Genomic DNA, 72,089 nt, shown 5'->3' on the forward strand with positions numbered 1-72,089 from the left:
ATGCCCATGTGAGTCATGCTCCAATTCTGCCAGATTGACACGACCGTGTGATCTGCCCATGTGAAGAGGTCTAGGCCATGTTGATTTCGTACTTTAGTCCATTTTCTCTATTTTTGGCCCATTTCTCGTTTCTTTCGCTCTCTTATGCTCTCCTAAGTATAAACATGAAATTAAACCATTAGAAGCATCGAATTCACCAATTCTAATGAGAAGTCATCCATAAAGTGCATTAAACATGGGGTAAAAATGCTCTCCTATGTCTCAGGCCGTGTAACTCTCTATTTTTTACATCATCAGCAAAATAGGGTCACATGGCCAAGTCACACGCCCATGTGCTTAGGCCGTGTGGCGAATTAAATTCCAAAAATCAAGTGCGAACTTCACACGGCCTGGGCACACACCTATGTCCTAAGGTTATGTCCTTCACACGACTAAGACACACGACCGTGTCTCTGCCAGTGCGTTTACTACTGGGCATTTCTTTTTTGCATTAATTAGGGTGCAGAGGACACACGGCCAGAACACACGCCCATGGGGCAGACCGTGTGTCACACACGGCCTAGATACATGCCCGTGTGTCTACTCGTGTAGACAACTTTGAGGCTATTTTCCAAGCCTTTTGTCACCCATAATAACACATACACACTTATATATCTCAATGACAACTTACATGGCATAAATGAGAACTTACACATTCACAACCATGGCTCATGCATATCAACTTCTTATCAATTAGTACTTGTTAAGACTCCACATTTTATTTAAACAAGCTTACCAAATCACATGCAATATACATAACAACAATTTACTTCCATTTTACATATTCTTGACTTAGTTGTTATTATGTCATTTACTCACAATTCCATCATCAAACATCCATAATCGTATCCATAATTCATCTATGCCAAATGAATTTATCCATATCGTGAGTGACCTTAGTACATGCATGCATATTTGAATAGGATTACATCCCCATAATTAATATGAGTCATATCTCATGGCCATATACAAAATGAATCATCAAATCATTAAAAGCCAACACATTTAGCTAAACCAATATCACATATAACAAAAAGACCAAGTCTCTATACATGCCATACTCAACATGTTGACACTAACTATACCCAAATGTCCAATTGATAATGTGATCGAGTCTCCGACATCTTTTGATCCCCGAGCTAGCTTGGCGATACTATAAGAAAATGAAAAAGAGAGAGGGGTAAGCATAAAGCTTAGTAAGTTCACATTCAAATAGATAGCAACATAATTAGTAAGTTCACATTCAAATAGATAGCAACATAATCATGAATATATATATACCATTGACATAACATAGTTTACGTATATGTTATCATAAATTCATAGGCATAACTTACACATTTTCAATCTTACTAAAAGATCATCACATACTGAGTTCATTCATATGAGTTTTCTGTACATACTTGTACCAACTCATAATACATTCTCATATTTCCTCATTAATGACTTACTTGTTGAATAACTCACTGATTTACCTGTTGAACACTCAGAATACTATCGGATACAAAGAAGGCTTGTACATAGCGCTTCAAACGTAGCCACATGCTACCTCATATCACAAATCTCACATTTCTCACTCTCGAGCTAATCAAGGGCCTGCTCACACAAGCTAACAGTTAGGAGGTAACTACTCGAGCTACTCACACAAGCTGACAGGTACCCGCAACACATGCTGGGCTACCTAGCCACCGGTAAAACGTACAAGACTAGCACCCGAATTCACATAGACACATATCGTATATCTTATTAGCACAACACATATATTTCCTAATGACATGTCACATTGTATCTTAAATTATTCCTAAGGTTCAAACAAGATTTTCTCGAGGTCACATCTTTATTGAGCTTGTTCACAATGTCATCCTCATAGACCATAACGTCATTCGTACACTCATCATAACAATTTAAACATAGAAACTCATACATTGATAAAGCATTAAGAACATGATATTACATTGCATTATTTACACATGAACTTACCTCGGTACAAAATATGGCCAATCAATTCGATTTAGTCCAAAATCTTGTTATTTCGCCGGTTTAGGTCCGGACTCCATTTTTCTTGATCTATAATAGCAAATTCAGCTCGTTTAATCATCACACTATTCACATAAGTCGAAAAACTATATTTTGAAAAAATTATAGTTTTGTACCTAAACTTTTACATATTTACAAATTAGTCACTAGGCTCGTTAAATGAAATGTGTCCATTTTCTTTGTTACCCAAGCCTAGCCGAACCTAACACATGCTCATAACAACCTACACTTTCCTTCAAATCAGATTTGTACTACTCATTTTTACAACTTTTACAAAAGGTCTTTGTTAGGTGTTTTCATGAAAAACCATTTAGTAAAAGATGTTTATCATACATCAAACTTTCATACTCCTCAATTATAAATCAAAGTACATGTATGTCACTCATGGGTAAGTTTTTGAACATGAACCCTAGCTTAAAATAATGGTAGAAATAGCTAGATCATGCTTCAAGGATCTCAAGAACATAAAGAACATAAAAAATAGGGTTAAGATGTACTTACTATTGAGCTTGAAAGGATGAACAAAACCCTAGCTATGGCTCCTTAGGATTTTTGGCAATGAGGGAGGAAGATGGACACAATTTTGACTTATTTTTCCCTTTTTATTCTTTTATTAACTAAATGACAAAAAATGCCCTTAAGGCCTTTCTTTCAAATTTTTCCTATTCATGCCCATTTTTGTCCATAAAAATAAAAATTAGGCAAATTACTGTTTAAAGACCTCTAATTAATAATCCATGGAAATTTCATGCTTAAAGCTTCTAGAGCTCACATTTTGCAACTTTTACAATGTAGTCCTAAATGTCAAATTGGACACTTTATCAATAAAATTTCTTCCTAAAATTTCCACAAGCATGCAATCATATCATAGACCTCATAATAATTATATAATAATTATTTCTACTTTGGATTTGTGGTCTTAAAACTACTATTCTGACTAGACCCTAATTCAGGATGTTACATGAGAAATGAAATATTAAATGATGAATTGAGATGTGAAACTTCAATGGATTCAAGGATTGAGCAAAGATATAAATCATGGCATTGCATACGATGATGTATTTAAATGTTAAATGAAATGCCATTGATATATACTTATATATTTGAACATGTGAAAATCTTAGTAGATGTGAATAAGGAATGAGCAAAAATTATACTATTAAATTGAAACACATGAACATATCTTACTTGTTGCATTTTGCATTTTAAAAATACCTATATCAAGCTTATGTTATTTGAATTATAGAAATACCACTGAGTTTTTCTCGGCATTCGATTTTGTTTTCCGTGCTCAGGGTAGGTATTGTTCGAATTATTACCAACTCAGCATCAAATCACAAATCCCAAGCTCAAGTGTGGTGATGTTTTATTTTGTAATGGCATGTACCTAGGGAGTCTTTTGTTGATATCGTTTATAAGATGTTGTTAACTTAGTTTCTAGTGAAATGATGGTTAAATGTGTAAATGATTATGATTGAGGTTATGTTGGTATGCTAGCCTAGTTTATATTTTTGCATATGATAGTTTAAAGTTTGGTAGCTTAGCATAATGCTTGGTATGTGTTTACTTCATATTTGGTAACTTTAGAAGTTTGAAAGTTAAGCATAATACTTGGTATTTGAAAGTTAATTCAAATATGTTAAGTGTGATATGAATGAAAGTCTTGAATGTTTGATGTGTTGTTGATATTTTTGAACATATGATGTAGTACCAATGAGGGTACATTGGTTAGGCATATTAGCTGATGATTTTGGTGTATTTTGGGCATGTTTAATCATGTTTTGAATAGGTTTAACAATTGGTAATTAAGTTACTTAGTGCCCAAGTCAATAGGAAATGGTAAACTTGAGTTTTAAGGTACTTTTGGGTGCACACGGCTTGGCCACACGGACTTGTGTCACACACGGGTGTTTGGCCCAAGTTAGAGAGTTACATGGCCTGGCCACATGGGTGTGTGACCCCTAAAATCAAAATTTTTGTAATTATTTCATAAAATTCCAGAATTGTTTCAAATTAGTCTCTACTTATTTTTGAACTACTTTTAGGTTCCCATAAACTCGAAATAAGAGTTGTAAGAGTAATTTTTATTTTATATTGATGTGTATCAGCAAACTTAAATTAAGTGCATTCCACTAACATTATCGAATATAAATTAAAAAGATAATCGTAGACGGAGTATGGACTAATTTTTTGATGCTAATAATTGGAATAGTCTTGTATGTATTCGAATTTTGACATTCTAGAAGGGATAAATAGTGATAAGAGTGTAGACAGTGGAAGACAAAGTTTAGAAATGCATAGCATAATTTATTATTCGAATGTATAAGAATCTAGCATGAAAGTATTAGATTGTCATGACCTGTCCCTGCATATTATAATGTTATTAGTTAGTTTATATGTTGATTATGATTAAATTAATTGTTTGATTCGTTAGTAATGCTCGTGACCTTAATCTGATGACGGAGAGAGGTTAGGGGTGTTACATTTTGTGCTATCAGAGCTACCGGTGAATTAAGAATGATAAAACATGAGGTGAGTGGGAGGAGAAACCAAAGTTGTCTCACCCTTACTCCCCCATTGCCGTGACTAGAGAAAGAGGAGGAAGAAAAATCTTTAGGGAAGAAATTCGGCCAAGGTGGATAGCAAGAGGAAGGTAAGTTCAATGCCATTCTTGAAAAAAAAAAACTTATGCACCATTTGGATGATTAGTTAAATTCTACCTATTTTATGGTTTGAAGATAGGTTTTGTATGAGTTAAGTTTCGCTAAGGTGGATTTGTGTTGATGTCATTAGCATGCTAAGTGTGAAGCTTTGTAATGATACATGTGATGGTGGATTGGTGATTCTTGGATTTTCTTTTTAGCATTTGTGAGTTAGTCATTAAGTTCTTTGCTTAACCCATGGCAAAATTTGAAGCGGTGTGGTAGCTAGAGCATTCGCCATGGTAGAAAATGGAAGAGATATATGGTTGTTTGTTTAGTGTTAAATTTAGATGAGCGATGGTAGATGAGTGTTTGAACTATACAAATAATCATATGTGAGCATTGGGTGCTAAGGGTAAAGAATCGGCTACCTTATTATGTGCCAAGACCGAATGTGAATTTGGTTATGTTTGAGTAATTTATGTGCTTAAAATTGATGTAGTATAAATTATCATGTCCTTGCCGAATATATATTTGATCAAAGAGGGTTTGTTATTGAATATTGGTTCGGCTACTAAGCTAGAAATAATTGTTGGATACATGGTATCTAAGCACTTATGTAGATATATATATATATGGCACTTTAAGTAAAATTGTTCATTTGATAAAGTTGGCTAATAGTTCAAGTAAGGATTACTCTATTTGAGAATGTACATGAATTGAGGGTTGATGTTTAAGTGAGGTAAGTATAGGTATATTCGGCTTGTAGTTTTATAAATGTGATATGAGTGTTTTGTTTTGTAAATGAGTAGTATGTTAAGAATGGTTCTAAAATATATATGGATGCCATGTGATTGTGTTTGATTGGGAAGCAAATTGTTTGATTTAGCTCAAGAGCTTAGAGGATCAAAGTTGGATAAGGGAAAGGAAAAAGTGATCGAATAGCCGTTGAAGTCGCTCGACAACATCCGAGGTAAGTTTTCGAGTAGTGGAACTTAGATTATGATTCGATTAGATCATGTTATATAGCGAATCAAAACCATGCTCTTTGTATGTGGCTATTGAGCCAAAAATGGTAATGGTAGATAAGTGCCTTGTGTCTGAGTCCTAGTAGTGGAAACGAAATAAAAATGTGTTATGATTTGTGGACATATGCGCATGATTATTCAGATGATAACCGGACTAAGATCCGAAGGCATTCGTGCGAGTTGCTATATCCGGGCTATGTCCCGAAGGCATTTATGCTAGTGATTATATCCGGGCTAAGACCCGAAGGCATTTGTGCGATTTGCTATATTCGGGCTAAGACCCGAAGGCATTTGTGTGAGTTGTTATATCCGGCTAAATCCCGAAGATACTTGGGTTTGGAAGTGAGCGATCTTGCTGTAATAATTTCAATTAATACGCTCATAAAATTCCAAACGATAAGGTATGTTTCGTATATGCATCGGAAAGTTCGATTCGTTTTAAATAGTATTCGTTCAATTGATTAACGAATTTTCGGCCTTTAGTTAGGTTTGATACCTTGTGTATGAATATATTGATTGAAGCGTGAAGTAAGTATAATTATGAGAATGTGCATTTATGAAGTTATTCATTTAGCCATATGAATGTTATACCTTAGCCGAATTAATTTCATTATTCAAAACTTACTAAGCATTAAATGCTTATTCCGTTTCTTTGATTCTCTGTTTTATAGATTTTGGTTAAATCACTATCGGACTCGGGATTGTCGAAGTCGAAGTCGTCCACACTATCAAAGCCCTTTTGGTACTCTTTTAGTTGAACTCTGAAAATGGCATGTATAGGACTGCCCTTTTGTTGTTGGTCATGTACCTTTTGGTATTGTATAAATTTGGATAGCCATGCGAAAATGGCTTATATATCTTGAGCATAGCATTATAATCATTTTGTATATTTTCCATTGAGTGGTATGGAAATGCTTGGCAACGATTAGCCATTGGAATGGTTAATCACGATCATTTTAGTGCTATGTATGACAAATGGCTAGTTAATCCATGGAAAATCATGAAATAGGTATAGTCTACCTTAAAAATAGAGGCTGACAGCAGCAGTGATGTGAATTTGAAAAATCACTAAAAATAGTAAGAATGGAATTAAATAGCAAATAAATAATGTAATCGAACCTTGATGAGTCTATTTTCATATGGAAAAAACGAAACGATCATATGAGCCGTATTTTAAGGGATTTTTAAGTTTTCGTGAAATAGGGCCAGAGCAATTTCTGGATCCCCTGTTCTGACTTTGTAAATTCACTATAAATTAACCAGAAATAATTAGAAGTCATTCCTTATATTTACAAATTCCTCTTCGAGTCTAGTTTCATTAGAAACAAACGACATAAGTATTGAAGCCCTGTACAGGGAGATATCTAAGTCGCAATGCATGAAGGTCAGAGTAGTCGAACCCTGTAACAGGGGAGAATTTAACTAATAAACTGTACTAATTGGCATGACCAAAAATTCTAGAAAAAAATTTGTAGACGGATATATAAGTCTAGTTTTAGGAAAAATTTACGGAATCAGTTTTCGAGTTTTGGAACTCGAGATATGATTTTTAAAGTGACTGTGATGCAGTTAACCAGCTTGTCTGGAAATTTTAAAATGAACTGTGTATAAATAAGTGAATTAAGTCCGTTAACACCTCGTGTTCGACTCCGGCAACGGTCTCGGGTACGGGGAGTTACACGCTAAAAAGGGTCGTCCTAAAATCAAAGGTGCGTTACTATCTTCTTCCATGTCTAAAACAACAAAGTCTACTGGGTATATAAATTTATCGATCTTAACAAGAACATCTTTAATGATACCTCTAGGAAATCTAATGGTTTTATCATCTTCAATGATACCTCGACTGTACCATATGGTAAAATATTGAGTACCGTAAGAGGGATTACTTTATTAGGTTCAGAAGTGGTAATGCAAGGATCTGCTGCATCTAGTAGTACTTTGTCTCCAACCTTAAGTTAATTTGGTGATGTATTGAGCTCGTCCCGGCTCGGTTTTGGTTTATCTGGTGTTCTCGATTTCTATGTCCTCCATTCATCTAGTTCCTCAATTTGTAGCCGTCGTTCTTCATAGATGGGTCCTTTGTTGTTGCCTGAACATGGCTCGTGTAGGTTCTTCGAACTTATTTCCTGCAAAGTAGGTTGCACTAGATGGTCAGTTTTAGTACAATGATTTATACAACCACCTTCAATTTTCGATATGTTATTCGAATTACGAGCTTGAAGGGTGATTGTTTTATCTCCCATACGAAGTGTGAGTTCACTTGTACAGACATAAATAATGGTTCTAGCAGTCGCTAAAAAGGGTCGTCCTAAAATCAAAGGTCCGTTACAGTCTTCTTCCATGTCTAAAACAACAAAGTCTAATGGGCATATAAATTTATCGATCTTAACAAGAACATCTTCAGTGATACCTCTAGGAAATCTAATGGTTTTATAATCTTCAATGATACCTCGACTGTACCATACGGGAAAGTATTGAGTACCGTAAGAGGGATTACTTTATTAGGTTCAGAAGTGGTAATGCGAGGATCTGCTGCATCTAGTAGTGCTTTGTCTCCAACCTTAAGTTGATTTGGTGATGTATTGAGCTTGTCCTGGCTCAGTTTCGATTTATCGGGTATTCTCGATTTTTGTGTCTGCCATTCATCTAGTTCCTCGATCTGTAGCCGTCGTTCTTCATAGATAGGTCCTTTGTTATTTCCTGAAAATGGCTCATGTAGGTTCTTCGAACTTATTTCCTGTAAAGTAGGTTGCACCAGATGGTCAATTTTAGTAGAATGATTTATACAACCACCTTCAATTTTTGATGTGTTATTCAAATTACGAGCTTGAAGGGTGATTGTTTCATCTCCCACACGAAGTGTGAGTTCACTTGTGCTGACATCAATAACGGTTCTAGTAGTCGCTAAAAAGGGTCGTCCTAAAATCAAAGGTGCGTTACTATCTTCTTCCACGTCTAAAACAACAAAGTCTTCTTGGAATATAAATTTATCGATCTTAACAAGAACATCTTCAATGATACCTCTAGGAAATCTAATGGTTCGATCATCTTCAATGATACCTTGACTGTACCATATGGGAAAATATTGAGTACCGTAAGAGGGATTACTTTATTAGGTTCAGAAGTGATAATGCAAGGATATGCTGCATCTAGTAGTACTTTGTCTCCAACCTTAAGTTGATTTGGTGATGTATTGAGCTTGTCTGGCTCGGTTTCGATTTATCGGTGTTCTCGATTTACGTGTCCGCCATTCATCTAGTTCCTCGATCTGTGGTATGCGTTCTTCATAGATGGGTCCTTTGTTGTTGCTGAACATGGCTCGTGTAGGTTCTTGAACTTATATCCTGCAAAGTAGGTTGCACTAGATGGTCGGTTTAGCACAATGATTTATACAACCACCTTCAATTTTCGATATTTTATTCAAATTACGAGCTTGAAGGGTGATTGTTTTATCTCCCACGAAGTGTGAGTCCACTTGTACCGACATAAATAATGGTTCTAGCGATTAAAAAGGGTCGTCCTAAAATCAAAGGTGCGTTACTATCTTCTTCCATGTCTAAAACAACAAAGTCTAATGGGCATATAAATTTATCGATCTTAACAAGAACATCTTCAGTGATACCTCTAGGAAATCTAATGTTTTATCATCTTCAATGATACCTCGACTGTACCATACGGGAAAGTATTGAGTACCGTAAGAGGGATTACTTTATTAGGTTCAGAAGTGGTAATGCGAGGATCTGCTGCATCTAGTAGTGCTTTGTCTCCAACCTTAAGTTGATTTGGTGATGTATTGAGCTTGTCCTGGCTCAGTTTCGATTTATCGGGTGTTCTCGATTTACGTATACGCCATTTATCTAGTTCCTCGATCTATAGCCGTCGTTCTTCATAGATAGGTCCTTTGTTGTTGCTGACCATGGCTCGTGTAGGTTCTCGAACTTATTTCCGCAAAGGAGGTTACACCGCATGGTCAGTTTTAGTAGAATCATTTATACAACCACCTTCAATTTTGATGTGTTATTCAAATTACGAGCTTGAAGGGTGATTGTTTCATCTCCCACGAAATGTGAGTTCACTTGTCTGACATCAATAATGGTTCTAGTAGTCGCTAAAAGGGTCGTCTTAAAATCAAAGGTGCGTTACTCTCTTCTTCCATGTCTAAAACAACAAAGTCTATTGGGTATATAAATTTATCGATCTTAACAAGAACATCTTCAATGATACCTCTAGGAAATCTAATGGTTTTATCATCTTCAACGATACCTCGACTGTACTATATGGGAAAATATTGAGTACCGTAAGAGGGATTACTTTATTAGGTTCAGAAATGGTAATGCAAGGATCTGCTGCATCTAGTAGTACTTTGTCTCCAACATTAAGTTGATTTGGTGATGTATTGAACTCGTCTGGCTCGATTTTGGTTTTTGAGTGTTTTCGGTTTATTGGGTGTTCTCGATTTGATGTCCACCATTTATCTAGTTCCTCGATTTATAGCCGTCGTTCTTCATAGATAGGCCTTTGTTGTTGCTGAACATGGCTCGTATAGGTTCTTGAACTTATTTCTGCAAAGTAGGTTGCACCAGATGGTCAATTTTAGTAGAATGATTTAGACAACCACCTTCAATTTTCGATGTGTTATTGAATTACGAGCTTGAAGGGTGATTGTTTCATCTCCCACATGAAGTGTGAGTTCACTTGTGCCGACATCAATCTGGTTCTAGCGTTTAGCTAAAAGGATCGTCTTAAAATCAAAGGTTCGTTACTATCTTCTTCCATGTCTAAAACAACAAAGTCTACTGGGTATATAAATTTATCGATCTTAACAAGAACATCTTCAATGATACCTCTAGGAAATCTAATGGTTCTATCATCTTCAATGATACCTCGACTGTACCATATGGTAAAATATTGAGCACCGTAAGAGGGATTACTTTATTAGGTTTAGAAGTGGTAATGCAAGGATCTGCTGCATCTAGTAGTACTTTGTCTCCAACCTTAAGTTGATTTGGTGATGTATTGAGCTTGTCCTTGCTCAGTTTCGATTTATCGAGTGTTCTCGATTTCAGTGTCTACCATTCATCTAGTTCCTCGATCTATAGCCGTCGTTCTTCATAGATAGGTCCTTTGTTGTTGCCTGAACATGGCTCGTGTAGGTTCTCCGAACTTATTTCCTGCAAAGGAGGTTACACCACATGGTCAGTTTTAGTAGAATGATTTATACAACCACCTTCAATTTTCGATGTGTTATTCAAATTACGAGCTTGAAGGGTGATTGTTTCATCTCCCACACGAAGTGTGAGTTCACTTATCTTGACATCAATAATGGTTCTATTAGTTACACGCTAAAAGGGGTCGTCCTAAAATCAAAGGTGCGTTACTTTCTTCTTCCATGTCTAAAACAACAAAGTCTACTGGGTATATAAATTTATCGATTTTAACAAAAACATCTTCAATGATACCTCTAGGAAATCTAATGGTTTTATCATCTTCAAATATACCTCGACTGTACCATATGGGAAAATATTGAGTACCGTAAGAGGGATTACTTTATTAGGTTCAGAAGTGGTAATGCAAGGATCTGCTGCATCTAGTAGTACATTGTCTCCAACCTTAAGTTGATTTGGTAATGTATTGAGCTCGTCCTGGCTCAGTTTTGGTTTATCTGGTGTTCTCGATTTCTATGTCTGCCATTCATCTAGTTCCTCAACTTGTAGCCGTCGTTCTTCATAGATGGGTCCTTTGTTGTTGCCTGAACATGGCTCGTGTAGGTTCTTCGAACTTATTTCCTGCAAAGTAAGTTGCACTAGATGGTCAGTTTTAGCACAATGATTTATACAACCACCTTCAATTTTCGATATTTTATTCAAATTACGAGCTTGAAGGGTGATTGTTTTATCTCCCACACGAAGTGTGAGTTCACTTGTACCGACATAAATAATGGTTCTAGTAGTCGCTAAAAAGGGTCGTCCTAAAATCAAAGGTGCGTTACTATCTTCTTCCATGTCTAAAACAACAAAGTCTAATGGGCATATAAATTTATCGATCTTAACAAGAACATCTTCAGTGATACCTCTAGGAAATCTAATGTTTTATCATCTTCAATGATACCTCGACTGTACCATACGGGAAAGTATTGAGTACCATAAGAGGGATTACTTTATTAGGTTCAGAAGTGGTAATGCGAGGATTTGCTGCATCTAGTAGTACATTGTCTCCAACCTTAAGTTGATTTTGTGATGTATTGAGCTCGTCTGGCTCGGTTTTGGTTTATCTGGTGTTCTCGATTTCTATGTCGCCATTCATCTAGTTCCTCAATCTGTAGCCGTCGTTCTTCATAGATAGGTCCTTTGTTATTTCTGAAAATGGCTCATGTAGGTTCTTGAACTTATTTCTGTAAAGTAGGTTGCACTAGATGGTCAATTTTAGTAGAATGATTTATACAACCACCTTCAATTTTCGATGTTTTATTCAAATTACGAGCTTGAAGGGTGATTGTTTCATCTCCCACACGAAGTGTGAGTTCACTTGTACCGACATCAATAACGGTTCTAGTAGTCGCTAAAAGGGTCGTCCTAAAATCAAAGGTGCGTTACTATCTTCTTCCATGTCTAAAACAACAAAGTCTTCTGGGCATATAAATTTATCGATCTTAACAAGAACATCTTCAATGATACCTCTAGGAAATCTAATGGTTCGATCATCTTCAATGATACCTTGACTGTACCATATGGGAAAATATTGAGTACCGTAAGAGGGATTACTTTATTAGGTTCAGAAGTGATAATGCAAGGATATGCTGCATCTAGTAGTACTTTGTCTCCAACCTTAAGTTGATTTGGTGATGTATTGAGCTTGTCCTGGCTCAGTTTCGATTTATCGGGTGTTCTCGATTTCTGTGTCCGCCATTCATCTAGTTCCTCGATCTGTAGCTGTCGTTCTTCATAGATGGGTCCTTTGTTGTTGCCTGAACATGGCTCGTGTAGGTTCTTCGAACTTATATCCTGCAAAGTAGGTTGCACTAGATGGTCAGTTTTAGCACAATGATTTATACAACCACCTTCAATTTTCGATATTTTATTCAAATTACGAGCTTGAAGGGTGATTGTTTTATCTCCCACACGAAGTGTGAGTCCACTTGTACCGACATAAATAATGGTTCTAGCAGTCGCTAAAAAGGGTCGTCCTAAAATCAAAGGTGCGTTACTATCTTCTTCCATGTCTAAAACAACAAAGTCTAATGGGCATATAAATTTATCGATCTTAACAAGAACATCTTCAGTGATACCTCTAGGAAATCTAATGTTTTATCATCTTCAATGATACCTCGATGGTGTACCATATAGGAAAGTATTGAGTACCGTAAGAGGGATTACTTTATTAGGTTCGAAGTGGTAATACAAGGATCTGATGCATCTAGTAGTGCTTTGTCTCCAACCTTAAGTTGATTTGGTGATGTATTGAGCTTGTCCTGGCTCAGTTTCGATTTATCGGGTGTTCTCGATTTCTGTGTCTGCCATTTATCTAGTTCCTCGATCTATAGCCGTCGTTCTTCATAGATAGGTCCTTTGTTGTTGCCTGACCATGGCTCGTGTAGGTTCTCCGAACTTATTTCCTGCAAAGGAGGTTACACCGCATGGTCAGTTTTAGTAGAATCATTTATACAACCACCTTCAATTTTTGATGTGTTATTCAAATTACGAGCTTGAAGGGTGATTGTTTCATCTCCCACACGAAATGTGAGTTCACTTGTACTGACATCAATAATGGTTCTAGTAGTCGCTAAAAGGGTCGTCTTAAAATCAAAGGTGCGTTACTCTCTTCTTCCATGTCTAAAACAACAAAGTCTATTGGGTATATAAATTTATCGATCTTAACAAGAACATCTTCAATGATACCTCTAGGAAATCTAATGGTTTTATCATCTTCAACGATACCTCGACTGTACTATATGGGAAAATATTGAGTACCGTAAGAGGGATTACTTTATTAGGTTCAGAAATGGTAATGCAAGGATCTGCTGCATCTAGTAGTACTTTGTCTCCAACATTAAGTTGATTTGGTGATGTATTGAACTCGTCCTGGCTCGATTTTGGTTTTTTGAGTGTTTTCAGTTTATTGGGTGTTCTCGATTTCAGTGTCCACCATTTATCTAGTTCCTCGATTTATAGCCGTCGTTCTTCATAGATAGGCCTTTGTTGTTGCCTGAACATGGCTCGTATAGGTTCTTCGAACTTATTTCCTGCAAAGTAGGTTGCACCAGATGGTCAATTTTAGTAGAATGATTTAGACAACCACCTTCAATTTTCGATGTGTTATTCGAATTACGAGCTTGAAGGGTGATTGTTTCATCTCCCACATGAAGTGTGAGTTCACTTGTGCCGACATCAATACTGGTTCTAGCAGTCGCTAAAAAGGATCGTCTTAAAATCAAAGGTTCGTTACTATCTTCTTCCATGTCTAAAACAACAAAGTCTACTGGGTATATAAATTTATCGATCTTAACAAGAACATCTTCAATGATACCTCTAGGAAATCTAATGGTTCTATCATCTTCAATGATACCTCGACTGTACCATATGGTAAAATATTGAGCACCGTAAGAGGGATTACTTTATTAGGTTTAGAAGTGGTAATGCAAGGATCTGCTGCATCTAGTAGTACTTTGTCTCCAACCTTAAGTTGATTTGGTGATGTATTGAGCTTGTCCTTGCTCAGTTTCGATTTATCGAGTGTTCTCGATTTCAGTGTCTACCATTCATCTAGTTCCTCGATCTATAGCCGTCGTTCTTCATAGATAGGTCCTTTGTTGTTGCCTGAACATGGCTCGTGTAGGTTCTCCGAACTTATTTCCTGCAAAGGAGGTTACACCACATGGTCAGTTTTAGTAGAATGATTTATACAACCACCTTCAATTTTCGATGTGTTATTCAAATTACGAGCTTGAAGGGTGATTGTTTCATCTCCCACACGAAGTGTGAGTTCACTTGTGCTGACATCAATAATGGTTCTATTAGTCGCTAAAACGGGTCGTCCTAAAATCAAAGGTGCGTTACTTTCTTCTTCCATGTCTAAAACAACAAAGTCTACTGGGTATATAAATTTATCGATTTTAACAAAAACATCTTCAATGATACCTCTAGGAAATCTAATGGTTTTATCATCTTCAAATATACCTCGACTGTACCATATGGGAAAATATTGAGTACCGTAAGAGGGATTACTTTATTAGGTTCAGAAGTGGTAATGCAAGGATCTGCTGCATCTAGTAGTACATTGTCTCCAACCTTAAGTTGATTTGGTAATGTATTGAGCTTGTCCTAGCTCGATTTTGGTTTATCTGGTGTTCTCGATTTCTATGTCCGCCATTCATCTAGTTCCTCAACTTGTAGCCGCTCGTTCTTCATAGATGGGTCCTTTGTTGTTGCTGAACATGGCTCGTGTAGGTTCTTCAACTTATTTCCCGCAAAGTAAGTTGCACTAGATGGTCGCTTTTAGCAGAATGATTTATACAACCACCTTCAATTTTCGATATTTTATTCAAATTACGAGCTTGAAGGGTGATTGTTTTATCTCCCACACGAAGTGTGAGTTCACTTATACCGACATAAATAATGGTTCTAGTAGTCGCTAAAAGGGTCGTTCTAAAATCAAAGGTGCATTGCTATCTTCTTCCATGTCTAAAACAACAAAGTCTAATGGGCATATAAATTTATCGATCTTAACAAGAACATCTTCAGTGATACCTCTAGGAAATCTAATGTTTTATCATCTTCAATGATACCTCGACTGTACCATACGGGAAAGTATTGAGTACCATAAGAGGGATTACTTTATTAGGTTCAGAAGTGGTAATGCGAGGATTTGCTGCATCTAGTAGTACATTGTCTCCAACCTTAAGTTGATTTTGTGATGTATTGAGCTCGTCCTGGCTCGGTTTTGGTTTATCTGGTGTTCTCGATTTCTATGTCTGCCATTCATCTAGTTCCTCAATTTGTAGCCGTCGTTCTTCATAGATGGGTCCTTTGTTGTTGCCTGAACATGGCTCGTGTAGGTTCTTCGAACTTATTTCCTGCAAAGTAGGTTGCACTAGATGGTCAGTTTTAGCACAATGATTTATACTACCACCTTCAATTTTCGATATTTTATTCAAATTACGAGCTTGAAGGGTGATTTTTTTATCTCCCACACGAAGTGTGAGTTCACTTGTACCGACATAAATAATGGTTCTAGCAGTCGCTAAAAAGGGTCGTCCTAAAATCAAAGGTGCGTTACTATCTTCTTCCATGTCTAAAACAACAAAGTCTAATGGGCATATAAATTTATGGATCTTAACAAGAACATCTTCAGTGATACCTCTAGGAAATCTAATGTTTTATCATCTTTAATGATACCTCGACTGTACCATACGGGAAAGTATTGAGTACCATAAGAGGGATTACTTTATTAGGTTCAGAAGTGGTAATGCGAGGATCTGCTGCATCTAGTAGTGCTTTGTCTCCAACCTTAAGTTGATTTGGTGATGTATTGAGCTTGTCCTGGCTCAGTTTCGATTTATCGGGTGTTCTCGATTTCTGTGTCTGCCATTCATCTAGTTCCTCGATCTATAGCCGTCGTTCTTCATAGATAGGTCCTTTGTTATTGCCTGAACATGGCTCGTGTAGGTTCTTCGAACTTATTTCGTGCAAAGTAGGTTGCACCAGATGGTCAATTTTAGTAGAATGATTTATACAACCACCTTCAATTTTCGATGTGTTATTCGAATTACGAGCTTAAAGGGTGATTGTTTCATCTCCCACACGAAGTGTGAGTTCACTTGTGCCGACATCAATAACGGTTCTAGTAGTCGCTAAAAATGGTCGTCCTAAAATCAAAGGTGCGTTACTATTTTCTTCCATGTCTAAAACAACAAAGTCTACTGGGTATATAAATTTATCGATCTTAACAAGAACATCTTCAATGATACCTCTAGGAAATCTAATGGTTCTATCATCTGTAATGATACCTTGACTGTACCATATAGGAAAATATTGAGTACCGTAAGAGGTATTACTTTATTAGGTTCAGAAGTGATAATACAAGGATCTGATGCATCTAGTAGTACTTTGTCTCCAACCTTAAGTTGATTTGGTGATGTATTGAGCTTGTCCTGGCTTAGTTTCGATTTATCGGGTGTTCTCGATTTTTGTGTCCGCTATTCATCTAGTTTCTCGATCTGTAGCCGTCGTTCTTTATAGATAGATCCTTTGTTGTTGCCTGAACATGGCTCGTGTAGGTTCTCCGAACTTATTTCCTGCAAAGGAGGTTACACCGCATGGTCAGCTTTATCAGAATCATTTATACAACCACCTTCAAATTTTGATGTGTTATTCAAATTACGAGCTTGAAGGGTGATTGTTTCATCTCCCACACGAAGTGTGAGTTCACTTGTGCTGACATCAAAAATGGTTCTAGCAGTCACTAAAAGGGTCGTCTTAAAATCAAAGGTGCGTTACTCTCTTCTTCCATGTCTAAAAAAACAAAGTCTATTGGGTATATAAATTTATCGATCTTAACAAGAACATCTTCAATGATACCTCTAGGAAATCTAATGGTTTTATCATCTTCAACGATACCTCGACTGTACTATATGGGAAAATATTGAGTACCGTAAGAGGGATTATTTTATTAGGTTCAGAAGTGGTAATGCAAGGATCTGCTGCATCTAGTAGTACTTTGTTTCCAACATTAAGTTGATTTGGTGATGTATTGAACTCGTCCTGGCTCGATTTTGGTTTATTGAGTGTTTTCAGTTTATCGGGTGTTCTCGGTTTCAGTGTCCACCATTTATCTAGTTCCTCGATTTGTAGTCGTCGTTCTTCATAGATAGGCCTTTGTTGTTGCCTGAACATGGCTCGTATAGGTTCTTCGAACTTATTTCCTGCAAAGTAGGTTGCACCAGATGGTCAATTTTAGTAGAATGATTTAGACAACCACCTTCAATTTTCGATGTGTTATTCGAATTACGAGCTTGAAGGGTGATTGTTTCATCTCCCACATGAAGTGTGAGTTCACTTGTGCCAACATCAATAATGGTTCTAGCAGTCGCTAAAAAGGGTCGTCTTAAAATCAAAGGTGCGTTACTATCTTCTTCCATGTCTAGAACAACAAAGTCTATTGGGTATATAAATTTATCGATCTTAACAAGAACATCTGCAATGATACCTCTAGGAAATCTAATGTTTTTATCATCTTCAATGATACCTCGACTGTACCACATGGGAAAATATTGAGTACCGTAAGAGGGATTACTTTATTAGGTTCAGAAGTGGTAATGCAAGGATCTGCTGCATCTAGTAGTACTTTGTCTCCAACCTTAAGTTGATTTGGTGATGTATTGAGCTTGTCCTTGCTCAGTTTCGATTTATCGAGTGTTCTCAATTTCTGTGTCTGCCATTCATCTAGTTCCTCATTCTATAGCCGTCGTTCTTCATATATAGGTCCTTTGTTGTTGCCTGAACATGGCTCGTGTAGGTTCTCTGAACTTATTTCCTGCAAAGGAGGTTGCACCACATGGTCAGTTTTAGTAGAATGATTTATACAACCACCTTCAATTTTTGATGTGTTATTCAAATTACGAGCTTGAAGGGTGATTGTTTCATCTCCCACACGAAGTGTGAGTTCACTTGTGCTGACATCAATAATGGTTCTATCAGTCGCTAAAACGGGTCGTCCTAAAATCAAAGGCGCGTTACTATCTTCTTCCCTGTCTAAAACAACAAAGTCTATTAGGTATATAAATTTATCGATCTTAACAAGAACATCTTCAATGATACTTCTAGGAAATCTAATGGTTTTATCATCTTCAAAGATACCTCGACTGTACCATATGGGAAAATATTGAGTACCGTAAGAGGGATTACTTTATTAGGTTCAGAAGTGGTAATGCAAGGATCTGCTGCATCTAGTAGTACTTTGTCTCGAACCTTAAGTTGATTTGGTGATGTATTGAGTTTGTCCTAGCTCGATTTCAGTTTATAGGGGGTTCTCAGTTTTTGTGTCCGCCATTCATCTAGTTCCTCGATTTGTAGTCGTCGTTCTTCATAGATAGGTCCTTTGTTGTTACCTGAACATGGGTCATGTAGATTTTTCGAACTTATTTCCTGCAAAGTAGGTTGCATCACATGGTCAGTTTTAGTAGATTGATTTATACAACCACCTTCAATTTTCGATGTGTTATTTGAATTACGAGCTTGAAGGGTGATTGTTTCATCTCCCACACGAAGTGTGAGTTCACCTATGTTGACATCAATAATGGTTCTAGCAGTCGCTAAAAAGGGTGGTTCTAAAATCAAAGGTGCATTGCTATCTTCTTCCATGTCTAAAACAACAAAGTCTACCGGGTATATAAATTTATCGATCTTAGCAAGAACATCTTCAATGATGCCTCTAGGAAATCTAATGGTTTTATCAGCCAATTGAATGCTCATCCTAGTTTGTTTGGGTTTCCCAAGACCTAGTTGTTTAAACATTTTATAAGGCATAACATTAATGCTTGCCCCTAAGTCAACCAATGCATTATGAAAATCAAAACTACCAATTAAACAAAGAATCATAAAACTCCCTGGATCTTTCAATTTTTTGGGTAGCTTATTCTGTATTATGGCTGAGCAAACTACATTCAACTCCATATGCGATGCCTCATCCAACTTTCGTTTATTTGTTAAAAGCTCCTTTAAAAATTTGACTGTGTTTGGCATCTGCGAAAGAGCTTCAATAAACGGTAAGTTAATATGTAACTTTTTTAATAATTTAAGGAATTTACTAAATTTTTCTTCTGTGCGGTCTTTCCTTGTCGCGTTTGGGTATGGCACACGGGGTTTGTACTCTTTACTTACCGGTTTCTGGTCATTGTGGTCCACCTCACCTTTATCTTGACTTACCACAATGTGCGCCTTGGTTCTGGTACAGGCTCAACTAACCCTTCCTTGTCATGAGTGATAATCGCATTGAGTTGTTCCCTTGGGTTACACTCTGTGTTACTCGGCAAACAACCTTGTGATCGTTCAGAAATCAGTTTGGCAAGTTGGCCTATCTAAGTTTCGAGCCCTTGGATCGACGCTTGTTGATTTTTAAGTGCTGTCTCGGTATTCTAAAAACGAGTTTCTGACACTGAGATGAATTTTTTTAGCATCTCCTCAAGGTTCTGTTTTTTCTCTTGTTGGTAGGGTGGTTGTTGGAAGCCTGGAGGTGGTGGTGGTCGCTGATCCCCTTGGCCTCCCCATGAGAAATTTGGGTGGTTCCTCTAACCTGCGTTGTAAGTATTACTATAAGGATTATTTTGAGATCGAGGATTATTACTCATGTAATTTAATTGCTCTTTTTCCATGTTGTGGCCACAGGGTGGGTATTCTGGATTGCTCAATCCACCTCCATTTGTTTCGCACTGCATTATTGGGTGAACCTGTGAAGAACTAAGAAAACCATCAATTTTCTTATTCAAGAGTTCTACCTGATTAGAGAGCATGGTAACTGAATCGACGTTATAAATGCCTGCTATTTTCGTTGGCTTTGTCCTCATGACTTGCCACTGATAATTATTCAGTGACATCTCTTCCATAAATTCATAAGCATCTTCAGGTGTCTTATTATTGATGGCTCTGCCAGCGGCTACGTCAACAATTTGTTAAGTTGAAGGATTCAGGCCATTATGAAACGTTTGAACCTGTAGCCAGAGTGGTAACCTATGGTGAGGGCATCTTCTCAAGAGGTCCTTGTATCTCTCCCATACGTCGTAGAGTGTTTCTAAATCCATATGCATAAGAAAAGAGATATTATTACGTAATTTAGCCGTTTTAGCCGGTGGAAAATATTTTAATAAAAACATTTTAGTCATTGTTCCCAAGTAGTGATTGACTCTCGTGGTAACAAATTCAACCACTATTTAACTTTGTTTCTCAATGAAAAAGGGAATAATCGAAGGCGAATGGCATCATCAGAAATGCCATTTATTTTAAAAGTGTCGCAAAATTCTAAGAAATTTTCCAAGTGAGCGTTGGGATCTTCGTCCTGCAAACCATCAAACTGAACAAATTGCTGTATCATTTGAATTGTGTTAGGTTTTAGTTCAAAAGTATTTACAGCTACAGTAGGTCTAACTATGCTCAATTCAGTTCCTGTTAAAGAAGGTTTAGCATAAACATACATAGTGCGTGGAGCAGGATTCTGATTAGCAGCAATCGCAGGAGGTAACGAATTTTCTTGGTTTTCAAGCATCTCCTCGGTTGTAGTTAAAGTATCGTCCTCTTTCTCTTCCTTTGTGTATCATAAGCTTCACCTTATTGCTCTTCGGTTTCTGCGAATTGTGCGGTCGATCTCACCGTCAAAGAGTAATGCTCTTGACGGGTTTCTTCTGGTCATAAACTAGAAAAACCTATCAGAAGAAAATAAATGAAGAATTAGAAAAGAAAATAAAAATTTAAATTGCAATAAAAGTAAAATAGCTAAAGTAATAAAAATCAAGTGTTCCTAATATCCTAGTTCCCCGTCAAAGCGCCAAAAACTTGATACGTGATATTTGTGACAGGTTTTAAATATTTATAATTAATCGTTCTGAAAACTAACTATTATCACGATGAAGGCAAGTGTACCTATCGAACAGTAGTATAGCTTTAGCAAGACTGAATTTTCGAACCCAAAGGAACCAAGAGTACTAGTAATTACCTTCTTTTTATTATCTAGCCTAAAAATTAAGGGATTTGGTTATCTAAACAAATTACTAAACTAAGAATGCACAGAAAGAAAATTTGGGAAAATACTTTTGGAAAAATTCGATTGATTAAGACAATACCTAAGGAAAAATCCACCTAGATTTCACTTGTTATTTGACTCTGAATCAGACGATTTATTCATTTGACTTGATTCGTAAAAATCCCTAAGTTATATTATTATCTCTCTTGAGACTAATAATGTCTAACCCTAGGTTGAATAATTGAAATCTCTTTCTAATTAACACCCTAGAATTGCATTAACTTGATCTATGGATTCCCTTATTAGGTTTCACCCTAATCTGGCAAAATCTTGTCACCCTATCTCTAGGTGCGCAATTAACTCCGCTTAATTATGACAATTTTACTCTTAGACAAGGTCTATTCCTCCTCTGAATAAGAGCTTAGCTTGAATCAATATCCTTGAATATTAAAACAAGAATTAAGAACATATAATTAAGAACAAGTCAAATATTTATCATACAATTCAGATAATAATAACAAGATCCATCTTAGGTTTCATTCCCCTTAGGTATTTAGGGAGTTTAGTTCATACTTATGAAAGAAAACATCTCAAAAGCATAAAGATAACAAAACATAAGAAAACCCAAAACTCCTGAAGGAACTTGAAGGGAGATCTTCAATCTTGATGATGAATCCGGCTTCTGAGATAGATCAATCGGCTTTCCTTGAGTAATTCCTTGCTTCCTACTCTGCGTCTCCCCTTCTAAGTGCCTCCTCAGGTGTTTAAATAGGCTTTAGAATGCCTAAGAGCCCTCAAAATTGGCCTTTTCCGAACAGGGTTATACTTGGGTTCGGCTGGGACACGCCCGTGTGCGACTACTCCAGCTCGTGGTCATGGCTGTTGAATAGGTACGGATGTGTAGTCTACTCGTGTAAGCTGTGCTTCGATCCTGCCAAAGAGACACGACCGTGTGACACACCTGTGTGAGGAAGTCTAGGTCGTGTTGATTTCCCATGTGGGTCCATTTTCTCTATTTGGCCAGTTTCTCGTTCTTTTTACTCTCCTTTGCTCACCTAAGTATAATACATGAAATTAAAGAATTAGGAGCATCAGATTCACCAAATCTAAGGAGAAATCATCCATAAATGTGTTAAGCATGGGATAAAAATATGTATAAATTATGGTTTATCAAGTCTCACCATATAAATAATGCCTCCAAATTTTCAAGGCAAAAACAATGGCAGCAAGCTCTAGATCGTGCGTTGGATAGTTCTTCTCTTGTGGCTTCAAATGCCGTGAAGCATAGGCTATCACCTTGCCATCTTGCATAAGTACACAACCCAATCCATTTAAGGATGTATCATTGTAGACCACAAACTCTTTTCCCGGCTCAGGTAACACTAAAGCAGGAGCTTCAGTCAGCAATGTCTTTAACCTCTCGAAACTCTACTAACACTTTTCTGTCCATTCAAACTTAACATCTTTCTGTAGCAACCTCATCATTGGAGTCGCTATCATGGAGAATCCTTTCACAAATCTTCGGTAGTAACTGGCTAAACCCAAAAAGCTTCTAACCTTGGTTACATTTTTAAGCGGCTTCTATTCAACAATGGCAGAGATCTTATTTGGATCAACTTGGATGCCTTCACCCGAAACAAAATAACCCAAAAACCTAACTTCTTGGAGCCAAAACTCACTCTTGCTAAACTTAGCATATAGTTGTTTTTCCCGTAAGGTCTACAACATAGTTCTCAGATACTTCGCATGCTCTGTCTCATCTTTGGAATAAATCAAAATGTCGTCAATGAATACAACGACAAACTTATCCAAGTATGGCCGAAAAATTCTATTCATTGGGTCCATGAATACGATCGGTGCATTTGTTAACCCAAATGACATGACAAGAAATTCATAGTGGCCTTACCTCGTTCTAAAAGTTGTCTTAGGCACGTTCAATTCCTTAACTCGTAACTGATAGTAGCCGGACTTCAAGTCTATCTTAGAGAGCACAGTGACTCCTCTCAACTGGTTGAACAAGTCATCAATCCTTGGCAAAGGATACTTATTCTTGATAATTACCTTGTTCAACTGCCAATAATCTATACATAGCCTCAATGAACCATCTTTCTTCTTTACAAACAATACGGGAGCACCCCAAGGTGAAAAGCTTGGCCTTGCAAAACCTTTATCCGCCAGCTCTTGCAATTGTGCTTTTAACTCTTTCAGCTCGGTTGGCACCATCCTGTACAGAGCAATAGAAATGGGAGCTGTTCCTGGCACCAATTCAATACCAAACTCTATCTCTTTTTCAGGAGGTAATCCGGGTAATTCTTCTGAGAACACATCTGGATATTCACATACTATTGGCACAGACTCAATCTTTAACTCCATTTCCTTAGTGTTCAATACAAAAGCAAGGTAGGCTTCATACCCTTTTCTCATATATCTCTGAGCAACCATCGCTGTGATTAAAACCGGTGGCGTACCCAATTCTCTTGAATCAACCTGCAAAATCTCACCATCTGGGCATTTCAATTCAATATACTTGCTACCACAGTTGACAACTACATCATGCAGGGTTAACCAATCCATACCAAGTATTACATCAAACTCATCAAATGGTAACAACATAAGGTCAGCCAGAAAGCATTGACCATGAATCGTCAAAGGACAATTCTTACAGACTTTATCAATTAGGACTGATTTGCCTAATGGGTTTGATACTCTAATAATAAATTCGTAGGTTCAATGGGTATGTTCATACTAGACACCAATCTCATGCAAATGTATGAATGCGCCGACCCCGGATCAATTAAGGCAACAACACATGTATTAAAAAGAGAAAAAGTACCCGTAATAACGTCAGGAGCAGAGGCTTCTTTTCGAGCACGTATTGCATACGTTCTTGCTGGGGCTTGAGCCTCTGATTTTGTAGCGTCTGCAGTCATAGCTCGACTTCCACTAGCACTTCCAAGATATCTAGGAGGTCTACCTCGTGTAATGGGAGCACTAAACTTCGGGGCTACTTCCACTTCTTCTTCATTCCACTCTGGGCAGTCCCTGACGAAGTGGTTAAGAGAACCACATTTGAAACATGCATCGCTCTTCATTCGGCACTCTCCAAACTGAAATTTGTTGCAGCTTTTACACTTTGGCTTTTGGTCATTACACTCCCTACACTAGTTACCATCGGGAGGAAGACTTCTGATTGCGTCTTTTGGAGCCTCTCGTTCTACTCGAATATCCTACCAATAAAGTGAAGCGTTCATGTTGGCTCCTTGATTTCTTTGTAAGAAATGAGAGTGTCTTACCTTTGCTTGCTTTCTTTCATTATTGAGCTCCTCGGCCTTTTTGGACCGATTAGCTAATGCAGCTAACTCTTGTATCTCAAGAATCCCAATCAACAGCTTGATTTCTTCATTGAAACCTTCCTCAAAATGTTTGCACATTTCTGACTCAATTTGAACCCATTCAGTGGCATACTGACTTAGCCTTACAAACTCCTTTTCGTATTCTACTATAGTCTTATTTCCTTGCTTGAGTTTCAAGAACTCCTTTCGTTTCGAGTCTAAGAACCTTTGACTGATGTATTTCTTCTTAAACTCTGCTTGGGAAAATTCCCAAGTCATGTTTTCCTTTGGCACCACGGAAGATACAGTCTTCCACCAGTGATATGCAGTATCCTTCGGGAGAGACACGGCACACTTAAAGCACTCTTCAGGTGTGCATGACAATTCATCTAATACCTAAGTAGTATTCTCGATCCAGAACTCGGCATTCAGACATAAGCCTTCTACTACTACCACTAGAAACAACTCGTTGTACGAAAGCTAGAGCATGGATCTCGGCTCGCTCGAACTCATCTTGAGCTTGATTGGAAAACATTTACTATATTCAAAAACAATTTAAACAGTTAGGAGATGTCACACTATCAATGTTTGAATAATGGCATGTATAGCGATACTCAATACTTTCTACGGTAGTTGATCACATGATTTTGTGATAAGTTTTAAATATTTATAATTAATCGTTCTTGAAACTAACTATTATCATGATGTAGGCAAGTGTACCTATCGAATAGTAATATAGTTTTAGCAAGACCGGATTGTCGAACCCAAGGGAACTAAAAGTACTAGTATTGACTGTCTTTTTATTATCTAGCCTAAGAATAAAGAGGTTTTTGTTTTAACTAACTAATTATTTAAACTAAGAATTGACAGAGAATGGAATTGGGGAATTGCTTTTGGGAAAATCGATTAAATTAAGACAATACCTAAGGAAAAATCCACCTAGACTGTACTTGTTATTCTAGCTCCGAATTAGACGATTTATTCATTTAACTTGTTCCGTAGAGATCCCTAAGTTATGTTATTATCCCTATTCAAGACTAATAACGTCTAATCCCTAGATTGAATAATTGATACCTTTCTCTAATTAACACCCTAGGGTTGCATTAACTCGATCTATGGATCCCCTTATTAGGTTTCACCCTAATCCGGCAAAATCTTGTCACCCTATGTCTAGGCGCACAATCAACTCCGCTTAATTATGACAAATGTACTCTTGACAGGGTCTATTCCTCTTCTAAATAAGAGCTTATCTTGAATCAGTATCCTAGGATATCAAAACAAGAATTAAGAACACATAATTAAGAACAAGTTAAATATTTATCATACAATTCAGAAAATAATAACAAGATTCATCTTAGGTTTCATTCCCCTTAGGTATTTAGGGGATTTAGTTCATAATTAAAAAGGAAAGCATCTCAGAATAATAAAGAATACAAAACATAAAGAAAACCCAAAACTCCTGAAGGGGAAATTGAGAAGAGATCTTCAATCTTGATGGTGAATCTGACTTCTGAGATGGATCAATCGGCTTTCTTGGAGTAATTCTTTACTCCCTATTCTGTGCCTCTCTTTTCTTCCTCCTCTAGGGTGTATTTATAGGCTTTGGAATTCCTAAGAGCCCTCAAAATTAGCCTTTTCTGAATTGGACTCAACTTGGGCTCGGCAGGGACACGCCCGTGTGCGATTACTTCAGGCCGTGCTCGAGCCTGCCAAATTGACACGGCCGTGTGGTCTGCCCGTGTGAAGAGGTCCAGGCCATGTTGATTTTGTACTTTGGCTCATTTTCTCCGGTTTTGGTCCGTTTCTCGTTCCTTTCGCTCTCCTATGCTCTCCTAAGTATAAAACATGAAATTAAAGCATTAGGAGCATCGAATTCACCAATTCTAATAGGAAATCATCCATAAAATGTGTTAAACATGGGGTAAAAGTATGTATAAATTACGGTTTATCAGTAGTCCTAGAATCGACTAAACCGTAGCTCTGATACCACTAAATGTAACACCCCTCACCTATTTCTAATGCTGGCACAGGGTTCGAGGCGTTACAGGACTTAAACCTTCACCAACATGTAAAACCGGGTCACCAAATTTCGTCCAAAATTAAAGCTTTTCAAACACATGCATACCGTCCCTTATACAGGCCTTTGAGGCCTAAAACATGCATCGGGGTGGTTTGGGACAAAACCAAGAACATTCAATAAACTTTGGGCAATTTAATAAATTCTCTTGCTTTAGTGAGTCACACGCCCGTGTGGGTGGGGTCGTGTGGTCACACATGCCCGTGTAGCTTAGGACACGCCCGTGTCCTCTGCCCGTGTAACTCTCTGTTTATGATGTCATCATGCATTTAGGGGCACACGGCCAAGACACATGCCCTTGTGTCTAGCCTGTGCTCGAAACTGACTTAAAATTTTAGGCGCAAGGGACGTATGGCGATACCACACGCCCATGGGGGTGATCCATATGTCACACATGGCCTAGACACACGCCCGTGTGTCTACTCGTGTGGACCTTGTAAGGCTATTTTCCAAGCCTTTGGTCACCCTCTATCAACCAATCACACTTATAGGTTATCTTAATACATAATAAGGCCAGATTATGCACTTACATATAACCTTGATAAACCTCATTGCATGTAAACCTCATATCATCGGCTTTATACTTGCTAGGTTAATTCCCTTTTTGTATTAAAGGTTTCCATGTCTCATTGACACATTTAAGATTGGCCCATTCTTATAACTCATTGCCAATTATAGTCAAGCCATCCTATGTAAAAATAAACACGCATAGATTTGTAGGTCATAGCCTACTTCAAAATGAGCCGATTCCCACGGCCATCTACAAATAGATGTGTATATCTTTACATGTCTTCATTATGGCTAATCAAATGACATATTTAACAAAATAAACCAAGAGCCCTATACATGCCATTGAAAAAAATAAAAGTGCCTATATACCAAAGTTGGACTAGTTGATAGTATGTTGACTCTCCAACCGTCTTCCAATCTTTACGAGTCCTCGAGCTCTGTAAGACAGGAAAAAGATAGGGGTAAGCATTTACATGCTTAGTAAGCCTGAATAGCTGGAAAGTAAACTTACCGATTAATTAGCATACAACCATATTAAGCAAATAAACCAACAAGAATGAAATAGTTTCCCTATCACATGCATTCAATCAACAAGTTAGTCACAATAATAATGCACCATGTAATTTTTCTTAGATGAGCTCATCATTCATCATTTCATTTATATACATCATATTAATCCCGTTGAGTTTCTAGAAAATCTCGATGGATTATCTATTATCCGTCAAGTCATAAGAATGATCATTTCAAGTATGCACTCCCGCGAATCTCACATCTTACGGCGGGATTACCGGTCGTGTTAAATCCCTCGCATCGTAAACTCATAAGGTGAAGTCGATTACCACCCGTGCTAAATCCTTATAGCGACAAACACCCTTAATGATCTCGGATTTAAATTACCAGTCCAGGCTAAATTCATACCCTAATCGGATTATCCGTCCGGGCTAAATCCACAATGCACACATATTCTTCGAGAGGCTCGATCACTCAAGGAACACCCATCTGGGCTAGATCCTTTTTATACTTGAGATCAACGGATTACCTGTCCGAGCTAAATCCTTTCTGCAACACATACAGGATCTCAGGTCATGTAAGCCATGGTTTATCCATTAGATTTCCTTTTCAACCTCAACCGGGACATTTATCAACATGTCATTATTAAGGATATATTTCATAGATTTTCATGCCATCATCAAATGCAATTACCATAAGTTCATAAATCATGCAATTAAGCATACTATGAGTTTACTTTAAGTTTTTTGAACTTACCTGGTACTCGTCTTGATATCGTGTTTCAGTTATTTCAAAATCTCGGGGTCTATAACAATAAAAATAAATCATTAACACCTCACATTGTACGTTTTGAGTCTACATTTCACCCCCGGTCCAAATGACCGTTTTCCCCTAACCTTTCACATTTTTACGATTTAGTCCCTAAGCTCGTATAATAGAATGCATGAAATTTCTACATTACCCAAGCCTAACCGAATGTTCTTTCCTCTTATGGCAGCCCACATTTTTCCATTATTTCACATTTCTACCTCACATTTTACACTTTTTGGAAAAAAGGTCCTTTTTAAGGGTTTTTCATGAAAATCACCTAGGAAAATATGTTTAACACACATCCAACTTCCATATTCCTCAATAAACCATCAAAATACAAGTAACTCATGCATGGGTAAATTTCTAAGCATGAACCCTAGCATGAAATATAGGTAGAAATAGAGAGAGAAAGCTACCGAGATTTCAAAAATACGAAGAACATTAAAAACGGGGCTTGGGAGCACTTACTATTGAGCTTGAAAATATTGAAAACCCTAGCTATGGTGACTTGAGAATTTCGACTGGACAAGGAAGAAAATGGCTGATTTTTTCCTTCTTTTTTCCCATTTTATTTCATTAAATTGCCAAATAACCAAAATACCCTTAAGCTTTTTTTAAAAAATTTCATCCATACAAGCCTACTTTTGCCAAAAAACTTAGAAATTGGGCAAATTGCTCCTCAAGACCTTCTAATTAATATTCTAAAGCAATTTCATACAAATTGCTTCTAAAACCCAAGTTTTGCAATTTATCCAATTTGGTCCCTAATGTCCAATTGGAAACCTTACTCAAAGAATTCCTTCATGAAACTTTAACACATGTATATTATCATATTCTAGACCTCATAATAATCATAAAATAAATATTTTGATGTTAGATTTGTTGTAACACCCCGAACCCGAGACCATCGCCGGTGTCGGACACGAGGGGTTAGCAAGCCAAGTTCACTTGTTTTGCCCATCCATTGGACATTTCCAGTCAGGCTGGAAAAAACTGCGTCACTGTCGTCTTAAAAATCATATCTCGAGTTTCAAAACTCAGAAACTGGTTTCGTAAATTTTCCCTGAATTTAGACTCATATATCCATCCATGTATTTATTTCTAGAATTTTTGGTCGGGCCAATTGGTACAGTTTATTAGTTAAAGTCACCCATGTTACAGGGATCGACTGCTCTGACCTTCGCACGGTATAACTTGAATATTTCTCTGTACAGGGCTTTAATGCTGGTTCCGTTTGTTTCTAATGAAAATAGACTCAATATGGAATCTTTACATATAAGGTATGTCTCCTAATTATTTCTGGATAATTTATAGTAAATTTTTAAAGTTGCGACAGGGAACCCAGAAACTGTTCTGGCCCTGTCTCACAATAGCTTTAATATCTCTTAACATGTAACTCCTATGACCATTTCGTTTCTTCCATATGAAAATAGACTCATCAATGTTCATTTACATAGCTGATTCACTATTTAATACCATTCCTACAAATTTTGGTGATTTTTCACATTCACGTTACTGCAGCTGGCAGCATCTGTTTTAAGGTAGGTCTTACCTATTTTGTAGTCTCCATGAACCAACTAGTCTTGCCTTACATAGGTCCACATATGATCATTTTAACCATGCCAATGGCTGATCATGTGACCAACATTCCCATTTCCAATTCATAGTCACATCATGACACCATATATATATATACAAACCGCAAATAGTTTAAGTTGATACTTCACTATTACGAGCCATTTTCGCATGGCCGTACACATATACATCATAACATATTTAAACCAACAAGGGTAGTCCTATACATGCCATTTCAAGTTCAACCAAGAATTTATACCAAAATGGGGGCTTGATAGTGTGGATGACTTCGACTTCAATGATCCCGAATCTGATTGCTATCGAGCGAAATCTAGAAAACCGAGAGCCAAAGCAATGAGTAAGCATTTTATGCTTAGTAAGTCTCAAGGAATATAATCAACTCTAATTACAGCAATGCATTCACATAGTTAAATGCATCATTTCATTAATGCACATTCACATAATCATACTTACTTCACCATCCCAACTCTTATGTTCATACACAAATAACGGCTTCATTAAGGCCGATAACTCGTTCCATCATAGGAGCGGATATTCACACGCTCTTACTCCTAGCGCAGCAAAGCACACACCGCACTTACCTTGTCATTGGGAAATTTCACAAGTGCATTAGCTGAAATTTTCCAGCAAGCTTATAATTTTCAAATCACATACCTTCGAGTTTAACCGGATGTCGCTACTCGATCAATCGCCTTCGGACATAGCCCGGTTATGGTAACCCGCACCAAGGCCTACGGACTTAACCCGGATATCACGATTTGCACAAATGCCTTCGGTCTTAGCCGGATAGAATGACTTCATACGAATGCCTTCGGTCTTAGCCGGATGTAGCCACTAGCACAATTGCCTTGGTCTTAACCCGCTTATAATTTCCAGCATAATTGTCTTGGGCTTAGCCCGGATATCAATCAATTTCTCATGCACACATACATCAATAATCATTGGACATACATATTTATTTTTGTTACTAAGGCTCAAACACAATTATAATCACTAACATAATCGCCTTCGGGACTTAGCCCGGTATCATTCAATACTCATACACACATAAATCAATAATCAATACATCCATATTTCATTCCACATAATTCAAGTAAGGTCACTTCTTGAGGACTTACCTCGGATGTTGTCGAACGGCTTTTACGGCTATTCGATCACTTTTTCCTTCCCCTTGTCCAATTGTGGCCCTCTTAGCTCTTGAGCTAATTCAAACAAATTCAATTTATCAAAACCTCATTGTGCTAGCTTATGGCCGAATATGACAAGGAATTTAAATGGTCATATGGCCACCCTTTAGCTTGAATACACAATGGTCATGCACATTTTATACTACATCAAGCAATTCAATACAATTTATTCGAGCATCAAGGAAAAGCTAAGGCCTTCAATAGGCTACCCAAGGCCGAATATACTTGTCCATGTTGAGGCCAATTATGCACTTAATACCACACAAAAACAGCATGCATTTTACTAGTTAATGCTTTGCATATTGTAGCTCAAAACTTACAATATAGCATCAAGCACTCATATGTGTGCTAGGCCGAATGTGCTTACAATTTCACAATTATTCTTCAACATCTTCTTCTTTAAACAAACTTATTCATCACTTCCTTCATAACCAAAACATCATGTGCAAACATATATATACATATATGAGCATGGCGAATTTCAAGGTGTCCATAGCCATCCAAAACACAAATTTTAACTAACATGCAAGAAGCATGAACCATGCTCATGAATGCATCATGGCGAATATGACAATCATGCTCCTTTTCAACTTCAATCATGATAAAACAAAAGAAAGCTCAAAATCTTACTCAAGAGTAGACAATCCATCATTGCATGCATCATCATCAAGCTTCACACTTAGCATGCAATGGCTTTATCACCATAACAACTTTGGCCAAATACCATTTCCATGGCTTAACAAAGATTTGAGCCATGGCTAACATGCACATCAAGTTAGCAACCAAAACATGCATGAAACTCCTAACACAACCTCATACATACCTTAATCTTGATGCAAACTTAGCCAAATCTCCTTCTAGATCTCTTCCAAACCAAGCATGAAGTAAAATCCTCCTTCTTCCTTAGTTTTGGCTCAAAGAAAGGATGAACAAAATTTTTTCTTTCCTTCTCTACAACTCACGGCAATGGAGGGGGATTACCACACTCACACACATTTTTTTTCATTTTTTATCACCCAGACACCTTTGTTTATTATTTCACCCTAATGCACCAACAAAACATGTTTCATGACATGTTTAGCCCATCCTCCTTGTCATGGCCGCCACCACCTATAAAGGGGAATTTGACATGCAAGTCCATTATTTTGCATGCATGCTTTAATTAGTCATCACACATTTCCTATCATACTTTCAAAGTTCATTACTAAGTCCTTTCTTGTGGAATTCACCCTTATAACACTAAATCAATCATCATAAAATGTCATACATGAGCACACACATATTATAGGCATCAAAATAAATTTTAATTATTTTTATGCCTCGGTTTTGTGGTCCCGAGACCACCTTCCGACTAGGGTCAATTTTGGGCTGTCACAACTCTCCCCACTTAAGAAATTTTCGTCCCCGAAAATCTTACCAGTAAATAGGTTTGGATATCGCTCTTTCATAGAGTTCTCGGTCTCCCAAGTAGCTTCTTCTATCCCGTGCTTGAGCCATAACACTTTTACTAGCGGAACCCGCTTGTTTCACAACTCTTTCACTTCTCGTGATAGGATACGAATCGGTTCTTCCTCATAACTCATATTAGCTTGAATTTCAATTTCTGATGGACTAATCACGTGCGATGGATCGGATCTATAGCGTCGAAGCATCGAAACGTGAAAGACATCGTGAACCTTTTCGAGTTCGGGGCAAAATCAAACGATATGCCACCGGATCGACTCGCTCGGATATCTCATATGGCCCAACGAACCTCGGGCTCAACTTGCCCTTACTACCGAATCGAGTATCTTTTTCCAAGGCGATACCTTGAGAAACACTTTATCACCCACCGATACTCGATATCCTTACGCTTTAGGTCCGCGTCGACTTCGACGATCGGAGGCTATCTTCGACTTTCACGGATTACTTTCACTTTCTCATTCAGATCCCTAATCAAATCCACCCGAAAATCTTGCTTTCACCGAGCTCACCAAAACAATGGTGTACGGCATTTACGACCGTACAAGGCCTCGAGGGTGCCATCTTAATACTTGATTGAAAGTCGTTGTTGTTGTAGCGAATTCAATCAACGGCAAATACCGCTCCCATGAACCACTAAACTCGAGGACGCAACATCTTAACATATCCTCAAGTATCCGAATTATCCGCCGGATTGACCATCGGTTTGGGGGTGAAAGGCGGTGCTGAAATGCAACTTGGTACCCAAAGCTTCTTGCAACTTTTTCCAAAATCGCGAGGTAAATCTCGGATCTCTATCCGACACTATGGAAATAGGCACCCGTGTAATCTCACAACTGAGAAACGTACAATTCAGCTAATTTGTCCATTGAAAATCCGTGACGTATGGGGACAAAGTGGGCCGACTTAGTCAATCGATCTACCACGACCCAAACCGCATCCTTCTTACTTGTCGACAATGGCGGTCCGGATACAAAGTCCATTGTGACTCGATCCCATTTCCACTCGGGTATCGTGATTGGTCAAGTAATCTCAAGGCACTGATGTTCCGCTTTCACTTGTTGACATATTAAACATCTCAAACAAAGTCGGAGATGTCTCGCTTCATACCATGCCACCAAAACCGACGTTTCAAATCATTGTACATCTTCAGACTCCGGGTGGATTGCCATTCGGCTACAATGGGCTTCATTCAGAATTATCGAAATGAGTTCAATTCTTTGGAACACAGACGACTTTTGAACCTCAAACAATCGTCATCATCGATTTGAAACTCGAATCCTTGTTCGAACACACTCACTGCTTTGCGTACCAACTCGTCGTCGACTTTCTCGAGCTTCTCGAATTTGATGTATCAATAGTGGTTTGGCTTTCAATTCAGCTACTAACACACTATCGGATCAAATGACAAGTGCACGCTCATCGCTCGTAAGCGAATAACGATTCTTTACTCAAGGCATCCGCAACCACATTCGCCTTTCCCGGTGATAGTCAATGACCAGCTCATAATCCTTTAACAGCTCGAGCCAACGTCTTTGTCGCAGATTTAAGTCTCTTTGGGTCATCAAATATTTGAGACTTTTGTGATGCGAGTATACATGGCACCTTTCACCAAATAAGTAATGTCGCCAAATCTTTAAGGCGAATACGATGGCGCCAATTCGAGATCATGAGTCGGATAATTTTTCTCATGTGGCTTTAATTGCCTCGACGATAGGCCACAACTCGACCTTCTTGCATTAATACGCAACCTAACCCAAGTAGAGAGGCGTCGCTATAGATGACAAACTCTTTGCTTGGACTCGGGTTGCACTAGAATTGGGGCTTCATCAAATAAGTTTTCATTGATCGAAACTTTTTGGCATTTCTCCATCCATTCGAACTTAACATCCTTTTGGAGTAAGCGTCATCGCCGTGGCTATCGTTGAGAAGCCTTTACAAATCGTCGGTAATAACCTAAGCAAGCCCCAAAAGCTCGAACCTCAAGAATATTTCTGAGGCTTCCAATTAAGTATGGCTGAAATTTTATTCTGTCGACTCGAATACCCGTCAGATACCACATGACCCAAGAAGCTAACCTCTCTTAACCGTAACTCACACTTGCTGAACTTAGCATATAATTGCTTATCCCATAAAATTTGCAAAGACTAACCGCAGTGTTCAAAGATGTTCGGTCTCATTTCTTGAATAGACCAAGATGTCATCAATGAACACGACTACTTAATCGATCCAAATATGGTCTAAAGATCCAATTCATTAAATCCATAAATACCGCAGGGCATTAGTGAGCCCAAACGGCATCACTAGGAACTCATAGTGACCATATCTCGCTCAAGGCGCTTGGGTACGTCCAATCTCGGATTCGCAATTGATAATAGCCCGATCTCAAATCTATTTTCGAGAACACCGAGGCTCCTTTAGTTGATCGAACAAGTCATCGATACGTGGCAACGGATATTTGTTCTTTATTGTCGCTTTATTGTCGACAATAATCGATGCACAACCGCATGGTTCCATCCTTCTTTTCACGAACAACACCGGCGCACCCCAAGGCGAAAAACTCGGTAGCAAAACCTCTATCCACCAATTCTTGCAATCGAGCTTCCAACTCCTTTAATTCCGTTGGTGCCATACGATACGGAGCTATCGAAATTGGAGTGGTACCGGTACCAATTCGATGCCAAATTCTATTTCCGAACAGTGGTAAACCCGCAATTCTTCAGGAAAACATCCGGTATTCACAAACCACGCACGCAGATTCGGGTTTCTTTTCGATTCCTTGTCATCGAGCACGACGCAAGGTACGCTTCGCACTCTTTTCTTACATATTTTCGGGCCAACATTGCGATATTACGGTGGCAACCCCTTTAAGTCCGTAGACTTAACCCGAATTATCTCGTTATTCGCGACCTCAAATCGATAGTCTTGCTTTTGCAATTTACGACCGCATCGTGCATGGTCAACCCATCCAAACCAAGAATAACGTCGAATTCATCGAACGGCAAAAGCATCAAGTCCGCCGGAAACAAGAACCTCGGAACACTAGGGACTTTTCTTGCACACTTTGTGGACAAGCACGTAATGACCCAAGGGTTTGACACTCGAATTACAAACTCGAAGAGACTCAATAGGCAAAGTCTTCTCGGATGCTAATGTTTCACATATATAAGATTGAGTAGAACCGTGGTCAATCAAAGCAATCACATTAGTATTGAAAAGAGTGAAAGCACCGGTAATGACATCCGAGAGGCAAGATCCTCGCGTGCGCAGTATGGCATAAGTCCTCGCAGGAGCACGAGCCTCGGATCGATGGTAGCATCTCTAGATCCTCTCGACCGCCATCGACATTGCCCATATTTCTAGGTGGCCTACCTCGGCGATGGTAGCACCCGAGTTTCCACTCGACTCACATTCTGCTCAAGCATCCTCGGGCAATCCTTCCTAAAGTGGTCGGCCGATCCACACTTATAGCAGAGCGATCACGAAACCAACAGCTCCCGAATGCCATTTGCCACAATGTTGACACTCCGCCTCTCTCGGTGATCATTTCCACCATCGGCGATTGAAGTGACTCGTGTGGTCACAGGGGTCGATCGCGTCCTCGTCTAGAAAAGCCCAAAGCGCCTCTAGACCGGTTCACATCATCTCGAAATCTCTTGATTGCTGTTGAAGAGACTTTCCGAGGACCTCTTTCGAATTCTCCAGGTTCCCACATCGCCTTTTGTTTCTCCTTTCTAAGCTCTTCGACTTTACAAGCTCGCTCAACAAGTACTACGATCTCTCGATTTCGAGAATGCCAACGAACATCCTTATATCATCATTCAGCCCATCCTCGGCGTTTACATATAATAGCTTGGACGAAATGCATTCTCAGACGTATAAGCCTCACAAATTTTCGTTCATAGTCGGTAACCGACATAGAACCTTGCTTAAGATCAAGAAATTCCCTTCGCTTTTGGTCAATGAATCTCGATCGATATACTTTTTTTTTCGAACTTGGTTTGAAAGAATTCCCAAGTCACTTGCTCTCTAGGTACCACAAGTCGAGTACTCCACCAATAGTAGGTGGAATCACGTAGCAAGGAGATGGTACACTTTAAGCACTCATCGGTGTACAAGATAGCTCATCGAGCACCGGATAGTGTTGTCCAACCAAAATTCAGCTCGTCGGCATCATCATCATCCGTAGCTTTAAATTCAGTGGCCCCATGTTTTCGAATCCTATCGATTGGGGGCTTACTTGACCTTATTTGGTCAGTTACCGGAGGTATTGTAGGTGCGGCGGTTGCATTTGTCGGGAATGGAGGTTGTGGGACAGCCGTGTTAGTTCGAATGTATTGATTAAACCATTCGTTCATCACACTATAAAAGGCTTGCCTAGCCTCATCATTCGGATTGCTGGCCATAGGTTGAGAGTCCGCGGCGCTGTCCCTTGTGCGGAGCAGCGCCACACTCTCCACATCATTAGCTATTGCTCGATTGGGATCGGGATCCATTGCTATAAACAAACTCAAAGTCAAATTGTCGAAATCACCACACTATCGATTCATCATTTAATGGCATGTATAGCTAGACCCCAAACACCTCACGGTAGTCCTAGAATCGACTAAACCGTGGCTCTGATACCAATAAAATTGTAACACCCCGAACACGAGACCATCGCCGGTGTCGGACACGAGGGGTTAGCAAGCCAAGTTCACTTGTTTTGCCCATCCATTGGACATTTCCAGTCAGGCTAGAAAAACTGCGTCACTGTCGTTGTAAAAATCATATCTCGAGTTTCAAAACTCGGAAACTGGTTTCGTAAATTTTCCCTGAATTTAGACTCATATATCCATCCATGTATTTATTTCTAGAATTTTTGGTCGGGCCAATTGGTACAGTTTATTAGTTAAAGTCACCCATGTTACAGGGATCGACTGCTCTGACCTTCGCGCGGTATAACTTGAATATCTCTCTGTACAGGTCTTTAATGCTGGTGCCGTTTGTTTCTAATGAAAATAGACTCAATATGGAATCTTTACATATAAGGTATGTCTCCTAATTATTTCTGGATAATTTATAGTAAATTTTTAAAGTTGCGACAGGGAACCCAGAAACCGTTCTGGCCCTGTCTCACAATAGCTTTAATATCTCTTAACATGTAACTCCTATGACCATTTCGTTTCTTCCATATGAAAATAGACTCATCAATGTTCATTTAAATAGCTGATTCACTATTTAATACCATTCCTACAAATTTTGGTGATTTTTCACATTCACGTTACTGCAGCTGGCAGCATCTGTTTTAAGGTAGGTCTTACCTATTTTGTAGTCTCCATGAACCAACTAGTCTTGCCTTACATAGGTCCACATATGATCATTTTAACCATGCCAATGGCTGATCATGTGACCAACATTCCCATTTCCAATTCATAGTCACATCATGACACCATATATATATATACAAACCGCAAATAGTTTAAGTTGATACTTCACTATTACGAGCCATTTTCGCATGGCCGTACACATATACATCATAACATATTTAAACCAACAAGGGTAGTCCTATACATGCCATTTCAAGTTCAACCAAGAATTTATACCAAATGGGGCTTGATAGTGTGGATGACTTCGACTTCAACGATCCCGAATCCGATTGCTATCGGCGAAATCTAGAAAACGAGAGCCAAAGCAATGAGTAAGCATTTTTATGCTTAGTAAGTCTCAAGGAATATAATCAACTCTAATTACAGCAATACATTCACATAGTTAAATGCATCATTTCATTAATGCACATTCACATAATCATACTTACTTCACCATCCCAACTCTTATGTTCATACACAAATAACGGCTTCATTAAGGCCGATAACTCGTTCCATCATAGGAGCGGATATTCACACGCTTACTCCTAGCGCAAAGCACACACCGCACTTACCTTGTCATTGGGAAATTTCACAAGTGCATTAGCTGAAATTTTCCAGCAAGCTTATAATTTTCAAATCACATACCTTCGAGTTTAACCAGATGTCGCTACTCGATCAATCGCCTTGGGACATAGCCGGTTATGGTAACCCGCACCAAGGCCTACGGACTTAACCCGGATATCACGATTTGCATTAAATGCCTTCGGCCTTAGCCCGGATAGAATGACTCACACGAATGCCTTGGTCTTAGCCCGGATGTAGCCACTAGCACAATTGCCTTCGGTCTTAACCGGTTATAATTTCCAGCATAATTGTCTTGGGCTTAGCCCGATATCAATCAATTTCTCATGCACACATACATCAATAATCATTGGACATACATATTTATTTTCGTTACTAAGGCTCAAACACAATTATAATCACTAACATAATCGCCTTCGGGACTTAGCCCGGTATCATTCGAATACTCATACACACATAAATCAATAATCCATACATCCATATTTCATTCCACATAATTCAAGTAAGGTCACTTCTTGAGGACTTACCTCGGATGTTGTCGAACGGCTTTTACGGCTATTCGATCACTTTTTCCTTCCCTTGTCCAATTGTGGCCCTCTTAGCTCTTGAGCTAATTCAAACAAATTCAATTTATCAAAACCTCATTGTGCTAGCTTATGGCGAATATGACAAGGAATTTAAATGGTCATATGGCCACCCTTTAGCTTGAATACACAATGGTCATGCACATTTTATACTACATCAAGCAATTCAATACAATTTATTCGAGCATCAAGGAAAAGCTAAGGCCTTCAATAGGCTACCCAAGGCCGAATATACTTGTCCATGTTGAGGCCAATTATGCACTTAATACCACACAAAATAGCATGCATTTTACTAGTTAATGCTTTGCATATTGTAGCTCAAAACTTACAATATAGCATCAAGCACTCATATGTGTGCTAGGCCGAATGTGCTTACAATTTCACAATTATTCTTCAACATCTTCTTCTTTAAACAAACTTATTTATCACTTCCTTCATAACCAAAACATCATGTGCAAACATATATATACATATATGAGCATGGCGAATTTCAAGGTGTCCATAGCCATCCAAAACACAAATTTTAACTAACATGCAAGAAGCATGAACCATGCTCATGAATGCATCATGGCGAATATGACAATCATGCTCCTTTTCAACTTCAATCATGATAAAACAAAAGAAAGCTCAAAATCTTACTGAAGAGTAGACAATCCATCATTGCATGCATCATCATCAAGCTTCACACTTAGCATGCAATGGCTTTATCACCATAACAACTTTGGCCAAATACCATTTCCATGGCTTAACAAAGATTTGAGCCATGGCTAACATGCACATCAAGTTAGCAACCAAAACATGCATGAAACTCCTAACACAACCTCATACATACCTTAATCTTGATGCAAACTTAGCCAAATCTCCTTCTAGATCTCTTCCAAACCAAGCAAGAAGCAAAAATCCTCCTTCTTCCTTAGTTTTGGCTCAAAGAAAGGATGAACAAAATTTTTTCTTTCCTTCTCTACAACTCACGGCAATGGGGGGATTACCACACTCACACACATTTTTTTCATTTTTTATCACCCATACACCTTTGTTTATTATTTCACCCTAATGCACCAACAAAACATGTTTCATGACATGTTTAGCCCATCCTCCTTGTCATGGCCGGCCACCACCTATAAAGGGGAATTTGACATGCAAGTCCATTATTTTGCATGCATGCTTTAATTAGTCATCACACATTTCCTATCATACTTTCAAAGTTCATTACTAAGTCCTTTCTTGTGGAATTCACCCTTATAACACTAAATCAATCATCATAAAATGTCATACATGAGCACACACATATTATAGGCATCAAAATAAATTTTTAATTATTTTTATGCCTCGGTTTTGTGGTTCCGAGACCACCTTCCGACTAGGGTCAATTTTGGGCTGTCACATTTGTGGTCCCAAAACCACTATTCTGACTAGACCCTATTTCTAGATGTTACAGTTTAAGAACATATTTATATAGTTAGGGTTGTCGTTGTCCTCAACCCTAGGTTAGCTGACGCTCTTGTATTTAACTTTTGATTGTCCGAACCAAAACAACACTAGCTCGTAAGTGTTTTGTAACAACCCTCACCCGTATTCGATGCAGGAACAGGGTTACGAGGCGTTACCAGACTTACATCGCAAACAATCATACAATTTCAATCAAATTAAAACCATTTACTTTCAGTCATAAAGTTTCTAATACAGGCCTACGAGGCCCAAGACATGCGATGAAAGTGGTTTGGGATTAAACTGAGAACTTAGGAAATTTTTACAAAACTTAGAAGATTTTTGCCATGTACAGGGGTCACACGTCCGGGTGGTTTGGGACACGGCCGTATGGGCAAGCCGTGTGGTTACACACGCCCATGTCCCTAACCCGTGTAACTCTCTATTTTATAAGGCATGCACAAATTGAAGTTACACGGCCACACGCCCTTGTGCTAGGCCATGTGGTTAATTAATTTCCATAAATTAGGTGCAGACTTCACTCGGCCAAGACACACGCCCATGTCCGGGGCGGTATCCCTCAGACGACTGAGACACATGCCCATGTCTCAGCCCGTGTGCTCAATTCTGAGCATTTTGTTTCTCAAAATTTAGATGTAGGGGACACAAGGCCGAAACACATGCCCATGTGACACACAGCCTAAACACAAGTCCGTGTGTCTACCCGTGTGGATAAAAATAAAGGCTATCTACCAAGCCAATTTGCCACCTTAATTTGCACACACATACACAACATCAGATGGCACAAATCATAGCATACTTAGACAACCAAAACATCCATAATCAAGGCTAAAACATGTCATTTCTACACCTAACATACTTACAACATGATATTTTACCAAACCAAATCATACAAAACTCACATTCTACAAGCTTTAATATGGCTACCATTAATATGCATTGTATCATATAGGTCTTCTAGTATACCAATGAACCAAAATCGATCATTTAACCACAAAGCTATATAGCCATAAATAAGCATATAGTGAACCATTATAAAACACATAAACAAAATGCATTGGCTCATATACTAATATAAATAGGCTTACAACCATTTTAGCCAAAATAAGCCAATTACATGCCAAATATAAGCCAACACATTTGGCCAAATTCATAATGAAACATATACCAAAATGACCAAGTTCCTAAACATGCCATACTTAAAATGTTTAAAATCATCGATACCCAAAATGACAGTTTGATAGTGTGATGTGATCTCTGACGATGTCCAATCCGAGCTAGCTTGGTAACACTACAAAACATGGGAAAATAAATCAGAGTAAGCTACATAGCTTAGTAAGATCGTATGAAAGAAATAAGTGAATCTTATCATTCATTTAACATTCAAGTAATATAATATAAGATGATGCAATTTACCATAATCTCATGACCATATTTCATTCAATCACAAACTTCCTTGAAATCATCATTTCATGAATTTAATAATCATAAACTTTATGTACATACTTTTACCATCTCGTAATAATTTCATACTTATTTCATCGTTGACATACCCAATGAACCACTCGAAATAATAATATCGGGTACTCGGCAAACCTTGCACACGTGGTGTCACATATGTAGCCATTGCTACCTCTATCTCAGAACACATATATGCTCCCTCTGTAAGACATGGAAAAGAAAGGGTAAGCATTTACATGCTTAGTAAGCCCAAATAACTAGAAAATAAGCTTACCAATTTGTTTAGCATGCAACCATATTAGGCAAATAAACCAACAAGTATGGAATGGTTTCCCTATCACATGCACTCCATCAACAAGTTAGTCACATAACATCACACCATATAACTTATCTAAGATGAGCTCATCATTCAACGTTTTCATTTTTGTATCACATATTAATCCCATTGAGTTACTCGAAAAATCTCGATGGATTATCCATTTACCGTCAAGTCATAAGAGCGATCATCTCATGTATGCACTCCCGCGAAGCTCACATCTTGTGGAGGGATTACCAGTCTAGGCCCCCGTAATGTAAACTCATAAGGTGATGTCGAGATACTAGTCTAGGCTAAATCCCTTATAGCGAAAAAAACCCTCAATGAGCTCAGATCTGAATTACCAGTCCAGGCTAAATTCAGACCCTAATCGGATTACCCATCCGGGCTAAATCCACAATGCACACATATTCTTCGGGAGGCTCGATCACTCAAGGAACACCTGTCTTGGCTAGATCCTTTCTACATTTGAGATCAATGGATTACCCGTCCAGGCTGAATCCTTTTCTACAACACATGCAGGATCTCAAGTCATGTAAGTCATGGTTTATCCATCGAATTTCCCTTTTTACTTCAACCGGGACATTATTATCATATCATTATTATTGACATATTTCATGGATTTTCATGCTATCCTTATAACTATATATCATGCATTCATAACACACATAATTAGGCATATTAATAGTTTACTTAAAGTTTTTCGAACTTACCTAGTATTCGTCTCAGTTTTGCATTTCCGTTATTCTGAAACCTTTCGTTTTTCTCGATAGACCTTTGGAATTTGCTCCTCAGGGTCTATAACAATAAAAATGAATCATCAATACCTCACATTATTCTTTTTGAGCCTAAATTTCACCCCTATACAAAATGACCATTTTGCCCCTAACCTTTCATATTTTTACGATTTAGTCCCTAGGTTCGTATAATAAAATGCATGCAATTTCTACCTTACCCAAGCCTAGCTGATTGTTCTTTCCTCTTATGGCAGCCTACATTTCTCCATTATTTCACATTTTTACCACATATTTTACACCTTTTGCAAAAAGGTCCTTTTAGGGGTTTTTCATGAAAATTACCTAGAAAAAGATGTTCAACACACATACAACTTTCATATTCCTCCATAAAACATCAAAGAATAAACATGTCACACATGGGTCACTTTAAAAACATGAACCCTAACTCAAAATATGGGTAGAAATAGAGAGAGTAAGCTACCAGGATTTCAAAAATGCGAAGAACATTAAAAACGGGGCTTGGGAGCACTTACTATTGAGCTTGAAAATGTTGAAAACCCTAGCTATGGAAAGCTTGAGAAATTCAGCTGGATGAGGGAGAAGAGTGGCTGATTTTTGGCTTCATTTTTCCATTTTATTTCATTAATTAGCCAAATGACCAAAATGCCCTTAAGCCCTTTCTTTAAAATTTTATCCATACATGCCCATTTTTGTCCAAAAACTTAGAAATTGGGAAAATTGCTCTTTAAGATCTTCTAATTAATAATCTAAAGCAATTTCATACAAATTGCTTCTAGAATCCAAGTTTTGCAATTTATTCAATTTGGTCCTTATTTACCAATTGGACACCTTACTCATAGAATTTCCTCATGAAACTTTAACACATGCATATTTTCATATTCTAGACCTCATAGTAATGATAAAATAAATATTTCAAAGTCAAATTTGTGGTCTCAAAACCACTGTTCCGACTAGGCCCTATTTTGGGATGTTACATGGCCCATATACTTGCAGACACCGCCTCAATTCCATATATTTTGTACCAGTATTCATACTCTCGAAGTTAACACGTCAGGAGGTGGTCAAGTTGTTGACACCATTACCGAGGAGACAATGTTACTAAATTAATTTTAATTTTTGCATCTAATAAAATAATTAGGAAAATTTTTTAAATTATAGATATGATCTTTAATTTCTTTTATTTTTTTCATTTATTTATTTTAATTTGCTAACATTTTTCTTTTCTTCAGAAATAGTAGTACATACCCCTAAAAAAAGGAGTCCTATAGAGTTAGTTATTAATATCAACTTGGCAGTATCTGTAACGTCCTCGACCCAATCTAATTTGCTGGACTCGAATCTCGAGTGTTACCACTCTATTACAGACTTGCATTTAATTACACATACATAGTTTTAACTTTCCATCATAATTACAACACTTTATCAACTGATTTACAATGTAAGGTACTGTGGATAATTAAAAACATTTTTATGGATTAAATAACATCAATTAGTTACAAGGTTCTACCTACTTTGCCTCTAGTTGACATTTTTAGCTGCAAGTGCATTACTATCATGTTCTATATTCAATGCAAGGGTTTATAATGAACCCCATAGCTTGTTTGCTTTATTACCCATCAGTCTCTATCACGCCAACCTTGCTCGCTCTGTATACATAATTGCCCATCTCGCCACTACATCGGCATAGCCCTGGCATTGTCCCTCCTAACGTAGGCTCAATTAAGCTTACCTGTAACAAAATACACAGAGGAAAGTTCTTAAGAACTTAGTGAGTCAAGTCCTATTTACCTGAATCACATTTATAAAACGCATCTCAAAAATTTCATTAATCATCTCATTGATCCTTGTTCTTTAACCTGACTCTAGCGAGCACTTAGCTAGAGTTTCATTCTTTACATTAGAGTCGTTTGACCGTCTCCGAATGTATTTGCAAGTATATGAAAAGGCGATATCTGGAAGTATACGGGTTAGGTTGTATTATAGTTACAACGGAGTAGATGAGTACTCCGAGGATCGTACCCAAGGGAGGTTTAGCACTAAATTAATTCTAACCAAAGCATACATAGATCTAATTAGTTGTTTAGATGAATTATATTACGATAAAATAAAAAGAAAGGTTTTTGTGATCTTTACTAATAATAATAAAAGAAAGAAAAGAATAAATCATGAGAAATCAAATAATAAAATATATCAAATCTGAATATGGGTGATTATCTTCCTTTAGTAATTATAACTAATTGTTACTTAAGTTTTCTTGTTCAATCAACTAGTCGATATCTTAGCAAGATCTTCTGATCTTCCACTAAAATAATGAGTCAGCAAGAACTACTTATCTCTCGACCTCATAGTCCAGACTAGTTCAGGGTTAAGGTGCTCATGTATAGACCATACTAAATTTGGGTTAATTCCCACCTTAATGACTTTAGGGTTGTCAGACCTAGGGTTTAAGTTCTTCCTTTCTTGAACAATTGATTTGCTAAAAGAACCTTACAAAATATTTAATTAATCATACCTCCACTCACTAATCCCCTACAGGAGGAATATAAACTTGATAGAAAGAGTAGACATGAATAATAATTCAATAGTATAAAGTTTAGAAGAAGCCTAATTTGTATTAAATGTAATGTAGAATCCTCACAAAGTTTGATCAAATGGACAAATCTAATTTCTTCCACAAAAGAAAATAACAAAAATTGAAATAAACCTAAAGCCTAAGAAGAGAAAAAGACTAAAGACGAAATCTAAGAAGAAAATTATACAATATGAAAGCTATCTCTGACATGTGTTAAATGAGCCTATTTTCAGACATTAGGGTGGCCATTGTCTTTAACCCTAGGTCAACTACCGTCTTCGTGCTTACATTTGATTGTGTGGACCAAAATGGCCATTGCTTGTAATTATTTCCTGTACAGAGGTGATGTTGTGATACACCAAGTCTAGTGTTGTGACATCAAGGGTAGTATTCTCCATTTTCAGGATGTTTTCAGGGGTGTTTCATGACATCCTCAGGTTGTACCGTGACATTAAAGGTTGTAACACCCCTAACCCATATCCGTCATCGAAATAGGGTTACGAGGCATTACTGATCAAATCACATCAATATTACATATTTAAACGTTCATAGTCATAATTATGCAAAACATAATCATATTGTCCCTTACGAGGCTCTTAAAGGCCTTAGAACATGCTTAGAAGTGGTTCGGGACTAAACCGATAACATTTACAAAACTTATAAAATCTTCAAGCATTCAAGGGTCACACGCCTGTGTGAACAGCCCGTGTGCCTCACACGGCCACCAGACACGCTCATGTCACAGGCCGTGTGAAAATAGGCCAGACATACTGACTTGCACCACATGGCTAGAGACACGCCTATGCGCCATGGCCGTGGAAAAACTAGAGGGGTTATTGACTTTGGTCACATGGCCGGCCACATGCCCATGTCCCAGCCCGTGTGTCATGCGCGTGTACCTAGGCCATGTGTCACACACGGTCAAGCCACATGCCCGTGTGCCTAGCCATGTGGAGTGAAAATAGGCTTGGTTGAAGCCACATTTCTCACCCTTTTATAAACTATTTTATGCCTCATAATATACCATTTCATCATCAATAAACCAATTCACAACATACCATTTCTCAGTCATGATACATCTTTAATAATTAACCAAATCAATTACTCATCTAGCAAATACATGAATCCATATTAATCTTGCCAAAACAAAAGTCATTGTATACATCATAAATCACTTGTCAAACTTATGAATTAAGCCAACTTATATGGCCAAATACATACCAACATTTACAAGCCAAATCTCATGGCTAATATCATAACTCAAAACATACCAAGATGACACTAGCCTATACATGCCATATACCATATATACAAAGCTTCAAAAGTACCAACAAGATGATCGATAGTGTGACGATGTTCCCGATGGTCCTTGAGTCTGAGCTAGCTTCGATTATCTATAAATCATGGAAAAAATACACAAAGTAAGCTTTAAAAGCTTGGTAAGCCATACACAAATAAATTACCACATGAATCAACATCATTTCCATCAATAGACAAAGTATGAGTAAACACATATAAATACACAAACCTTTCTTAATGAATGCTTATTAAAATTCAAATGTAATTTCATCAAATACTTCCCTTTTCAATACTCGTATGAATCTTGTACGTTCCTGTATCACTTAACTCGTCCACACATTATTTCTCAACTTGACTTTGCCCGTTGAACCATTCGAAATCGTTAAAGATACTCGGCAATCACATATAGCTCGTACAATGCCATATCCCATATATAGTCTTACATGTTATCTCATATCGATGCCACTGTCCCATACAGGGTCTTACACGAAATTGAATAACGATGCCAATGTCCCAGACATGGTCTTACACGTAATCACAATACAATGCCAATGTCCCAGACATGGTCTTACATGTAATCACATCTCGGAAACCTAATGTCATGACATTTGTATCCTATACTATTCCTAAGGTTCGTATGAGACTTTTGGATATGGTAACTTAGTAGATTCTTGCTTTTATTTGCTCGTTCAATATTCATAGCAATTCAATGATAATTAAACATTTATAAATCAATTTAAAGGTATTTATTTGCAAATGACCTTACCTCGTATTCGGGATAAACGGACTGGATCGACTATTCGACAACTTTCGATTTCCCCCGATCTAAATCTGATTTCTTTCGTTCTTAATCTATATATATATTCAAAATTAATCCATTTAATCACTAACTCATTCAATTCAGTCCTCAAACACACATTTGAGCATTTTTGCAGTTTAGCCCCTAAAGTTTCACATTTATTCAATTTAGTCCTTATTACACAAATACAAAAAATTCACAAAATTCAATTTAACCCATGCTTGGCCGAATTATCATAGTGCTCCAAGCAGCCCATTATTTTCATTTAATTCACATTTCAACCCCTAAATTTACACATTTCTCAATTTAATCCCAAATATGCATTTTTACCAAAAATCACTTTACAAAACATGATAATCTATCAATAAATATCCATCTTTCATCATCAACTATCACATAACTCATGAATTCATCAATGGCATTTTACAAAATCACCAAAAAACTCAAAAATTAAGGCACGAGCTAGCTAATACTCAAAGCAACGATCACAAAAACATAAAAATTATCAAAAATAGAGCAAAGAATGTACCGAAATCAAAGCTTGAAAGGTCGAACCCTAAAACAACACCCTTGGCTTCTTTCTCTTTTAATTTTAGCTAGGATGAACTAAAGATGATGATAATTTCACTTGGTTTTATTTAATATAACATTAATTAACCAAATACCATTTTAACCTTTAATAAAAACCATTTAAAAATGTTCATTTAATGGCCATTTATGTCAAATTCCACTATCAATGGTCTAATATCAAGATAAGGACCTTTCATTTAATAAACCATCGCAATTAGGCACTTTAAACAAGTAAGAATGCAACTTTTACATTTTACGCTATTTAGTCCTTTTATTAAATCAAACTCTAATCAATAAAATTAAATCATGAAAGTTTCACACATACATGCTATCATACTATAAACACATAAAATAATATTAAAATAATTCTACGACCTCAGATTTGTGGTTTCAAAACCACTTTTCTGATTTAGCTAAAATTAGGCTATTACAACTCTCTCCCCTTAGGGATTTTTGTCCCCGAAAATCTTACCAATGAATAGGTTTGGATATTGCTTTCTCATAGCATCCTCAGGTTCCCACGTAGCTTCTTCAACCTCGTGTCGATGCCATAATACTTTCACTAATGCTATTTTTTTATTTCTCAACTCTTTTATTTCACGAGCTAGGATTCGAATCGGTTCTTTAGCATACAACATATCAGACTGAATTTCAACCTCGATCAGGGAAATAACATGTGAAGGGTCAGATTGGTATCGTTGAAGCATCGATACATGAAACACGTTATGAAACTTTTCTAACTCAGACGACAATGCTAGCCGATAAGCAACTGGTCCAACTCGCTCGATAATCTCGTACGGTCCAATGAATCACGAACTTAATTTCCCTTTCCATCCAAACCGCAATATCTTTTTCCATGGTGACACATTCAAAAACACTCTATCCCCGATCTAAAATTCAATATCTTTCTGTTTCAAGACTGCGTAATATTTCTGTTGATCTGAGGCTGCTTGCAAACTATATCGTATTACTTTCACTTTTTCTTCTGTCTTTCTAATTAGATCAACCCCGTGAATCTTATTCTCACTAAGCTCTATCCAGTACAACAGTGTTTGGCATTTACGACTGTATAGAGCTTCGTACGGTGCCATTTTAATACTTTATTGGAAACTATTGTTATAAGCAAATTTTATTAACTATAAATACTTTTCCTACGTACCTTCGAACTTAAGAATTCAACAACACAACATATCCTCGAGTACCTGAATAACTCACTCAGATTGACCATCTGTTTGAGGGTGAAATGCCATACTGAAATACAACTTTGTACCTAAAGCTTCTTGTAATTTCTTCCAAAATCGTGAAGTGAACCTCAGATCTCTATCTAAAATAATAGAAATCAGTACTCCGTGTAATCTCACTACCTCAAAGATATATAACTTAGCTAACTTATCAAGTGAGAAATTCGTATGTACCAGAATGAAATATGTTGATTTCGTCAATCGATCAACAACAACCCAGATTGCATCTTTCTTTCTCGGAGATAGGGGTAAACCTAAAATAAAATTCATAGTTACTCTGTTCCATTTCCACTCAGGAATCATGATAGACTGTAATAAACTTGATGGTACCTGATGCTCAGCTTTAACTTGCTGACAAATCAGACATTTAGAAACGAACTCTGAAATATCATGTTTCATACCATGCCACCAAAAAAGCTGTTTCAAATCATTATACATTTTCGTGCTTCCTAGATGAATAGATAAATGACTACTATGTGCTTCATTCAAAATCATTTCAATCAACTCTGAATTTCTCGGAACACATATTCGGCCTCTGAATCTTAAACAATCATCAGCGTCAACTTGAGATTCTGAATCAAGGTTCGAATCACATTGAGCTCGTTTTGCTAACATTCTATTATCGACTTTCTGAGCTTTGAAAATCTACTGTAAAAACAACGGTCTTGCTTTCAACTTAGCTACAACCGAGCTGTCGTCAGATAGAGCCAACTGAGTATTCATTGCACGAAGAGAAAAAAAAAATTCTGGCTTAATTTATCAGCATCAACATTTGTTTTTATTGGATGGTAGTCAATCACTAGCTCGTAATCTTTTAGGAATTCTAGCCATCTCTGTTGTCGTAAATTTAAATCTTTTTGAGTCATCAGATATTTCAAACTCTTGTGATCTGAATAAACGTGGCATTTCTCACCGAAAGAATAATGACGCCAAATCTTCAACACAAACACAATGACTGCTAAATTTAAATCATGCGTCAGGTAATTCTTTTTATGCGACTTCAACTGTCTCGAGGCATAAGCTATGACTTGTCTTCTTGCATGAAAACGTAGCCCAGACCATTGAACAATGTATCACCCTAGATCACAAATTCTTTACCCAATTCTGGCTATACTAACACTGGAGCTTCAGTCAAAAGAGCTTTCAACTGATCAAAACTTTTTTAACATTTATCAGACCATTCAAACTTTACATTTTTCTGAAGCAATCTCATCAACGGAGTCGCAATCATCGAAAAGCCTTTCACAAATCGCCTATAATAGTCAATGAGTCCCAGGAAACTACGGACTTTAGATACATTTCTCAACGGCTTCCAATCCATTATTGTAGAAATCTTGCTCGGATCAACTCGAATACCCGATGCTGACACAATATGCCCCAGAAAACCAACCTTGTGTAACCACAATTCAAATTTACTAAACTTTGCATATAACTGCTTATCACGCAAAGTCTGCAATACAATTGTTAAATGCTCGGCATGCTCAGTTTCATCTCATGAATATATCAATATGTCGTCAATAAATACAACAACAAATCGATCTAAGTATGGTCTGAAATTCAGATTTATTAAGTCCATAAAGACAGCAGGTGCATTTGTTAGTCCAAAACATAACAAGAAATTCATAGTGACCATACCTCATTCTGAATGTAGTTTTTGGCACATCAGAGTCTTTAACTCGCAACCGGTAATAGCCTGATCTCAAATCTATTTTCGAAAACACTGTAGCCCCTTTCAATTGATCAAACAAATCATCTATTCTAGGTAGAGGATACTTATTCTTGATTGTCACTTTGTTGCATTGTCGATAGTCTATACACATTCTCATCATGCCATCTTTCTTTTCCACAAACAATACAGCAGCACCCTAGGGCGAGAAACTCGTTCTTGCAAACCGTCTGTCGGTTAATTCTTGCAAATGAGCTTTTAATTCTTACGGAGCTATTGATATCGGTGTTGTTCTCGGCACTAACTCAATGCCAAACTCAACCTCTCGGATCGGTGGTAAACCTGGTAACTCTTCAGGAAACACATCCGGGTATTCACACACAACTGGCACTAATTTGATCTTCTTTTCAGTCACTTTCGTATCAAGCACATAAGCAAGATAAGCTTCGCAACCCTTTCTCACATATTTCTAATTTAACATCGATGAAATTACTGCTGGTAAACCATTCAAATCATTTGACTTAAACTGGATAATCTCACTATTCTGACATCTCAGATCAATCGTCTTTCATTAACAGTTTACTATAGCATCATGTAGCATTAGCCAATCCATACACAAAATTATATCAAATTCATCAAATGGTAACAACATCAGATAGGTCAAAAAGCAGAAATCTCGAATCATCAACGGATAGTTCTTGCACACTTTGTCAACTAGCACATACTTGCCTAAGGGGTTCGCTACTCTAATTACAAATTTAGCAGACTCTACAGGCAAAGTTTTACTGGATACTAAATTCACACATATATACGAATGAGTTGATCCTGGATCTATCAATGCAATAACGTTAGTATCATAGAGAGTAAAAGTACCTGTAATAACATCTGGAGATGACACTTCTTTGTGGGCGCGAATAGCGTAGGCTCGTGCAGGTGCTCTAGCTTCAAACCTCATAGTAGAGTCCTTTTTCACTCTATGACACCACACACATTTCCTGTTTTATGGGATGGTCTCCCTCTAATTGCAGTATTATTCGGCTTCATACTTTGAGCACTATCTTTTTCGGCTAACTCTGGGCAATCTATGATAAAATGATCTAGCGATCCACATTTAAAACAAGCCCGATCATTAAATCTACAATCACCAAAATGTCATTTTCCACACTGTCTACACTCAGGTCGATTTGGTTTTGCACTCCCCACACTAGCTATTAAGATAGCTGGAGCTTTAAAGCTCAAATATTGCCTTTCACGTTCTCTGTTTGAATGTCCCATTTATACATTAGAACGATTAAAAAAGTCTCAAAATTTCTTCGATGAAGATTGATACGGCTTACTCATCCATCTTTTTCTTGAGTCTCTAGCTTCTGAGTCTACTTTTCTCTTTTCTTTGCTGAGATCCTTGGCTTTACAAGCCCTTTCAACCAGAACGACAAATTCCTTCAATTTAAGAATCCCGACTAATAATTTTATATCTTTATTCAACCCGTCAACGAATCGTTTACACATGATCTCCTCAATAGACATATACTCTGGAGCATATTTTCTTAAACGTGCGAATTCTCTTTCATACTCAGTGACAGTCATCTGGCCTCATTTCAATTCTAGAAACTCTTTTTGTTTCTGATCGAGAAATCATTGACTTATGTACTTCTTTCAAAACTCAGATTGAAAGAACTCCTAAGTGACCTATTCTCTAGGAACCACAGATATCAACGTTTTCCACCAATGTAATGCATTATCTCTAGGTAAAGATACCTCACATTTGATACATTCATCAGGAGTACATTTGTTGAACACTCAGATCGTATTCTCGAGCCAAAACTCAGCTCTCTTAGCATCATCATCAATAGTTGCCCAGAACTCTTTAGCCCCATCTTTCAAATCTTATCAACAGGTGGTTTTTTAATCACAGAAGATCAATACCTTGAGGAACTATAGGGGTTTGTTGAGGAATAGGTGGGGGTGGAGGTCGTTGAGCAGCCGAATTTGTTCGAACGAACTCCATGAACCACTCACTCATTATCTGGAAAAAATTTTGCTTAGCCTCTCCCTAGTGACAACTCGAAATCGGCCTAGAATCAGCCGACGCTGCCCCTTGAGCGGGAGTGGGTGCATTACTTTCCATATCATCAACTATTGCTCATTCGAGATCCATTACTATATGAAAGCATAATTTAAACTGTTAGGAATCATCACACTATCGCAGAGTATATATATGGCATGTAGAGCTAAACTCTTACATGCTACGTTAGTTCTAGAATTGACTAAATCGTAGCTCTGACACCAATAATTGTAGCACCCCTAACCTGTATCCGTCATTGGAATAGGGTTATAAGGCATTACCGATCAAATCACATCAATATTATATACTTTAAACATTCATAGTCATAATTATGCAGAACACAATCATATTGTCCCTTACGAGGCTCTTCAAGGCCTTAGAACATGCTTAGAAGTGGTTCGGGACTAAACCAAAAACATTTGGAAACTTTGGGAAACTTATAAAACTTTCAAGCATTCAAGGGTCACACACTTGTGTGAATAGGCCATGTGAAAATAGAGTATACATATTGACTTGCACCATACGGCCGGAGACATGCCCGTGTGTCATGGCCATGGAAAAACTGAAGGAGTTACTGACTTGGGTCACACGGCCGACCACACGCCCATGTGCAAGCCCGTCTGTCACACACGGCCAGTAGACACGCCTGTGTGTCTAGGCCGTATCAAACCTGTAGGGTATACTAACTTAATTCGAAGGGCTACCCTAGGGGACACACGACCGTGTACCAAGGCCATGTGTCACACATGGTCAAGCCACATGCCCGTGTGCTCGACCGTGTGGAGTGAAAATAGGCTTGGTTGAAGCCACATTTCTCACCCTCTGATAAACCGTAAATTATACATATTTTTACCCCATGTTTAATGCATTTAACGGATGATTGTCCATTAGAATTGGTGAATTCGATGCTCTGAATGCTTTAATTTCATATTTTATACTTAAGAGAGCATAGGAGAGCGAAAGGAACGAGAAACGGGCCACTAGCAGAGAAAATGTGCCAAAGTACGAACTTAACACGGCCTCGACTTCCTCACACGGGCAGGCCACATACTCGTGTCAATCTGGCAGAATCAAAGCACGACTCACACGGGTATAGCACACGCCCGTGCCATTCTAAAAGGCTCGAACATGGCCTGAAGTAAACACGCACGGGCGTGTCCTTGCCGAGCCCAAGTTAAGTCCAATTCAAAAAAGGCCACTTTTGAGGGCTCATAGACATTCCAAATCCTATAAATACACCCTAGAAAAAGAGAAAAAGGAGACGGAGAATAGGGGGTAAGGAATTATTCCAAGGAAGCTGATTGATCCATCTTAGAAGCCGGATTCATCATCAAGACTGAAGATCTCTCCTCAATTTCCCTTCAGGAGTTTTGAGTTTTCTTAATGTTTTGTATTCTTTATTCTTCTGAGATGTTTTCTTATTTAGTTATGAACTAAAACCCCTAAATACCTAAGGGGAATGAAACCTAAGACGAATCTTGTTATTATTTTCTGAATCGTATGATAAATATTTAACTGGTTTTTAATTATGTGTTCTTAATTCTTGTTTTGATATCCTAGGGTACTGATTCAAGACATGCTCTTATTCAGAGGAGGAATAGACCCTGTCTAAGAGTACTTTTGTCATAACTAAGCGGAGTTGATTGCGTGCCTAGAAATAGGGTGACAAGATTTTGCCGGATTAGGGTGAAACCTAATAAGGGGATCCATAGATCGAGTTAATGCAACCCTAGAGTGTTAATTAGAGAAAAGTCTCGGTTATTCAATCTAGGGATTAGACATTATTAGTCTTGAATAGGGATAATAACATAACTTAGGGATCTCTACGGAACAAGTTGAATGAATAAATAGTTTGATTCAGAGCCAGAATAACAAGTAAAGTCTAGGTGGATTTTTCCTTAGATATTGTCTTAAGTCAATCAATTTTTCCCAAAAGAAATTCCCCAATTCGTTTCTCTGTCAGTTCTTAGTTTAGATAATTAGTTAATTAAAACAAAACCTCTTTATTCTTAGGCTAGATAATAAAAGGACAGTTATTACTAATACTTTTAATTCCTTTGGGTTCGACAATTCGGTCTTGCTAAAACTATACTACTATTCGATAGGTACACTTGCCTACATCACGATAATAGTTAGTTAAAGAACGAGTAATTATAAATATTTAAAACCTATCATAAAACCTCGCTATCAAGTTTTTGGTGCCGTTGCCGGGGAACTAAAATATTAGAAACACTTAATTTTTATTACTTTAGCCATTTATTTTTCTTGCAATTTAATTTAATTTAATAATAATATTATTATTACTAATTAATTTACTTTTTCTTTCTCTTGACAAGTTTTTATAATTTATGACTAGAAGAAACCCATTGGGACCATTACTTTTTGACCAAGAAATTGATCGCACAGTTCGTAGAAACCAAAGAGAAATAAGGCGAAGCTTAAGATACACAGAGAACGAGTAAGAAGACGATACTTAACCCCCAACCGAAGAGATGGTTAAAAACCAAGACAATCAGCTACCTCCTGTAATTGCGGCTAATCAAAATCCTGCTCCACGTACTATGTATGACTATGCTAAACCTTCTTTAACAGGATCTGAGTCAAGTATAGTTAGACCTGCTATTGCTGCGAATAATTTCGAACTGAAATTTAACACAATTCAGATGATACAGCAGTTTGTTCAGTTTGATGGTTTGCAGGATGAGAATCTCAACGCTCACTTGGTGAATTTTCTGGAGTTTTGCGACACTTTCAAAATTAATGGCATTTCTGATGATGCCATTCGCCTTTGGTTATTCCCTTTTTCACTGAGAAACAAAGCTAAACAGTGGTTGAACTCATTACCATGAGGGTCCATCACTACTTGGGAACTAATGACCAAAAAATTTCTACTAATATATTTTCCGTCGGCTAAAACGGCTAAGTTACATAATGATATCTCTTCTTTTGTACAGATGGACTTAGAAACACTTTACGATGCATGGGAGAGATACAAGGATCTATTGCGAAGGTGCCCTCACCATGGGTTACCTCAATCGCTGCAAGTTCAAACGTTTTACAATGGTGTGAATCCCTCGACAAGACAGATGATTGACGCAGCTGCTGGAGGAACCATCAAAAACAAAACACCTGAAGAGGCTTATGAATTCATTGAAGAAATGTCACTGAATAACTATTAGTGGCAAGTCATGAGGACTAAGCCAACAAAAAATAGACGATGTTTATAACGTCGACTCAGTTACTATGTTGTCAAATCAGGTAGAACTTCTCAATAAAAAGATTGATGGTTTACTTAGTTCTACGCAAGTACATCCAGTAATAAGGTGTGACTCAAGTGGAGGAGGTGTACATATAGAATATCAATCCTTCAATCCTACAACCGAAGAGGAACAAGTAAACTATATGGGTAACAATAACTTTAGGTCTTAAAATAACCGATACAGTAATACTTATAATACAAGTTGGAGGAACCACCCAAATTTCTCCTGGGGTGGTCAAGGGAATCAAAAGCCACAAAATCCTTAGGGTTTTCAACAGCCACCTTATCAACAAGAGAAGAAACCAAACCTTGAAGAGATGCTCTCTAAATTCATCTCGGTATCAGAAACCCATTTCCAAAATATTGAGACAGCACATAAGAATAAACAAGAATTGATCCAAAGGCTCGAAACTCAGATAGGCCAGCTATCCAAACTAATCTCCAAATGACCACCAGGTAGCTTACCAAGTAATACTGAACCTAGTCCAAGGGAACACCTCAACACAATTAGTACTCAAGATAAGGAAGGATTCATTGCGCCTGAGCCAGAATTGATGCAAGAAACTGTGGTGAGCAGAGGTAAAAGTGAGGTAAGTCATAACAAAACAGTGAATGAAGAATATAGACCTCGTGTCACATACCCTAACGTGACAAGGAAAGATCGCTCAGATGAACAATTCGGTAAATTCCTCAAACTTTTGAAAAAATTACATATTAACTTACCGTTTATTGAAACTCTGTCGTAGATGCCAAATGCAATGAAATTGTTAAAAGAGCTTTTAGTAAATAAGAAGAAGTTGGACGAAGCGTCGCATGTAGAGCTAAACGTAATCTGCTCAGCTATTCTATAGAATAAGCTACCCCACAGTTTGAAAGATCCAGGGAGTTTTACAATTCCTTGCTTAATTGGTAGTTTAGATATAAGTCATGCATTAGCTGATTTAGGGGCTAGTATCAATGTCATGCCTTACAAAATGTTTAAGCAACTAGGTCTTGGGAAACCTAAACAAACTAGGATGAACATTCAATTAGCAGATAAAACTATAAGATTTCCTAGGGGTATTATTGAAGATGTACTAGTGAAAGTAGATAAGTTCATATTTCCCGTTGATTTCGTTGTTCTAGACATAGAGGAGGATAATAACACCCCTTTGATTTTAGGAAGGCCCTTTTTAGCAACTGCTAAAACAATTATTGATGTTGGCACAGGTGAGCTTACACTTCGTGTGGGAGATAAAAAGATCACCCTTCAAGCTTGTAATTCTGGTATCACATCGAACATTGAAGGTAATGGTCCATAAAAATCTACTAAAACTGACAAAATGACTTTGCAGAAATTGAGCTTCAAAAAAGTTCATGAGCCATGTTCCAGAAATGATAGAGGACACATTCATGAAGAACGAAGGCTACGGATAGAGGAGCTAGACGAATGGCGAGCACATAAATCGAGAACACACGATAAACCAAAATTATGCCAGAATGAGTTCGATACCTCCCCAAATTTACTTAAGGTTGGTGATAAGGTCTTATTAGATGCCGCAGATCCCTACATTGTCACTACCATACCGAATGAGGAAATCCCTCTTACAGTACTCAGTATTTTTCCATTCGGTACGGTGAAGGTGAGTCATCCCAAGTTCGGCACTTTTAAGGTAAATAACACCCGATTAAAACCTTATTTTGATGAGATTGATAGCAGGAATGAGGAGTATAAACTCCTCAGACCACCATAACCATTCACTGAAGAGGTATGTCGAGCTTAGACTATAAATAAGCGCTTCTCGGGAGGTAACCCGAGCACTAACATTATTAATTTCTTTAAATTTTGGTATTTAACTCCTAACCTACTAATAGAGATCTTGAATATAGGTGTTTTCATAGAGACACGGCCAAGCACACGGGCGTGCTTAAGGCCATGTGAAAATAGGGCAAAATATTTCCCCAACACGGGCTACGATTAAACGCCATGGCCGTGCGACATGGCCGTGGTTAAGCCTGCCAAAACAACACGGACGTGCGACATGCCCTTGTGGAATACCTGTGGTTGAAACTGAGAAACTAGCACGGGCGTGCAACACGCCCGTGTCTAACACTCGTGGTCGAACCTGTTAAAATAACACGAGCGTGGGGATTGAACACACGGGCGTGGGAGAAGGAATGAAGCTAGACACGGTCGTGCGACACGGCCGTGTGAACCCACACGCCCGAGGAACACAGGTGTGTACTAAATGTCAGACGCGCCCAAATTTGAAATTCGCGAATCACACGGGCTGAAATTGGGGAACACGTGCGTGTGCCATGGCCTTGTGCCCCGAAATCTATACATACCCTGCACTATTCACTTTCTTCTCCATTCAAAAACCCTAACTCTAGCCACTACAACTCCACCCTGCCCCTTGCCACGCCCGTGCGCCGCCTCCAACTTCGTTTTTAAAGCTCAATCTCTCTCCTTTAGAGTTTGTTTACTCCTTTCACTTCTATTTTACTCATTATTAATGCTTATTATTACAATAATCTCCACTACTTTTGAACTGGTTTTCATTTTTGTTCATTACTTTATCATATAGTTTGCATTTTTAGGTTCTTTATTATATATTTTGAATTAAATCAAGTTGTTAGACACACCTCATATCCATGACATTACTATGCTTATTTTCATGCTATTATCATGCCAATGTCTATCATTTAAATTGCATTCCTAGGTTAGTTACCATACAATTTATGTTAAATTGAGACTAGGAAAACCTTATACCCATTACATTTCTATTCTCATTCTCATTATTATTGTGGTTGAGTTTGCTTCATATTAGTAGTCTTGGCTAAAATAGTTTACTTCCCCTTTGAATATGTTTACCTATTATTATTATTCTTTATATTACAAGCCTTCAATGTCATCTTCAAGAGGAAAGAAAATCGTCTACCAGTCTCAAAGAAGAGGAAGGGATCATCATCTTCCGTGGTTTCAACCGTGAAAATTCGTCACCCTCTCCTACAGTTTCCACGAAGGCCCCAAGAAGAGCTCTTCCAAATACTTCGGCCCGACCTTTAGCAGCGGGCTGCTGTATCGACTGGGCTATCGTAGAACAAGTCCAGATGGCTGATGCGATTCGGGCTCTCTTAACCACCAACTTGTGGGAGCTGTTCTTCGAGATTATCGAGCTGACATACCTCGAGCTCACGATGGAACTCTGCTCATTCCATCTCCAGACCATAATGACAAGGTACGATGATCCCCGCACGGTCCAGTTTAGCCTAAGCAATTAATCCGCCAGCTAAGCGTCCTAGAGTTTGGTGCTGTACTAGGCCTATATATGGAGGAGTTCAGGGAGGAGAATGAACTACATGCTCTCAGTCGCCACATACATTTCTCTCCCTCGAAATGCTGGCACACTTTGACCCCAGCATGGCCTCGTACAATCCTAGCTGCTCCAAGGCATCTGTTCTCTCACCATCCCTGAGGTACTTACACGCTATTTTAGCTCACACGATTACAGGGAGGCGAGAGAGCACTGGCATCGTCAATACCCACGACGTCTACTTCTTATGGTGCATGTCGAAAGGGCACGTCATCAACCTTGCCTATTTCATCACCCGTGTGATTCAGCACCAGATGGAGCGGCATCAGAAGAGGGTCATCTCCATTGGCCCCTACGTGACTAGGCTGAAGCGACACTTCGGGCTCCTCAACACCGCAGCCCAAGAATCATCCCTCACCCTCATCGGTCAGATATCTCCACAAGGCATCTCGAGCATGCTTAGCATGAGGATGATCGAGAGGCACCGAGGAACCTACCCTTTCCAATATCATCTTGCCCAATCTACCGAGGAAGAGGCCTACGAGGACATTCCTGATGATGTCCCCCACACAGCACGAGGACCCACCGACTCAGCCACCACCACCCTCTCGTCCAATTCATGCGACGGCTTTATATGCTAACATCTCTGAGTGCCTCACCCTATTCGATCAACAGTGTTTTCAAATATTTGACAACATTGATGCTTCTCTACAGCAGTTTGTCAGCACCTTCACATCTCATCGCCAGTCTCACTTCGTGAACCATCCAGCGATGAAGATGTTTACAAATATTTATTTATTATTTTACGTTTTTAATTTTTATTGAAACTACTTTTTATTTTAGTTAGATTTTAGAATTTTATTTTTAATTATTAATTTCAATTATTTTTTTTCGAGTAATTATTCTTCCTCATATCCCTTAAAATGTTCCTGATCTTATCATAGTTATATAGAGCTCTTAAGCTTATCATCACATAGGAACTAACACTCCATCGGGAAAGGTTCTCCACGACTGCCATGTCCTGCTCAACCACGGCCATAGCTACCATTGGCACAGGACTTATGGACTAATGAACCTCTATGACCGCCGAAGTATCCTCCTCCACTCTTGAACCAATTACTTTCCAAAACTCTAGTTTGAGGAATTCATCATACAGGAAGTTTCACTTCTCTCCCTATCTTATTTTTATTTTATAATACCTATCTTTGTACATTGAGGGCAATGTACATCTTAAGTGCGGGGGGAGGCATTCATTTTATTATCAGAAAAATCCCTGAATGATTGCCTTGTTCTCTTAAAAAGCTCTCATATCATATTTAGGATAAATTTTAATTGATTGATGATTTTGATTGATATATTTTGCCCCTGAACTTGAAAAGATTCACGACGTCTTTCATGTTTCGATGCTTCGACGTTATAGATCTGATCCGTCGCACGTAATTAGTCCATCAGAGGTTGAAATTCAAGCCGATATGAGTTATGAAGAAGAACCGATTCGTATCCTAGCTCGTGAAGTGAAGGAGTTACGAAACAAAAGGGTTCCGCTAGTGAAAGTGTTATGGCTCAAACATGGGATAGAAGAAGCTACTTGGGAACCCGAGAACTCTATGAAAGAGCGATACCCAAACCTATTTACCGGTAAGATTTTTGGGGACGAAAATTTCTTAAGTGGGAGAGAGTTGTGACAGCCTTAAAACGACCCTAGTCGAAATGTGGTTTCAGGACCACAAAACCGAGGCACAAAAATAATCTAATATTCATTTTGATGCCTATGATATGTGTTAATTCGTGTGTGACATTTTTGATGATTTGATTTAGGGTTATAAATGTGAATTTCACTAAAAAGGACCTAGTAGTAAACTTTGAAAGTAGGATAGGGAAATGTGTGATGACTAATTAAAGCATGCATGCAAAACAATGGTCTTGCATGTCAAATACCCCTCTTTTTATAAGTGGTGGCCGGCCATGACAAGGGAGGATGGGCAAAACATGTCATAGACATGTTTTGTTGGTGCAATATGGGAGGAAAAATTAAACTAAGGTGAGGAATAAAGAAATGAAAAAAAAAGAGAAGGTGTGTGATTCCCCCATTGCCGTGAGTTGAAGGAAAAGAAAGAAAAAATTGTTCATCCTTTCTTTGAGCCAAAACTAGGAAGAAAATACAAAGAGAAAAGAAAAGCTTCATCCTTTGGTTCTTCTTGGCGGTTTGAAAGGAGAAAAGTTGAAGATATTCGCCATATTTGCATCTAAGTTAAGGTAAGTTTGATGTTGTGCCATGAGATTCAAGCATGTTTTAGTAGTTAGCTTGAGTTCTAACTAGCCCATGGTTCAAATCTTCACTATGTCATGGAGATAATGTTCGCTAAGGTGGATTTGTGGATGTCATTTGCATGCTAAAAGTAAAGCTTGTAATGATGCATGGTATGGTGTTGTATGGGATTTGGCCATGGTAGGAAGTAAAAGAAAACTATGGTCGTTGTTCATGTTATTTGAATGAGAAGTGCTAGTAAGGTGAAGTACAAATGTTAGTGTTTGATTTACTAGTGTATATGTGCGTATTAGCCTAGTTTTGAACTTGAAACAAAATGGTGTTTAGTCGATACAAGTGACCATACTTGTAGAATGTATCAAGTGTTGAAATCGGCCTCAACATAGATGTGTATGTTCGGCCACATGAACGAGTACATATGTTGATGTGTATATTCGGCCTTAGGTAGCCTATTGATGGCTTTAGCTTGACTTAGAAATTCGGCTAAGGGGGAAATATTAGCTAATATGTTGAATTCGATTCGTGATTTCGTACACATGTGACTCTAATGTCTAATGGATATATGGGCTAAGTACCTTGAGCTTCTTTTTGATGTTTGAATGAATTGTATTGAATTGCTTGATGTAATTAAAAATGTGCATGACCATTGTGTATTCGAGCTAAAGGGTGGCCATATGACCATTTAAACTCCTTGTCATATTCGGCCATAAGCTAGCATAATGAGATTTTAATAAGTTAAATTTGTGTGAATTAGCTCAAGAGCTTAGAGGACCACCGTTGGATAAGGGGAAGGAAAAAGTGGTCGAATAGCCGTCGAAATCGTTCGGCCACGATCGAGGTAAGTCTTCGAGTAATGACCCTACTTGAATTATATTGAATGATTTGTCATATTATGACGGATAGCCGAATGTGCGTAGGGACTACGTTGTAAAGTTAATTGAAATCATGCTCTTTGTGTGTGGCTATTGGGCCGAAATTGGAAAGGTTTGATAAATGTTTTGTGTTTGAGCTTTAGTAACGAAAATGAAAAATGGATGTGTCGTGATTATTGATATATGTGTGCGTGAGCAATTGAATGATACCCTGCTAAGCCCAAGGCATTTATGCTAGTGAGTATATCCGGTTAAGACCAAGGCATTTGTGCGAAGTTGCTATATCCGGTTAAGACCAAGGCATTTGTGCGAAGTTGTTATATCCGGCTAAGACCAAGGCATTTGTGCGAAGTTGCTATACCCGGTTAAGACCAAGGCAATTGTGCTTGTGGTTATATCCGCTAAATTCAAGAAACTTGGTTTGAAGGTGAGCGTTTTGTGCTGCAATAAATTCAATTAATACGCTCGAAAAACCCAAACGATAAGGTATGTTTGCATGTGCATCGGAAAAGTCGATTCGTTTGAAATAGTATTCGTTCAATCGACTAACGAACTTTCGGCTCTTAGATAGGTTTATACCTTGTGTGTGTATATGTTGATGAAGTGTGAAGTAAGTATGATTATGAGAATGTGTATTACTAAAGTGATCCATTTATCTATGTGAATGTAATACTTTAGTCAAAGCTGATTTCATTACTTGAGACTTACTACGCATTAAAATGCTTACCCCCGTTGCTTTGGCTCTCTGTTTTATAGATTTTGCTCGTTAGCTATCGGATTCGGATCACCAAGTCGAAGTCATCCACACTATCAAAGCCCCTTTTGGTACAAATTTTGGTTGAACTTTGAAATGGCATGTATAGGACTACTTTTTCGCTTGTTGGTCATAGACCCTTTGATTTTGTATAAATTTGAATAGCCATGCGAAAATGGCTTATATACACTTTGGCATGGTATCATAATCATTTTGTATGTTGTTCATTAAGAGGTATGGAAATGTTTGGAAACGATTAGCCATTGGAATGGTTAATCATGATCATTCCTTGTGCCATGTATGCTAAAAGGGCTAGTTGAATCAAAGAAATTATGAAGTAGGTAAAGGTTACCTTGAAAACAGATGCTGACAGCAGCAGTGATGTGGATGTGAAAAATCACTAACAATAGTAGGAATGGAATTAAATAGTGAATAAATTATGTAAATGAACCTTGATGAATCTACTTTCATATGGAAGAAACGAAACGGTCATATCAGTTATATGTTAAGAGATATTAAAGTTCTCGTGAAACAGGGCCAGAACGGTTTCTGGATCCCCTGTTCCGACTTTGGAAATTCATTGTAAATTAACCAGAGATAATTAGGAGTAATGCCATATATTTATAGATTCCTCTTTGAGTCTAGTTTCTATAGAAACAAACGAAATCAGTATTGAAGCCCTGTACAGGGAGATATCCAATTCGTAATGCGTCAAGGTCAGTGTAGTCGAACCCTGGATTAGGGGAGACTTTAACTAATAAACTATACTAATTGGCCCAACCAAAAATTCTAGAAAAAAAATATGTTGATGGACATATGAGTCTAGTTTCAGGGAAAAATTACAAAACTGATTTTCGAGCTTTAAAACTCAAGATATGATTTTTAAGGCGACAGTGATGCAGTAACCAGCTAGTCTGAAAATTTTTTTTATGGACTGTGAAAACAATTAAGTTAAATCTGTGTGCACCTTGTGTTCGACTCCGGTAACGGACTCGGGTACGGGGTGTTACACTTAACACGGCCTCGACTTCCTCACATGGGCAGACCACATGGCCGTGTCAATCTGGTTGAATCGAAGCACGACTCACACAGATATAGCATACGCCCTTGCCATTCTAACAAGCTCGAACACGGCCTGAAGTAAACGCACACGGGCATGTCACACGGGCGTGTCCCTGCCGAGCCCAAGTTAAGTCCAATTCTGAAAAGGCCACTTTTGAGGGCTCATAGGCATTCCAAATCCTATAAATACACCCTAGAAGAGGAGAAAAAGGAGACGGAGAATAGGGGGTAAGGAATTACTCCAAGGAAGCTGATTGATCCATCTTAGAAGCCAGATTCATCATCAAGACTGAAGATCTCTCCTCAATTTTCCTTCAGGAGTTTTGGGTTTTCTTTATGTTTTGTATTCTTTATTCTTCTGAGATGTTTTCTTATTTAGTTATGAACTAAAACCCCTAAATACCTAAGGGGAATAAAACCTAAGACGGATCTTGTTATTATTTTCTGAATCGTATGATAAATATTTAACTGGTTCTTAATTATGTGTTCTTAATTCTTGTTTTGATATCCTAGGGTACTGATTCAAGACATGCTCTTATTCAGAGGAGGAATAGACCCTGTCTAAGAGTACTTTTGTCATAACTAAGCAGAGTTGATTGTGCGCCTAGAAATAGGGTGACAAGATTTTGTCAGATTAGGGTGAAACCTAATAAGGGGATCCACAGATCGAGTTAATGCATCCCTAGAGTGTTAATTAGAGAAAAGTCTCAGTTATTCAATCTAGGGATTAGACGTTATTAGTCTTGAATAGGGATAATAACATAACTTAAGGATCTTTACGGAACAAGTTGAATGAATAAATTGTCCGATTCAGAGCTAGAATAACAAGTAAAGCCTAGGTGGATTTTTCCTTAGGTATTGTCTTAAGTCAATCGATTTTTCCCAAAAGCAATTCCCCAATTCTTTTCTCTGTGAGTTTTTAGTTTAGATAATTAGTTAATTAAAACAAAACCTCTTTATTCCTAGGCTAGATAATAAAAAGACAGTTATTACTAGTAGTTTTAGTTCCTCTGGGTTTGACAATCCAGTCTTCCTAAAACTATACTACTGTTCGATAGGTACACTTGCCTACATCGTGACAATAGTTAGTTTAAGAACGAGTAATTATAAATATTTAAACCTATCACGAAACCTCGTGATCACCCTCTTATCAACTATTTTATGCCTCATAATATACCATTTCATCATCAATAAACCAATTCACAACATACCATTTCTCAATCATGATACATCATTGATAATTAACCAAATGAATTACTCATCTAGCAAACACATGAATCCATATTAATCTTGCCAAAACATAAGACATTATATGCATCATAAATCACTTATCAAACTTATGAATTAAGCCAACTTATATGGCCAAATATACACCAACATTTACAAGCCAAATCTCATGGCTAATATCATAACTCAAAACATACCAAGATGACACTAGCCTATACATGCCATAGACCATATATACAAAGCTTTAAAAGTACCAATAAGATGATCGATAGTGTGACGATGTTCCCGATGATCCTGGAGTCCGAGCTAGCTTCGATTATCTATAAAACATGGAAAAAAACACCCAAAGTAAGCTTTAAAAGCTTAGTAAGCCATACATAAATAAATTACCACATGAATCAACATAATTTCCATCAATAGACAAAGTATGAGTAAGCACATATAAATACACAAACCTTTCTCAATGAATGCTTATTAAAATTCCCATGTAATTTAATCAAATACTTCCTTTTTCAATACTCGTATGAATCTTGTACATACCTGTATCACTTAACTCGTCCACACATTTTTTCTCAACTTGAGTTTGCCTGTTGAACAGTTTGAAATCATTAGGATACTCAGCAATCACATATAGCATGTACAATGCCATATCTCATATATGGTCTTACATGTTATCTCATATCAATGCCACTGTCCTATACAGGGTCTTACACGAAATCAAATAACCATGCCAATGTCCCAGACATGGTCTTACACATAATCACAATACAATGCCAATGTCCCAGACATGGTCTTACAGGTAATCACATCTCGGTAACGTAATGTCATGACATTTGTATCCTATACTATTCCTAAGGTTCGTACGGGACTTTCGGATATCGTAACTTAGTTGATTCTTGCTCGTATTTTCTCGTTCAATATTCATAGCAATTCAATGAAAATTAAGCATTTGTAAATAAATTTAAAGGTATTTATTTGCAAATGAACTTACCTCATATTCAGGATAAACGGACTGGATCGACTATTCGACAACTTTTGATTTCCCACAATCTAAATCCGATTTCTTTCTTTCTTGATCTATATATATTCAAAATTAATCCATTTAATCACTAACTCATTCAATTCAGTCCTCAAACAATATTTGGGAATTATTATACTTTAGCCCCTAAAGTTTCACATTTATTCAATTTAGTCCTTATTACACAAATACACAAAATTCACAAAATTCAATTTAACCCATGCTAGCTCGAATTACTATAGTACCCCTAGAAGCCCATTATTTTCATTTATTTCACATTTCAACCAATAAATTTACATATTTCTCAATTTAATCCCTAATTTGAATTTTTACCAAAAATCACTTTACAAAACATGATAATCTATCAAAAAATATCCATTTTTCATCATCAACTATCACAAAACTCATGAATTCATCAATGGCATTTTACAAAATCACCAACAAACTCAAAAATTAAGGCACGGGCTAGCTAGTACTCAAAGCAACGATCACAAAAACATAAAAATTATAAAAAATCGAGCAAAGCATGTACCTAAATCAAAGATTCAAAGGCAGAACCCTAAAACAACACCCTTGGCTTCTTTTTATTTTAATTTAGCTAGGATGAACTAAAGATGATGATAATTTCACTTGGTTTTATTTAATATAACATTAATTAACCAATTACCATTTTAACCTTTAATAAAAACCATTTAAAAACATTCATTTAATGGCCATTTATGTCAAATTCCACTGTCAATGGTCTAATATCAAGATAAGGACCTTTCATTTAATAAACCATGGAAATTAAGCACTTTAAACAAGTAGAATGCAACTTTTACATTTTACACAATTTAGTACTTTTATCAAATAAAACATCCAATCGACAAAATTAAATCACGAAACTTTCACACATACATGCTATCATGTTGTAAACACATAAAATAATATTAAAATAATTTTACTACCTTAGATTTGTGGTGTCAAAACCACTGTTCCTATTTAGCTAAAACCAGGCAGTTACAAAGGTAGTCTTGAAATCCTTTTATTCTGCTCCCTATGTTGTGACATCCAGCTCTTCATGTGGCAACACAGCGTCCAGTATGAAGTTAGCATGCCTATTAATGGTCTCCTACCGCTCACAAAGTATATTAGCTCGCTCTTAGGCCTCATTCAGCCCCTAAGGTCAATAAAAGACTCAAATTACACTCTTTATTGAATTTAACTAAAATTGTGAAAACGTAATTAAAACTTAACCAAAATGCTAGTGTTGAAGCTCTTAAAGTGCAAAAACTAGTTTAATTTGCTACATTGAATTATGAAAGATTAAACTCCCCCACACTTAAGTCATTGCTTGCCCTTAAGCAAAGCAAACAAAAACAATAAATGAAAAGACAACCCTTGAGCGAATATGGTACCAATGTTTAGCTTTGGAGCACATGACTAAGTATTTCATATTAACACATAATCTTGGCATGATATATAGCTGACTTACCACTTTTGTTATCAAACACCTAAGTTTAGTATATTACAAAACATATAAGTATTAAGGGTCTCAAATGTAGGAATCTATTAATAAATTTTACAAGTAATTTGATTATCCTAGCAAAATACAGATAGTTCTAAATGTAATTATTTTGTATGATTTCAAATTGTGAATAAGTTTACCAAGATCACATAAGGCTTTTCGACTTGTAACATTCTGAGGCTTAGGACAGCTAAAGAGTTTAAAAATAGTAAGCCTCAAATAGTTTGAAGCATGAAAATAGTTTGGCACATCATATTGTCCCCTATTCTCTCCTTAGTGATCCTTTCCCATTCACCACTTTATTTCTCCTTCTCACACATTCCTTATTTCTTCTTATAAGAAATCTCAGTATCATATAGTACTATGTTTAGCTTATGAGTTTTTGTGCAATAATGAATGAGTTTTTCTATAATTTTGACTATGTCACTTTTTTTTCTTTTTCACAGTACCTCACTCACAATTGCTTTTATTTTTCACGTACTTTTTATACTCATTTAATTTTCTTTTTGAATTTTTAGCACCTTTAAGCTAACCTATAATCACTATACTACACTGATCTTTCCTATCACTTTAATTTTACAAAACCACCGTAATGTATCTATTTAACCATCAAAATGTATGACTATATGTCTAAACTATACAATTCAGGACCAAAGAAAAAGGTAAGCACAAGTTATCGTTTTTAGCTCAGGTTTTGTATAGAGGTTCATCAAGAAGCGTTTTCTGGCTCAAAATAGGTACTAAGGATGAATAAATAGGGTTAGATTTTTTACTATGGCTGTATACCAAAAAATGCCTTAGGTCATCCCTAGGTATCTTAATATTCACAAGTTAGTGTACACCTATAACACCCCAATTTTCGAGTTTTCTGTGTTTCTGTGATTTTTAAAATTTGTGTGTGTTTTGGTTGGTTAAAATTTATATTTTAGTAGGTTAGTGGGCCTTTGGAAGGCCTAAACTTAAGTTAAATCCATGGTAGTCTTCGAAATTTTAATTTTATGAACAGGTGATGCAATTGGCGTTTGGACTTTTAAAAGTAAAGGGGTAAAAGATGACACAAAAATGAGAGTGGTGTAGTGGCAAGGTGGCGCCACTTAGGGGACAAGGAAGTGACGCCATAGAGGAAGCAAGGGGTCCAAGGTTCAAGTCTTGGCTCTTGCAATATATTTTGATTTTTCTTTTCAATAAATCTGGAAGCAAATAGGTGCACTTTAAAGTTTAATGTGTTGGATTTATGACACAAATGAGTTGATGGCCTAGTGGTGGTGGCATGAGTTGGCATGTGAGAGGACTTTGGTTCGAATCCCTTGGAACGCAAAAGTTGATTATTTTGCTATGTTGGGACAGCAAGAGTTGGTGTTGTTGTATAATTAGTTATATACAACTTACTAAGCTTTATGCTTACTCTCTTTCCTTTGCTTTTTCTTTTAATACTGCCAAATTGTTCGAGGATCCCTTGAAGTCAAAGATATTGATCACACTATCAGCCGCAGCATTCGGTATAGTTTGATTTATATTTTTGAAGGTGGCATGTATAGGAATAGACTAGTAAGTTGTATTATTGAGAAACTGTTCATGTATTTTGGCTTAAGATAAAAGCCCTCCATTTTGTATTAAGCCTAGATGATGGCTAGTATTCATTTTGGTAATACATGTGATGTTTCTTCTTGAATGAATTGATGTCTTTTGGGATGGAATTAGCATATTGAAATGATATTGTGTACGTTGTGCAAAATGGGTGATAAAATTGGCTTGGAAGATAGCTTAGTTTGTCCACACGGGTAAGACACACGGGCGTGTGTCTAGACAGTGTGTGACACACGGCTCACCCCCATGGGTGTGTGTCATGGCCGTGCATCCCCTGCACTTAAAACTTTAAAGTCATTTCAGTACACGGTCAAGCCACACGGGCGTGTGCCCATGCCGTGTCATAAAGTCAGTATGCATGCTAGTGGTACACGGGGAAGAGACACGACCATGTGTCTCGGCCGTGTGAAGGACACAATTATAGGGCATGGGTGTGTACTTGGGCTCTATGCTTTTGACAGAATGTCCAGGTTTTCAGACACGGGTTCGGGACATGGGCATGTCCCTATCACACGGTCATGTGTTCTATATCCACACGAGCGTGTGAGGTCTTAATGTATGAAATATTCTAAGTTTTTCATGAGTTCTCAGTTGGGTTCTGAACTACCCCGAACGTATGTTTTGGGCCTCATAAGCCTGTATATGAGACAAATTGCTTGTGAAAAGAGAAGTTTTTAAATTGTTTGAAATTTCACAGTCCAGTATTATACAGTTGGTCGAGTTTAGGTTAGGTACCATCACGAACCCTATCTTAGCGTTGGATGCGGCCAAAGGGTGTTACATTTAGTGGTATCAGAGCATGGTTTAGTCGATTCTAGGAGTAAACGAGCCAAAGTATGAGTGTAGCTATACATGCCACGTATATGCATATTGATAGTGTGATGATTCCTGATGATTATAAATTGTGTTTATTATAGTAATGGATCCTGATAGAACTACGATGGATGATGTGGAAAGTAATGCATCGGATCCTGCAGAAGGGACCGCGCCGATAGAGAGTAAGCCCGTAAGTATGGGCTAAGACAGAGGGGCTAGGAAAGCCTACCTCTAAATGATGGATGCTTGGTATACAGAGTTCGTTCGTGCAAACCCGAATACTTCACCTCCCCCACCTCCTCTGATTCCTCAGTATGTCCCGGTGGCTCCGCAAGGTGCGGATGTGTTCAAGAGAGAAAAGCCTCTGGTAGAAAAGATCCAGAAGCAAGGGGCTGAGGAATTTTGGGCTAGTGTAGATGATGACCTAAGTTTTGGCTAGAGAATACCATGAGGGTATTTGATGAGCTATCATGCACACCTGATGAGTGCGTGAAGTGTGCCGTGTCACTTCTACGAGACTCGGCTTATCAGTGGTGGAACACTCTCGTGTCTGTAGTACAGAGAGAAAGAATAACTTGGGAATTCTTCCAAGAAGAGTTTTGAAAGAAGTATATTAGCCAAAGGTTTATGGACAAAAAAAAGAAGGAATTCCTAGGGTTGAGGCAAGGTAATAAGACTGTCACGGAGTATGAGCGTGAGTTTGTGAAGCTTAGCAAATATGCGCGAGAATGTGTATCCACTGAAGCTACTATGTGTA

General features: G+C 37.7%; 1 protein-coding gene and 2 non-coding genes across 3 annotated transcripts; 1 reads left to right on the forward strand and 2 right to left on the reverse strand.

Annotated features, from left to right (window-relative positions):
* Positions 1-20,463: 20,463 nt before the first annotated feature.
* On the forward strand, positions 20,464-20,570 carry LOC128290070 (small nucleolar RNA R71). Its single transcript, XR_008279711.1, has one exon. It is a non-coding gene; the product is annotated as a small nucleolar RNA R71 (small nucleolar RNA).
* Positions 20,571-23,374: 2,804 nt separating this feature from the next.
* LOC128284391 (uncharacterized) lies at positions 23,375-24,903 on the reverse strand. The gene is made up of 4 exons (XM_053022395.1): positions 24,766-24,903; positions 24,642-24,699; positions 24,316-24,503; positions 23,375-23,542 (listed from the first exon to the last, which is right to left on the reverse strand). Exons 1-4 carry the CDS (start codon positions 24,901-24,903, stop codon positions 23,375-23,377), a joined length of 552 nt encoding a protein of 183 aa, XP_052878355.1.
* Positions 24,904-56,587: 31,684 nt separating this feature from the next.
* On the reverse strand, positions 56,588-56,693 carry LOC128289863 (small nucleolar RNA R71). Its single transcript, XR_008279505.1, has one exon. It is a non-coding gene; the product is annotated as a small nucleolar RNA R71 (small nucleolar RNA).
* Between the last annotated feature and the right edge of the window lie 15,396 nt (positions 56,694-72,089).

This window comes from Gossypium arboreum, chromosome 2, assembly GCF_025698485.1.
Source record: "Gossypium arboreum isolate Shixiya-1 chromosome 2, ASM2569848v2, whole genome shotgun sequence".
In the NCBI taxonomy this organism is placed as follows: Eukaryota; Viridiplantae; Streptophyta; class Magnoliopsida; order Malvales; family Malvaceae; genus Gossypium; species Gossypium arboreum.

Bases quoted from the DNA above. Each gene is read 5' to 3' on its own strand.
- LOC128284391 (XM_053022395.1), bottom strand. From the start codon at position 24,903: ATGTGCAAACATTTTGAGGAAGGTTTCAATGAAGAAATCAAGCTGTTG. The intron at 24,700-24,765 runs GTAAGACACTCT...CTTTATTGGTAG, and splicing joins ATGAAAGAAAGCAAGCAAAG to GATATTCGAGTAGAACGAGA. The intron at 23,543-24,315 runs GTTATTACGGGT...GATTATTGGCAG, and splicing joins AAGAAGCCTCTGCTCCTGAC to TTGAACAAGGTAATTATCAA.